The sequence below is a fragment of the Crinia signifera genome, chromosome 19 (genome assembly GCF_055691185.1).
Source record: "Crinia signifera chromosome 19, ASM5569118v1, whole genome shotgun sequence".
Taxonomy (NCBI): Eukaryota; Metazoa; Chordata; class Amphibia; order Anura; family Myobatrachidae; genus Crinia; species Crinia signifera.
The window spans coordinates 50,820,690-50,889,543 of NC_139226.1; the positions used below are offsets into that span (position 1 = coordinate 50,820,690).

The following is a 68,854-nucleotide window of genomic DNA, read 5'->3' on the forward strand; positions in this document are numbered from 1 at the left end:
AACATATGCTGTTATTAATGCAAGGGACAGCTCTTGCGATAAGAGCTGTCCCTTGCGATGCGGCGCCGGTGTTGGACTTCCGGGTCTGTGCGCAGAGTGACGCGCCGGCCGCAAAGCATGCTGGGAGGGATCCGTGACGGATCCCTCAAACAGCGCTGCGGTAAGAAGCCCATAGGCTTCTGCAGGGAATTGCCAGCTTTTGCTGGCGATTCCCTCCGCAGCGCTGCCACTGCGGAGGGGGGTTAGAGCATACAGAAATGATTACGGGGTTTTTACCGCATTTCTGTCTTAGAGAATCGCCCCCATAGGCTGCTGTGAGCCAGCAGCAGATCACAAGACAGAAGCTGCTAGAACCAGCTGAGGTGAACAGTTAGGGCAGTTACAGGAGTCTCCTGAGGGGAGCGGTTGTGGAGCAGGGAGCTGCGCAGGCCTAGCGTCGCCTCAGGGCACATTGCGGCTAATTATACACATTCAGAGGTGGCACTAGAGCCAGTCAATCGTTACCAGTGACAAGAGCAAGACACAGGAGCTGGAGACACAGCCTAGGTGAGCTTATGAAAGAGTGGTGAATGGAAAACCCCTGAGAACTAAGATGGAGGAAGGGAGGAGACTGGTCCTGTCAGGAAAGCAGCTGCTGGAGACATAGCGGGCATATATTAAGTACCCAACTTCCAGCTTCCAAGCCTAATGTTAGTGCATGTAATCAAGTCAGTAATCCTGTACCTGTAAGCACACGCATCATAAGTCACACCTAGAAAGTGTCCTCAGCAGCGAGATCACTTCATTTTGCAAGTGACAGTATAGACTATTTTCCGCTCACAGGGAATTATAGTCACATATCAGTGACCAAAGAAAAAAGTTTGGTACCGTGTTAGCCAGTTGATAAGAAAAGTTTTATTGTTCCTCAGTGAGAAAAACAAAATAGCAATCTAGCAAATATGATACCTTTTAATGGCTAACAAAAATAAATGTTGTTAAAATGCAAGCTTTCGAGACTTCTTAGGTCTCTTCCTGAGACCTAAGAAGTCTCGAAAGCTTGCATTTTAACAACATTTATTTTTGTTAGCCATTAAAAGGTATCATATTTGCTAGATTGCTATTTTGTTTTTCTCACTGAGGAACAATAAAACTTTTCATATCAGTGACCAGTTACATTAATTCCACCTAACCTGCATCCCCATTATACAGTCTGTGAGGCTAATAGCCCTTTTCCACTAGCCTAAATAACCCGTTTTTTTTGCACGGGAGAGTGCAAAACCCGGGATTTTAGGCAGGTGGAAACGCTCCCTGTAGAAATAACCCAGGTCGTGAGACCTGGCATTTCTACCCAGATAGCGACCAGGGTTGAACACGGGTTCAACCTGGGTCACTGTGTAGTGTAAACGGGTAACTGGGGTCGATGTGACCCGGGTCCCGTTCACTACAGTGCAAAAGCCAATGCTGGGAGATGCTTTCATCTCCCAGCACCTCCCCGACCACACCTCTCGGTGACGTCACCCGCCCAGCATTATATGGGGACTCTAGTGTGAACGGGTTTGTAAGCCGGGTCGCACCCTGGTTGTAGCAGGGTACAAAATCCCGGGTGCGATCCGGCTTGCAGATGGAAAAGGGGTATAAGAGACAGCCAGCTGCCTAAGCATAGCTTGTAGCCGCATTGCCTAGATAAAGCCTGGACTGCATAGCACACAGTCTACTCTGAGCATACCAGGGGACTATAGTGACTAATGTTCAACTAAAGAGCAGGGACTATATTGTAGAGAGGAAACCCTATCGTTAGTCACCAGAAGAGCTACAAAGTACTCATTGCAACGGGATGCGGTCATTTGGTCTACAGCATGATGGTCGACAGTCATTAGGTCGACATGAGAAAATGTCGACATGGTTCTAGGTCGACATGGTTCTAGGTCGAAAGATCATTAGTTCGACAGGTCCTTAGTTCAACAGGGCATAAGTTCGACAATGTCTAGGTCGACATTCAAAAGGTCAACATGGGGTTTTTCACTGTTTTTTTGAGCTGACGTGCTGGCAGGTGGTATTTCATGCCCTACCATCCACTAGGGCGTGGTAGGAGTAAGGGGATGCGGTGCAATTCAAACTGTGTCCATGTCAACTGTGTTGACATTCAGGTAAAAAAAAAGTGAAAAACCCCATGTCAACCTTTTGACTGTTGACCTAGACATTGTCGAACGAATGACCTGTCGAACTAACGACCTGTCGAACTAATGACCTTTCGACCTAGAACCATGTCGACCTTTTCCCATGTTGACCTAATGGTGTTGACCTAATGACTGTCGACCATTATGCTGTAGACCAAATGATCCCAACCCCATTGCAGATGCGGGACCATTTGTCTACAACAAGAAGATAGAAAGCCATTAGGTCGAAATGATTAGTTCGACAACTCAATAGGTCGACATGCCATTAGGTTGACATACCATTAGGTCGACATGTTATTAGGTCGACATGTCATGAAGTGAACCGCAGCCCCTCGCATTGCTCGATTCGCTCGCGATGCTTTGGGCACGGTTCCTCGCTGCGCTTGGCACACTATTTTATTCTCACACCTCGCCCTAGTGGATGGTAGGGCATCAAATACCGCCCGTCGGCACATGCTGGCTCAAAAAACAGTGAAATCCCCATATCGACCTTTTGGCTGTCAACCTAATGGCAGTGTAGACCTAATGGCATGTCGACCTAATGACATGTCGACCTAATAACATGTCGACCTAATGGTATGTCGACCTAATGGCATGTCGACCTATTGTGTTGTCGAACTAATGGTGTCGACCTAATGGCTGTCTATCTTCTTGTTGTAGACAAATAGTCCGGATACCTGGAGAAGAGGGTGCTGGTAGGGATTTCTCTGGAAGCCTTAGTAGGAACGTGGTGTGTGCTATCTGTAGTGTCTGTAGTGGCCGTGTTCAGGAATGGGAAGGTTGCTGGTGGCAACGGTGATGTCCTGAGCAGTTATGTGTTGAGAGGGGGGAATGTTTTAGTCACAGAGTGCCTGAGCAGTGTCAGCTGCCTAAAGATGACCACATCTATAAATCACATACAGTGTACAATAAATCACATTCTGTACAGTATACACTCTCAGCCAATCATCAGCCGCCCGGTCTTTTGAATATGATTTCTCACAGCTCTCCCGCCGCATCTCCGGCTCTCCGCTAGTAAGTAGAGACAGCATACCCGCCCGGTCTTTTAAATATTATTTCTGACAACCCTCCCGCTGCGTCCCCGCTCTCTTGGGGACCCTGCAGCGCAGTATATTAAAACAGCGGGGTCCCTACAGTGCACTCTAAGGTATTAGTTATATGATATCCACCGGGCTATCGTGAGGAATCGGAGCAGCAGGGACCAAAAAAAAAAAATAATGGAAGGGGGGACTGGAGTGGGGCAGCCGGCGGCGCCAGCATGTTGACAGGAGAAACAATTGTCGGCATGCTGGCGGGATCGGAGGGGGGGGGGAGGAGTTAAAAAAAAAACACCTAACGCCAGCATAGAAAAAACTGGCTTAACGTCGGGGAAGGCAATAATACATTGCCTGCAATGTTAAACCCTATAACTAAAAGCCAGAGGACAGCGCCTGAACCTTAAGTTCAGGGCTGCCTCAGGGGGACGTTAAAAGCCCCTTTCATACATGTCCACAACTCGTAAAAAAAAACATTTACAGCGTTAAGCTGCTTCGTACATCTGCCCCTGTGTGCGGTGTTGCCGCTGATCAGGGAATCACTCATGTTTTGATTTTACAGTGTGCGGCGTTGCTGTTCTGGGAAGGTTTTATCAGTAAAATTGCAGCCCCTGCCGAACATGAGAAAGTCATGTGCACAGTCACTGGGCGGTATTCAATGTGAATACCGGCGACGTGCAGCGAATCCTGTTTAGGATTCGCTGCACATTCGCCACTGCTTGCTGCGTTCCGGAGCCTCGCCGGCTCCGGTATTCAACGAGTCAGGGGCTCGCTGCCCCTGACTGGCGAATTTGAGCTCCTGCGGCGAACGCCGCAGGGAGCCTGAGGATGGTGGCAGGCAGGGAGATGGAAGTCTCCCTGCCTGCCCCAGAATGTTTGTGGGGGGGAGGTGGGCTCCCTGGGTGCCAGGCAGCACAGGCTGCCCCCCGGGGGGGCCAGCAGGGGACCGTATATCCACTACACCCGATCATGAATATGTAATGATCGGGTGAAGTGAATATATGAATATCTAATGAGCGGCTCGGCTCAGGCCCCCCTGCTGGCTGCTCTGTGTAAAAAAAAAATATATATATATATATATAATATATACACTTAACATCGGCACTCACCTTTCCTAGTTTTGGGGTGCCCTATGGCTTGTGACCACATTGTTTAAACAGACATTGGATGGGCTCTGCACACACTAAATTAACTGATAATAAATAGTGGAGATTTGGTTCATGAATTGATCAATGCATTTAAGCCTGCAGCCCCCATCAAGGGACCCCACTGTTCTGCAGGTCCTACCACTATCACTGAATATGGCTGCAATACACATAGCTATCACATCAATGTTTGATACCAGGCATGCTATCAGGTCTGAAGCTCACAGCAGACTTTGCTTTTATAGGTGAGCAGCTACCAACACACCTGTCACTAATCATCTAGGGAAATGGCTAACATAAGCTATGGAATCTTAGTTAAAAACAGGGTGCATGAGAATATATATATATTTTTAAATTAAATATATATTCATGTGCTTACAGCACATGAATAAAAATAGCATGCCCCTCCTCAGAATAAAATTCCAGATTTTGTGACACCAATTGTAAAAAACAAAACACTTTATAAAATTCACATTCCACTTCACCATAAAAAGATAGCGATTGCTACTCGGTGAATCATGGCGAAAAAAACCTTGAAATGTATTCGCCATCTGGTCATTGAATAGGGTGATTCACCGTTTTAGTCAGAAATTCGCCAAACAGCACAAAATCGCCATAAAAACCTGGCGAATCAGCCAGGTTTGAATACCGCCCTCTGTCTCTGCACCATGACTGAGTCGGCAGGAGCTGCTAAGTGTACGGAGCATGATGGATGGTCAGAGCCTGGGAGCAGGAGACCAGCCGTTGTGTGCTTTGCCTCTGCTGCCCACAGCTGAGCTCATTCAAGTGGCACTGAAGCCGACGGTATAATGAAATCAGCACTCAGCAGCCACATTCTAAAGAGCTCTGGCTTCCTGATCCTCCCGGCAGCTCTGTCCCATCTCATTATCTGCTGGAGGCACAGGGGACGTCAGCCTGGACACCACCAGGGTCAGGGTGAGTTAATAAAATGAGCGAGGAACAGGAGATATGGGGAGGCAGGAAGGAGATAGAAGCCCTAGCCTGTGACCGCCTTCTATCTCCCTCTCATCAGTGGCCCACACAGCTGTCCCTAACGGCACAGTCACATCACTCATGCCAGTGCCTGGCAAGTAGTGGCTGTGTTATATAGCAACTTTATCCTGCCCCAGGCAGCCAGACAGAGACCTCCCCAGTCAGCGTGTCCTGCAGCCAAATTATCCCCTATCCCTGACCTCACCCTAATTGTAACCTCCAATTCTACAGAGGGGGGGCGCAAAAGAGATTTTTGGCTGGGGGGGGCGCAAAATTTCAAGTTATGCCACTGGGGCGGGGGGGGGTTCATATAGCAGCAGTCAGCAGGGCACTGTGTGCGGCGTTGCTTTTCTCGGGGACTCGGTCACTTGGAGAATGGCAGGCGGGAGGAAGCGGGGCTGCATATAGCAGCAGCCAGCAGGGCACTGTGTGCGGCGTAGCCGCTGATCAGGGAATCACTTTTATATTTTTATTTTACACATTATGGCATCACCATGCCATTATTCATTATTCTTGCCATGGTCCATGTTGAGGAGGAGGAGGGGAGGGGGGCAGCGCTAACAGCCAAGCTCCGCCCCCTGCCTGTTTATTCCTGCCGCACTCCACTCTCGGACACCTGCTGCCGCCGACCAACAGCCTCCAGGACCTGCTGCCACCAAGCACCAGCCTCCAAGACCTGCTGCCACCGTGCCCCACCCTCCAGGACCTGCTGCCACCAAGCGCCACCCTCCAGGACCTGCTGCCGACAAGCACCACCCTTCAGGCCCTGCTGCCGCCGACCAAAACTTGACCGGACCGCCTGCCGCAGAACACAACTCTACCCCACCCAACTGTAAGTACTACCCACCACCCCATACCACTACACCACCAACAAATCTACAAACACACCTCCCTTACACAAATATCTCACACTCACATATATTTCTACATATACATCTAATGGGGCGGAGTCCCTCACGACGATGTGAAGAGTGCCCGGAGGGCGTGATGAATCACCTAGTGTATGTATATATGTATGTATGTATATGTATATATATATATATATATATATGTATATGTATATATAGAATGCGGTGTGGGGTGCGGCACTCCAAGAATACACAATTCAATTCGGTATCTGCATTTAATAGCAGTCAGCAACGTTGATGGGGCGTTGAAACGTTGCTGACACCGCATTCTGACACCGCATTCTGTATGACTTACTAGTGCGGGCACCCACAAAGCAACGCTACAGGAGGCCGTGCCGGGTAAGACTGTACATATATATGTATATATATATATATATATATATATATATATATATATATATATATATATATATATATATATAGCCGTTTCTAGACAATTTAGCTCCCAGGGCGAAGAAATAAAAATGCGCGCACCAAAATAGGGTGTGTGGCTTAATTTAAAAATAGGTGTGGCCTAATATAAGGGCGTGGTCTCACAGGAAAATAATTACCTTACATCACACTTTTGCATCCTGCATGACCAGACATTGGTTACCGCAGGAATTGTCATTGTCCTCCCGCACTTAAGTTGGCCGGCTGAAGGCCACACAGTGACCTAGTACGCCTCACAGATCAAGGCCAAACAATGACAGGCTACTTAAATCATTATACACTATTTCTTCGTGATGACAATTACACATTACGCCGCACACTGGCCCTTATTCTGGTTGGTGCGGTCGAGCCGCATATGCGGCTCCGACCGCACCAGACGAATCCCCGCCCACCCTACGGATCGCCACGGCCGTCCGTACACGGACGGCTGGCGATCCGCATAAAAATGGTGGAGGCGTACGCCTCCACCATGGTGGGAGCTGCCCCCTGCATTCGATGGTCGTCGACCATCGAAGGCAGGTCCGCACGCCGCGGCAGCTCCCGCAAGCTGAGACCACACGGACAATCGTCCGTGTGGTAGCTTGTATGGGGGCTGAAAGCTGACATCCGGCGACGTCAGCTTTCCGCCCCCATGAGTTGCGTCATGGCCTCATTACCATGCGTACGCCCCGCGTTTGCATGGGAACGCCCATGAAACGCGGGGCGTACACATAGGGAAATGAGGGCATGATGCCTCTCACGCCCCTATACGCCCCCTTTGCGGCGGACGAAATACGTCTGCGGCGAAGGGGGCTGCACATGCGCAGATTGACCTCTGCGCATGTGCAGTGTAAAAACATCGGCGGTACGGCCGCACGCGGGCCGTACCGCACGAACAAGAATAAGGGCCACTGTGATGACAATTATATATTACGCCGCACACCGTGATGACAATTACACATTATGTCGCACACCGTGATGACAATTATACATTATGTCGCACACTGTGATGACAATTACACATTATGTCGCACACCGTGATGCCCATTAGACCCCACACTGTGATGGCAATTACACAATATTCCCCACACCGTAATGCCCATTATACATTATGCCCCACATGCCGCTGACACACAACTGATGCCGTTTACTAATATGCCCCCACAGTGCCAGATATGCCCCCACAGCGCCACATATGCCCCCACAGTGCCACATATGCCCCCACAGTGCCACAAATATATACCCCCACAGTGCCACAAATATATACCCCCACAGTGCCACACATATGCCCCCACAGTGCCACAGATGCCCCCACAGTGCCACAGATGCCCCCACAGTGCCAGATATGTCCCCACAGTGCCAAATATGCCCCCACAGTGCCACACATATGCCTCCACAGTGCCAAATATACCCCCACAGTGCCACAGATATATGCCCCCACAGTGCCAGATACTGTATGCCCCCACAGCGCCACACATGGCCCCACAGTGCCAGATATGCCCCCACAGCACCACACAGATATGCCCCCACAGTGCCACACTTATGCCCCCACAGTGCCACACATATGCCCCCACAGTGCCACACATACAGTATGCCCCCACAGTGCCACACATATGCCCCCACAGTGCCAAAAATGCCCCCACAGTGCCAAAAATGCCCCCACAGCACCACACAGATATGCCCCCACAGTGCCAAACTCACTCTGGGTCTGCTCCCATCGCCTCTGCCGAGTATGCCTCTGCTGCTGCTGTTGCTTCCTTGGGGAGGGGAGCGGAGCACATCGCGCCGCTCTCCTTCCCCTTCACTGGGTACCTGAGCCGTCAGCCATTCATACCTCGCGGGCTGGCTCCTTATTGGCTGCCAGCCCGCGAGCTCTGATAGGCTGACAGCTGAGCCCAGTGACAGTGTGAGTGAGGAGGAAGGAGAGACGCGCGATGCGTTCCCCTCCCTGTCTCCTCCCTCTTAACCGCTGCTTGTGTGTGGATATGGATGCCGGGGAGGAGGGGGGAGGAGGCTGCGGCGGCGTTGGGGCAGCTGCAGGGCGGCCCGGCGGTTACACAGAGGCGGACAAGCCGTGCGGCGCCCCGGGCAGCTGCACGGCTTGTCCGCCTCTAGAAACGGCCCTGTGTATATATATATATATATATATATATATATATATATATATATATATATAGTGTATGAGGGAGAAGCACACCCCCTATAGAGCACTGAATGCGGTGCAGGGACATAAACTGTATAGTGTATATCAATCAAAGCAGAGAATGTGATTCACTCCCAAGACAGACTGGGCCAGCACACCCTCGTATATAAATGCAAAAAACTATTTTAATGACACACAGCACAATGATCCAGATACTTATCAATATGTGGAGGTAGCTGAAGACAGCTTAAAAGTATCAAATGCAGTCCACATAGTTGCCCTTGGGGCGGCTGGGCGGCGGGACCCTGCCCGTCTCCACTTCAGGGAGAATGGCAGGGTTGGGGGGGGGGTGTCAGGGCGGCGGTGGGGACCGGTGATGGCGGCGGGGGAGGTGGCGGACGGCAATGGGCAGCTCCGTCTCCACGGGGCGCGCAATCAGGTGGTGACAGGCAGGGGGTGGCGATGGAAGCAGGCTCGGGAGTTCCCGCCTGAATTCCGGACCGAAAACGAGGCTAAACGTCATCATTGCGCTGTCGGATTCTCGCGGGATTGGGATATTATATAAGACAAATGCGCGCCCTGCCATCTTCACTCCATTATAGGAGAGGGAAGAGGGTGGGTGGGAGATCTGTGCTCCGTCCTCTCTGCTCTTTGCTCTGTGCTCCGTGCCCTGTGCCCTGTGCTGTGATTTATTTTGTGTGACTTTTTATTTTGTTTTAAACTAGGTGCTGCAGTGCTCACACGCAGGGACTGCAGTGCTGCTGCCTGTACAATCAGTGTACAGAGGCTGCAGTGTCCATAATACAAGGGGCTGTGTCCAGTGTGTCAGGGGCTGGGTCCAGCGTACAGGGGCTGTGTCCAGTGTACAGGGGCTGTGTCCACTGTCCAGGGGCTGTGTCCAGTGTCCAGGGGCTGTGTCCAGTGTCCAGGGGCTGTGTCCAGGGTGACAGGCTGTATCCAGTGTCCAGTGTAACGGGTTGTGTCCAGTGTGACGGCATATATCTAGTGTCCATTGTGACAGACTATATCCAGTGTCCAGTGTGACAGACTATATCCAGTGTCCAGTGTGACGGACTATATCCGGTGTCCAGTGTAACGGGCTGTGTCCAGTGTCCAGTGTGACAGCATATATCTAGTGTCTAGTGTGACGGCATATATCTAGTGTCCAGTGTTTAACGCATATATCTAGTGTCCAGTGTGAGTGACTATATCCAGTGTCCAGCGTGACGGGCTATATCCGGTGTCCATTGTAACGGGCAGTGTCCAGTGTGACGGACTATATCCAGTGTCCAGTGTTACGGACTATATCCAGTGCCCAGCGTGACGGGCTATATCCAGTGTCCATTGTAATGGGCTGTGTCCAGTGTCCAGTGTAACGGACTATATCTAGTGTCCAGTGTGATGGCTATATCCAGTGTCCAGCGTGACGGACTATATCCAGTGTCCAGTGTAACGGGCTGTGTCCAGTGTCCAGTGTGATGGCCTATATCCTGTGTCCAGTGTGACAGCATATATCTAGTGTCCAGTGTGACGGCATATATCTAGTGTCCAGTGTTACGGCATATATCTAGTGTCCAGTGTTACGGACTATATCCAGTGCCCAGCGTGACGGGCTATATCCGGTGTCCATTGTAACGGGCTGTGTCCAGTGTCCAGTGTGATGGACTATATCCAGTGTCCAGTGTAACGGGCTGTGTCCAGTGTCAAGTGTGATGGACTATATCCAGTGTCCAGTGTGATCCAAAACCAAAACCCGCAAGGGTGATTTTGCCAAAACCAATCCAGATTGGCTCACCAGCTGGTGCTGTAATTTAATTGGCCGCAGGCGTCCTGCATTGAAGAAGCCTGCTGCATTTAGCAGGAGGGATAAGGGAGCAGGAATCCGGCAATAGGTGAAGGGAGGGGGGATGAGGGGGGAGATGGGGGGGGGGGGCGAAGGGCCCAGACTGGAAATCAGTCCCGGGCCCCAAAATTCCTAGTGGCAGCCCTGCATACTGCTCACTTCCACTCCACTTGTAAGTACTGTGGGTATATTAAATTGGGAGGAGGGGTACTCATAACTGAAAAGCCTAATCAAGGGGTAGAGGAGATAAAAGAGGTTGGGAACTGCTGTTGTAAGTGATTGCCCCCTTTTTAAAAAAAAGGTGAGTATAGGCTAGCGATCATGTATGCGGGCCATAGGCTGCGAGAAGATGGAGTTTCACATGGGTGTAACTGTAGTGGGTGCTATGGGTGCCATTGCTATGGGGAGGCTTGGGTGGGATTGGGCCCATACTATTAAGTTGCATACCAATTTTCCAGATTTCCCTGCTAAGCAATTGCATTTGGGGCCTGATTCTGTTGTCTCTGAAGATCACAGCTTACCAAGTCCCAGAGTGCCCGCCCTGCCGAAAAATGCCCCTTCCCCCCGCCCCCCCACCGACGTATCCCCTCACAACCATGTGACATCACATGTGACATCACATGACGTCAGCACCCACCCCGAATTTGGCAATCTGCAGGCAGAATAGAAGTATGTCTACTCTAGACTGACCTTTATCACCGAAAATCATTTAATGGTGATACGGAGCCTAGTGAAAATCATTAGATGGTGATATGCAGCCTAGTGAACAGGTCTGAATCAGTCCCAATGTCTGCAGAGCAGTACTTAAAAATAAGTATTAGATGCGTTTGGTGCCCTCTTGTGGTATTTATATGAATTGTTTTTGTTTTTGTGAAATAATTGCAGTAGACCTGGGAGACCATTAAAACTCTGCATGTAAGTTCGGCCAGTAGAAAAAAAAGGCTTGTCAAAAGCATTAGGGTGGAGTATTATCTTGGAGAGATAAAGTACAAACTGTGTTTGAAAAATTACAAGAGCAGCTTGGTACATTATCTCTCTCCAAACTTTGATAAATTTCCTCCTATGTGAGATTTCGGGCAATACGGATGGTGTAATGGTTAGCATTACTCCCTCACAGCACTGAGGTCTTGGGTTTGATTACCACCATGGCCCTAACTGTGTGGAGTTTTTATATTGTATATATGGGAGGTTATTCCACTTATCCGCTACCCTTTCTGTGAAGTAATTGGTACTTGTGTATTATCACGGCGCCCGGTTTTACTACGTAGTCAAATTGCATCGCATGCCATTATGGTATGGCATGCGATGCGATTTTTACACTTATAATGGCATTTAATGTAGTATACCATTAAATGACATATAATGTCATTTTTTAAGGCCCACCCCCCCAGTATTGACGTGATCCCAAAGCGCGGCGAGCCCCGCGAGGGGCGGCGGTATGCGTCCGACTGACCTTTTCATACTCCCACTATCCACGTCGGCGTGGAGTTGATTATACATAGTGTGGCGAGCGCAGCGAGCCACCGAGCCCGAAGCGTGGTTAGCACAGCGAGCCCCACGAGGGGACGCGTATTATGTTACATGTATAACGCTGCGCTCGCCACGCTTCGGGCTCGGTGCCCCGTCGCCACACTATGTAAACTCAACTCCACGCCGATGTGGATAGTGGGGGTATAAAAAGGTCCGTCGGACACGTACCGACACCCCTCGAGGGGCTCGCTGCGCTCGCCACGCTTCGGGATGACGTGGATAGTGTGTGTGTGTGTGTGGGCAATATGTCATTTAATGGTATAGGACATTAAATGGCATTATTATAGGTCCAATCAGAACCGATATCTCATCGCATGCCATACAATAATGGCATGCGATGCAATGCGATGCAATTTTTTTATCGCACCCTATCTTTTTAATGGATTCACTGACACAGAGCAGTGAATACATTATATAGGAAAATCGCATCGCATGCCATACAATAATGGCATGCAATGCGATGCGATTTCACTACCGTGAATAGCCCACTACGCAAATGCCGTAGTGGGCGCCGTGATAATACACAAGTACCAAGTAATTTTTCTGCAAATTTCCCCTGAATCTTCCTCCCTCTAGTTTCAGTGCATGTCCTCGTGTTCTGTTGCTCCTCTTCCTGTGAAGAATGTCTCCCTCCTGTACCTTGGGGCAGTTTGGATGGTGTAATGGTTAGCATTACACCACTGAGGTCATGCGTTTCGATTCCCATGCTTGCATGGGTTTCCTCCGGGTGCTCCGGTTTCCTCCCAAAGTTCAAAAATATACTGGTAGGTTATTTGGCTTCTAACAAAAATTAACCCTAGAATGTCTGTGTGTTGCGTGTACATGTGGTAAGGAATATAGATTGTAAGGTTCACTGGGGCAGGGACTGTTGTAAATGTTCAAATATTCTCTGTAAAGCGCTGTGGAATATGTGTGCGCTATATAATAAACTGTTAATAAATAATAAATAAAATAAATTTGAAAGAAAAATGGGATCTAGTCAGGTGCCCAGTTTTCACCATCTCAATGGTCACAACCCTGACCATCAAAATCCAGAGAGTGAGTATTATGGTTAAGATTGGGCTTAGGGTTAGGCCAGTGGTTCCCAAACTGTGTGCCTAGGCACCCTGGGGTGCCTCAGGACACTTGCAGGGGTGCCTTGGGTTGGTGGACCAAGATCAATTCATATTATTTATATCCAATGTACCAGGCAAAACCAGTGCTTGTGGCTGCCAATCATAAAATAAGTGCACAAACAGAAGCAAATCCTGTCCCTCACCAGATAACTGTGACATATAAACACAATGCACTTAATTTAATATTTTTTTTCCGAATTTCTCGATAAGAAGCATTTGGCTAGGGGTGCCTTGAAAGTATTTTGATGCTCTAGGGTGCCGTGATTCAAAAAAGTTTGGGAACCACTGGGTTAGACTGTGGGAGCCTGAAGGAGATGCTAGGGTTACATACCCTCCAACTGTACTGGCTAAATTAAAGTGTACCAAATGTACCAGTTTTTGAAGATCACACTCAAATACGGATGCGGCTCTTCCTGTCTCTGAGGTAAACAGCCAATCATTAGCAGTGGTGTTACTGAAGGCGGCGTCGGGAGAAGAGGGGTTGGCTGCAGCGTGAGGCTTGCACCATGGTCAGTAACAGTGCAGGGGGCCAGGAGGCGGCGCCGGCTCAGGTAACAGGAATCGGACGTTATATACTAAGGGCAGCTGGGTGACAAGTCCGGTCTCCTGACAATAGTGCAGCTGGGGCTGCAGCTTCAGCCTAGGATGCTTGGGAAGTCCTCTCAGTGCTAGAGACACAAGGGCGACCAACAGTATCTGCAGTGGCAGCCCAGCCTCTGCTCCCGAGTGACAGCTTCCCCTGCCAATCGCCGCTCCACCCACCTTGTCTCTCAGCTGGCCTGAGTAACGACACTGATAGCCAATCAGCCTCCACCAAATGCATCCCCATAATTTTTCCTGACTGACAACGGCGCCAACCAATCAACACATGGCACCACTGACAAAGCGACCAATAGCAGAGGACCATCCTCTGTGGAAACAAGGGGAGTTTGATTTAAAGAGTGGGTGGCCCTTAGAGCATCATAGGACCCTCCCACTAATATGTTTGCAAGTTGCAGGCTGGCAGGGAGTTCAGCTGTTGTTCTCTACCAAGTCTGGTGTCCTCCCCCATAAGTCTTACTTAAAAAAAAAAAAAAAAAAAAGCATGCTACACATTTGGAAAGGGCCTCGCCCCTTCCCGCACCCATTTGTCAATGACAACACCCCCTTTTAAATGTGTATCGGTTTCTGCCCTTCAGATGTTGAAGGGCATGGTGTTAGGCTGTGGGAGGAGAGCTCGAGTTAGGTTGTGAGAGGGGATGGTAAGGTTATCCTGTGGGAGGAGAAGCTAGGGTTAGGTTGTAAGAGGGGATACTAGGGTTAGGCTGTGAGAGGGGATGCTAGGGTTAGGCTGTGGGCAGATAAGCTAGGGTTAGGCTGTGAGAAGGGATGCTAGGGTTAGGCTGTGAGAGGTGACTGTTAGGATCAGGGCCGGATCAACAATGGGCCTGATGGAGCTACAGCTCCAGGCCCACTCTCCAAATAGGCCCATTTTGTAGCTGAGGGCCAGGGCTTTCCAACGAGCCTGGCCCCGCGTTGCTAGCCTCCCGGGAACCGGAGATACCGCCAGGCAAAGCTGGAACGTTTTCCCCATAGGATAACATGGGACCCACTAATTCCGACCCCACCCGGTTCCAACGACTGCCAGTTCCCCCTCCGGCATCACAGAAGCTTGAGGATGATCTCAAATCACTGGGCCTTCGATTTGATACCAGGCTGGTCCATATGGTTTCATTGGTTCTAGTGATATTGCCGATAAACCGATTTTTTTCATTTCTGAAATGTAATTTCATGGCTGTTCATGTTGTTTGAGGGCAGATTTCTCTGGTACCAATTGGCCCAGATTCACGGGACCAAAATAATTTGAAGCCCACATAAAAATGGGTCAGTTGGTTCCACAGATATAGCTGGTTGTTTAAAGGGGGGTTATCTCCCCCTCACACCAGAAAATGCAGGGACTAGGCTGGTATAAAAGGGGCCAGCCCGGGAATGTCCCTACATGATCGTGGGACCATATTACTGGGTAAGTCCCTGCATTTTATGGTGTGAAAGTGGTATTATTTCAAATAGCCGGGACCTGCAGTGCTCTGAATACAGCCAGGCAGCCCCCTGTTCTCTGCCGAGCTGTCCTTTCTGCCCGGCGGCGGCTGTCCCCCAGTTATCGCGAGCATGTATTCCCCTTTGGTAATGAGCATGTAATCCCACAGGGCAATTAGCATGGAACCCCTGGCAATGAGCATGGAACCCCTGGCAATGAGCATGTAGGTAAGCAGAATTTATGTAGCATAATTTTTAATAGGCATTAATAGGCATTATGGTGTTTTGCATAATACGTAATGGACATTATGGTGTGTGGCTTTAACATGTAATGGGCATTATGGTGTAAATTTTTAATGTGCGCCTTCTGTTTGTGGAGCATATTGTGCATTATTGCTCAATCTGTTTGGTATAGTGTTTATTTTGGGTCAATCCATGGTCAATTCACATTTTGCCTTAATCTGTGTGACATAACGTGAATTTTGACTCAATCCATGTGCCATAGTGTGAATTTTGGCTCAGTCGGTGTGAATTTTGGCTCATTCCATGTGGCATATTGTGTAAGAAGCAAGTACAGTATAAGGGGGTTACTATTATGTTGCATGATTTGTATAAGGGGTATATGGTGTGGTAAACTTAGGTAACCACATAAAAGGTGCTGAAATGTTGTTTACCAAGTTTCGGCTTTCAGTATTTTTTTTATGACTGGAGTGCCGCCTCACCCCGCAAGTATCTTAGGACATTGGCGTCCTGCGGGTGCACCTTTGGAGGGCACCCTGCAATATATCTCCCTGCATTTTTCCTATGCCAGCCCCCTGCCTTTTCCAGGCATATATAATTAGTTGTAAGTATTTACACAAATACAGATACACCCATGAGCAGACCACCCAACCAGAACACTGGTCACGCCCCCCACCTTATTAGCTGCTGGACACAACCCCTATCATAGCGCATAACAGGCCCTTGATAATTTTCAGATCCAGGCCCATTTAGACCTTAATCTGGCTCTCGTTAGGATACTCACTAAAATCTGTCAGGATTTTGACCATTAAGATTCTGCTGCTGGGATTGTGACCATTGGGTTAGTGAGTGCTGGTGTATTTTACACAACCCGTTAGATCTCATTTAAAACATAGCAGCTGCCCAGAGCCTACGTGTTTCAAAAGGATGACAGTGCCAAGGTCAACCCCAAAAGGTCCACGTGTGAAAAAAGTAAACGGACACGTTGACACAGAAAAAGGTTTTCGTTTTTGTGCATGCCAATTTGTAGACTTCAGCACGTGAAACTAGGGATGCCAATCCTGGGATCCCAGGTTTGAAAAGTGAGCAGCCAGGAGCAGCGGCAGAGACCAGCAGTTTTGGGGTCCGGTGCCTCGGGGCGGGTGGTGGAAGTATCAGCAGGGCTGGAGGTGCAGCCTGAAGCGAAGAATTGATGGTGCTGCCGGCACGGAGATGTGATGCTGTGGCAGGATCCCGGGATTGGCCACCCTACATGAAACTCCTGTTAGTGTACCTTGTACCATCTCACCTGCCTCTCTGCATCCCCCCTGCCAGCATTCCCCGCCCCCCTTCTCTGCAGCCCTCCCACCGGCTCCCAAAGTCCCCCCTCCTGGCTATGGAGTCCCCCCATCGGATGCAATACATCGTGGGCGTTAAAAAGCACTGGCGATGTGCCGCTGATGGCTACACATAAGATTTATCTTATGTGCAGCCCGTCCGACCTCTGGCTCTGATTCGATGCGCACGGGATCGTGCATCAGATCGTATGTTATACACATGCAATTTGGGCCAATTTTCACGTCCTGTTCCATCGGAATCAGGTGAAATCAGGCCCAAATCGCATACTGTATGGGGCCTTCAGTGGCATAACTATCAAAATTGCGCCCCCCCCCCCCCGTTGAAAATTTTGACAGCGCCACCCAGTACAGTTAACACCCCCCCCCCTAACGCCCATGCCCACGTGCCTTACCCTCCGCTCTGCTTCCATGCTAGGGACCCGCTGGGGTCTGCTGGTATGAAAACAGACCAAATATCCGCCCCCATACAGCAGACAGTTTCAAAGAACTGTATGGGGGTGGACATTTCATGATGGTCCATTTTCATAGGAGCAGAAGCCAGGAGGGGAGCCGGGATCGCTGCGCAGACAAGTAAATCTGTGGGTCCTGGCCGCAGTACAGACGCGGCAGCGGCATTACGCTTACACAGCGCCTCCCCGCGGGATCTGCGGGACTATTGTCACGCCACTGGGGGCCTTAAAGCTGACCATAAGACTACAAGCCATCCTGACTGATCATAAGTGCAGCACTTATGATCAGTTGAGTGACCACTCGACTGGCGGGACCGAACATCTCTCCGAAATACCTCACGATGTGCACACAATCCATCACACGACCTGTCGAAATCATCCAGCACATATTTTATTTATCTATTTATTTACAGTTTCTTATATAGCACAGCAATTGCTGTTGCACTTTACAATGGCATACATGCATGAAGGTTTGTATGTGATAAGCAATCTGCACTGAAGACGGGGACCACTCTTGTAGTATGATTTGAGACAATCATTGTCACACATCGCCAAGGCTTCGTACTGTAGCTCATTCATTTAGTTTAAAGATAATGGTGAGATTTAATAGGATGAGAGATTCAAAAAGTGAGAGATTTGGTAAGAAATCTCCAGTTTTTTTAAAGCACCAATCATTTACACAGCAAAATCAAACTGGTCTTGCAGTGAAAATGATTGCCACTTTAAAAAAACTGGAGATTTCTTACCAAATCTCTCACTTTCTGAATCTCTCATCCTATTACATCTCACCCAGTATTTGTGCAGATATTACATTATATTAAGCAAGGGCTGCCTAAGCCAGAGCGTACTTAAGAGGCTTACATTTTTTGGGTTGGCAGGAAAGAGTTAATGACTGCTAGTGTGTTTAAAGTTGGTTTCAGTTTTGTTTAGTTAGCCTTTGGGTGAACTGGAGGGGGGGGCGTGAGCTTAGGGAGAGGGGTATATATAGGCAGGTCCTTACAGGGGTACTTCCTCTTGCAGAATTTCTTCAGCCCCACCCACCCTCCCTTGCCTTTGGCATTTCAATTTATAGTCAAATCATTGGTACATTTACCATTATTTCAACTAAGGCGGTAGGGCGTCACGGTCCAGCGGTCACTTGTGGCATGAGAGGGCGCTGGGAGGCACTGCCCCCTGGAAAGACGGCAGGGTGTCCTGCCTTCGCGGGGGGGGGGGGGGGGCGCGGTGGGCACTCCGTCAGCGGAGTGTCCACACTGGCCAGAGCGGGGGTGGTGAGACTTCCCAGCGTTAGGTTGTGCCTTAGTCAGATGGGCCGTCTCAGTCGTTCCCATATTTAATATCAATCAGTTGGGGCGTTTAAGTCGCCGCCATTTTGAGATGTGACTAGAGCTGGGCATTCCGTGGCGCCTTATTGCCAGCCCTTTACGAGAGGGTCATACCACATTAATAAATATACTTATGACCTTTAAATCTAATTGTTACGGTGTCCGTGTCTTTATTGTGTCAGCGTGAGTTATTTTTAGTTAAGCTAGCTTAAAGGGTGTGTTAGAGTTTCACGCCAAATAAATGTATAGACGCCTTATGTTAATATTGAACTTGAGCGAACTCAAAATCCATGTAGCATCTCTGTAACTTGAGCATCATTCTCTGCATTCGGTCAGAAGCACTTTGCAGAGGCTTCTTCACAATGGGGTTGAGTGGTTTATGCTCCATATCGACACCCATTTATAAAGTCATGGAGCATGTGATGGGTAAACTGATGCAAAAAGTTTCTATCGCCAATCGCTGCCCGCCACCGTCCTCTGACAGAAGGCATAACTCCCAACAGTCTCGTTTTTGGCGGCAGTGTCCCACGGCGGGGGGCAGCTGGGAGTCCCCCCACCATGAAGGAATAGACACTGTGCGCATACACACACAGTGTTTATTCATCGACGCAGAGGGCAAAAGGGGGGCGTGGCACGGTGGGGACATCATTTCATATGCCCTGCCCTCATCCGCATATGCCATGCCCCTTTTCGCTGCGCGAGGGTCCCGTTTATAGCAGTGAAGAAGTTGGGAGGTATGAGAAGGGGGCATGCGCGCACAAGACACATGCCTCCGTCTGCCGGAGGCTGTAGCAGCCCTCCGCCTGCTCTGACCCAGCCTGCCCTCACTCCCCGCCTGTCTCCCTGAAGCGAGAAAGTAGTTATTTGTATATTTTCTAAATAACAATGTTGGTCTATTTACCAAACAATTGACTAATATAAAAACGGCTACACATTACAAAGGAGACTCACGCACTGCTGTGCGACCCTGCCGGTCTTATATACAAAATACACGGGTTTGTTTGTTTGGCTGTCTGGTTGGACACCCCTGCACCGATTCAACTAAAACCAATGCAAAATGATCCAGTTGGATCCTGGCCAGGTGTTAGGGGGTTTGGGTTCCCGTCAGACCTCCCATTGGTGTGCGCTGGTCAGAACCCAAGGATCCTGTTCTGGGCCATTCACTGGATGAAATTGGATGAAAACTTTAATAACCTGAAATAATTGATTAAAATAACCATAAATTAATTAACTAAAATAACTGATAGAGATGTAGATGGTAGTATAAAAATAATTGTGTACCCAAAAGAGTGAGGTCCCTTCTCCTAAGCATAACCAGGCCGGGACTCTTTGAGCCTCCCCCACAGGCTGGTACTAGGAATCCTCAATTATCCCCGACTGGTTTTCTGGAGTTTGGGAATCAGGCACATGGGAGTTAATTTAATTTGCTGGGTATTATTATCCTACCTTTTTCCCACAGTGGGAGATACAGAAAACATGACCTGTTGGGGGTACTTGAGGAGTAGAGTTAAGAAACAATGCATTAGACAAATAGGACATTTACATGATCTTGTTATTTACAGGGCAGAACATTTTTACATACAATACAGGACCGACCTGCAGGTATGTTTCACAATTCATTTTTTTCCATGCTTAAACTGTGTGTGAGTGAATGGGTAAACCAAACATGCACTGGGTTGAACACTGAATATCGACAGGCATTAGGTCAACATATGAAAAAGGTCGACATGGCTAAGATCAACAGGGTCAAAAGGTTGGCACAACCATTAGGTGGACATTGGGAAGGTCAAAAGTCAACAAGTTTTTCACTTCTTTTGGCCGGCATGTCGACACAGTTGAAATAAACACCGAAAAAGTGCACCGCGAATATCGTAGGGCTTGAAATACCACCTGACACACATGTCGGCTCAATTAAAAAAAAAAAAACATGTTGACTGTCGACCTTCCCACTGTCAACCTTATGCACGTTAACATTTTGACCCTGTCAACCTTTGCCATGTGTCGACCTTCAACCTAATGCTTGTGTCTACTTGAGGCCTGTCGACCTTCAGTGGTCACCCCAATGCCTGTTGACCTTAATACTGTCGACGTAACAACTGTATACCCTTAAACCAGTGGTTCCCAAACTATGTGCCTGGGGTGCCTTGGGACACTTGCAGGGGTGCCTTGGATTGGTTGGTCCAAAACCTATGCAAATGATTCATGGTCAATTAAATAGCAAAACCAGTGCTTGCTGCAAATCATAAAATATGTACAAACGGAAGCAAATCCTTTCCCTCATCACATAACTAACCCCAAGGATGACATACACTATAAACACAATTTACATTAATATTTTTTTTTTCCTAAATTTCTTTTTTCTTGCCCCGGGGTGCCGTGAAAAAAACTTCTGATACTCAAAAAAGTTTGGAAACCCCTGGATTAAACTAACATTATAATGGAAATATATCAAGCCTTGTAAAGTGATAAAGTGGACAGAGATAAATCAGCTTCAGTCATTTTTCAGGCACAGCATGTAATGCACAAGTTAGGAGCTGATTGGTCAGTACTCTCTATAAGGCATGATACATCTTCCCTTATGTCATACAAGCAGACTCTTTGTGAGGAAGCATGCTGATTGGCTGTCCATAACATGTGACTCTGTGTTGTGTTGCTGAAACGAAACTCAATTCTGTAGAAGAGGAAGCGATCAGCCCTGAGGTCTCAGTGGTGTTGTTATGTTACCACATTGTGCCAGACACAGGAAGATCCGTCTATTGTGATCACCCTGCGATTAAAGCATGTGACATACCCGTAAGTAAAGGGACACCTTATTTTATCATCTTTATATGTACGGTTTGTAGTTATGGAGTTATCATAAATGTAAAAGCTATATATATATGACACAACAATCAAGTCTTCTCTCAAAGCTGTTGCTTCTTGCGTACCCTTTTCCAATATTATTTTCCATATGGTTCAATAATAAGAATAATAATACGTTATCTTTATTAGTATCATTATTATAAATTGTATTATTTAGTATCATTATTATAATTTGAAATTAACCTTGAAGTATGTTTTTTATTGTTTTGTTTTGTTCCTTATGTTGAGGTGCTTTGACTTGTACAGTAACTATATTTATTGCCAATTCACTATTTTGGGATAACCACTATCTCCCTTTATTCCTATTCTTCGTTATGTTCTCACTTATGACTTTACCTTTATTTATGCGATTATGCCTTCAGTGTTTGGTTGTCAAGATAACTGAAACCTAACAATGGGCTTGGTTCAGAGGTGCTGAATCATCGGAAGCAGTGAATGTCATGTACAGTAAAGGGCCATACACATTGGGCGATTTTTCCCAGCGTTTATGGACAGCGATGATCATTGTCATTGCTGGGGGGGGGAAGCCGCTCAGTCCATACACACTGAGCCGCTTTCCTCCTGCCCGGCACTGTCAGCGGGGGGTGGACGGCTTTGCATAGCGCAATGCTATGGAATATGAAATGTCTTCATATACTTGAATATTACAGAAACTTTATTTAGCTAAATCTCGTCATTAGAAAGTAATATATGAAGGGCCCAATTCAGACCTTCTCACTGGTCTGCGAGTGTTCGGAGCCCAGCGAGCAGGTAAACGCCGCCTCACCCCTCATCATCAAATAGATTTCCCCCTGTTAGCAATTACAGGCTAGACTTATTCGGCACTGCGATGGCCGCGGTGAGAAATAGGCCTCTGATCACAACAGTGGCCCTCTCAACGGCCGGGGAATGCCTGCATTTCTGGGGCACTCTCCGAAAACGCTGATTTACCGTCCTCCAACAGCCGCAGGGTGTCAATCACCCTGCAAGCAGCCAGCAAAGGCTAGCCTTCGCTGGCTGTAATCGTACGGATAACAAGTGAATGCGTACAGCGTACCATACGCATGCGCGGTCTTCCGATAATCGCTCGTACTCCATATTCACACCAGAGCATGCACGTCTGAATAGGGCCCCAAATCTGAAAGCTTTATAATGGCATGGAATGTTTCTTCTCAGCAATCTGATCCTGTACCCACTAGCTTATGGGCACTTAACCCTCTCATTAATACACCTGAATAATGCCATTAAAATGCCTTTTCTTCATTCTGGCATGTTGAAAGATGATTATACTGTAGAGCGGTGGTTCCCAAACAGTGTGCCATGGCTCCCAGGGGTGCCGTGGAGCACTTGCAGGGGTGGCCGGGGTTTGTGGTGAATGTAATAATGAAAATTAGTACTTGTGACTTCCAAATATAAAATATGTGGATAATTATAAGTGAATCATGTTCCTCATTACATAACTGGACCTAAGGATAACATGTAAGCCCGATTTATTTCATTACATTTTTTTTTTCCTGAAATTCCCGGTACCAACCGTTTTCCTAGGGGTGCCGTGCATAAAATTCTTATACTCAAGTGTGCCGTGAATCAAAAAAGTTTGGGAAACACTGCTGTAGAGAAAAACTAAACCGCTTTTACACAGAGTACTTGTAGCATATGCTTACTGTGTGCTGACGGTTCCGATCTATAGGAAATGTGCACAGCCTGCTGTTAGCAAGGTGACATCACTGCTCCAGGCATTGCATTTTCTGCATTCTGCTGCCTGGCTACCACGCACTGCGCAGATAGACTCTGATGCTGCGTCTCTATTGTGCTGCTCCGTTGGACCTGTATCGTTAGTGAGTAGTACTATGTCACTGCAGATAGTTTAGGGTGGTTCTTTAGGTCTTTGCGGCCAGAATCCAGATGGAGCACATTGTATGTTTATGGCCAGCACCTGGGGAATAGATAGTGGTGACTGCTGCTGCTGGGTGGTGTCCCAGTATCCTCTCCTGGGGGCCAGATGCACTAAGCTTCAAGAGTGATAAAATGGAGAGTGATAAACAACCAACCAATCAGCTCCTGCCTGACATTTTTCAAACACAGCCTGTGAAATGGCAGGTAGGAGCTGATTGGCTGGCAGTTTATTACTACAATTTATCACTTTTGAAGCGTGGTGCATCTGGCCCCCAGGCTGTAGCTGTCACTGGCAACACGTGCATGTAATCCCCTGTGGCAAAGAGTATATTTCCCCCCTGGCAACGAGCATGTGCTGTGTCTGTGTCTCTTCTCAACTCTCCTCAACTGTGTCTCTCCTTCCTTCAGTTATACCATTAATTACACCACCCCACCCCACCCCACCGAAAGGTTCTGCCGTCCTGCTGCTTATTTGGCTATTATAAGGTCAATTTACTAAGATTGGAGATGGGATGTTGCCTATACCAATCCGATGCTACTTCTTATTTATGTAGCACCTTTTAGAAGTTACTGTAGTAGATAGAATCTGATTGGCTGCTATGGGCAGCAGCGCATCTTCAGTAGAACTCCCATCTTAGTAAATTTACCCCCAGGACTGCTGATGCAGCAAAGCTTATAAACAATTAGAATTTTGACGAGCTTTTACCGAGTAATAATATTAATCATTTCGCTGCTCTGTTTGATATTGTTATGTACTTTAAAAGTGCTTGCCCGTCTGCTTATTCTGTGGTTTGTAAATACTCTATCTGAAAGGGCTAGAACAGAGGTTCCCAAACTTGGTCCTCAAGGACCCAGAACAGTTCACTTTTCCAGGTCACCCGCCAGGTGCACAGGTGACATTTTAAAGATCCAAAGGTAGAGCTATTTATTTCACTCGTGAGTAGACCTGTAAAATGTGGTTAGGGGTCTTTGAGAGCCGAGTTTGGGAACCATCGGTCTAGACCTTTATAGAACCATAACTTGACAATAAATCACAATGGAGGAAATTTACTAACGCAAATAGGCCTAAAGTAGGCATATCCGTATAAGCAAAATACGCCTATTTTAGGCATATTCGTATTTTCATCATTTTCTATGCTGAAAATACAAATAATCCTATTTGTATTCATGGCACATTTGTATTGGTATTTACAATGTCTTTGTCTTTGGCATTTCTTCAGCTGTAACATGGACGAGATTCTAAAGGTTGAGATTTTGATCGTTGTGTTGGAGAATAAAGGAAGTGTACCTATTGGAGACTTTGCTGGACTCTTCCATCAGGTTCATGGATATCAGTTCAAGTTGTCAAAGTATGGCTACAGCTCACTACGAAGTGTATTGGAAGACATGAAAGACTTAGTTGAGCTATACACGATAAATGGGCAACAGTTCATAAGAAACCGGTCACCTGAAGACTACCATGTCGTGTTCTTCAACACAAATCATCTATCTCAAGCAAGTCTTAATACTTCACAGTTTTGTAATGTACCTTCTCCAACCTCTGGACCTTCATCAGGTAATCATCAATAGACCCCACTCAAAAATGTGTTCCCCCAGTCCACAAGATGTAGATGTATGTAATTTTTAATAGTTATTATTTATGTTTAGAGACACCTTGTTCTGTCCATCATCTTCATTAAAGTCTTTAACAATATAATGTAGTTTTAGTTCATCATACTGAAAATTACTGTAACTTCCACTATCTTGCTTTTGTCTTTTTTAGGACTTGAGAGAACAAGTTGTGATACAAAGCCTTGCTCTTCCCAAGAGGACCATACAAAGGTGACCACTTTACTTTCATTTCTTCTTTATGGTAACACAGGTTGAGTATATATTATATCCAAAATATTCCAAAAATTGTTGGTTTTCAGAAGATTTCCGGATTTTTTTTTCCCCGCAGCTTTTTTATACTCCCCTCGTTCCCTGGTGTCCCGGCGGCCATCAGAATCATCTTTAGCATCATCCCCGTTCCAAGGATTCCCGGTCCCAAGGACATCATGATTTCCCCAGAGCACCCGCACACCTGTGAAATGCATCCTTGGGACCGGGGATGCCACTGAAGATGGATCCGATGGATGCCGGGGGACCGCCAGGGGACCAGGTAAGTATGTAAAATAAATTCCGAAATCCGGAATAATCCCTTATCCAAAATGTTCATGGTCCTGAGCACTTCGGATAAGGGATACTTATCCTGTATATAGTAGGCATACTCCTGGTCTAGTACACAGCAGAACAAATAAGACACAGGATTTTGAAGCCCTCCTTCTGTCATCTTGCTCTGTATAGCCAATAGCCAAAACATTGAGGCATTAGTCTTTTTGGGTGTCAAAATTGAGAAGAGCGAGAAGACACGGACAATAGAAGGAGACTTTCAGACTTGTGTCCTCGTTTCTTACCTGCTGCACCAGTTAGATGAGTGGATCACTGGTCTGAGCTAATCTTATCACTTGCCACCAAATGGGATAAAACCAAAGAATAGGATAGGCAGGCCCAATTTCATCTGGTTCTACCTAATGTTACTAGGTGGTTACTTCAAAGCCGTTATTAGGGACTGGGGAATAAAAAAAGCTTACCTGGACAAACCATGTTGCAATCCAAGGGATGCAAATACATACGTTCAGCTTTTTGCATGCTGGGTACATGGATTATGGTCGAAAGTCATTAGTTTGACACCACTAGGTCGACCTAAGGCAAGGTCGACACGGGGCAAGGTCAACAGATCATATGGTCGACACAAGCATTAGGTCGGCGTGGTCTAGGTCGACAGCCAAAAGGTTGACATAGGGTTTTTCACAGTTTTTTGAGCTGACGTCCCGAAAGGCGGTATTTCATGCCCTACCATCCACTAGGGCTTGGTGGGAGAAGAAAATAGTGTGCCAAGCACAGCGAGCCATGCAGGAGGAGGCGGTGCAGTTAATCATGTGTCCATGTCAACTGTGTCGACATTTGGTTAAAAAAAACCCTGAAAAACCCCATGTCGACCTTTTGACGGTTGACCTAGACCATTTCGACCTTATGACCTGTCGACATTATCCCATGTCAACCTAGACCCATATCGACCTTGCAGTATGTGGCGCTAATTGTGTCGACCTAATGACTGTCGACCATCTTTAGGTTGACCATATGATCCATACCCGGGTACATATTGGCTGCTGTAGTATGTAGCTCACAAGCGTTAGACAACTTTATTTTTACACTGCTAGTTAGATTTCAGTGCGGACAGTTAGCACTTATACACATACATCTAATCAGGTATGGGATATATGTGCTGGATGGTTCCTGTGAAACAAGCCAATGGGAGTCCAGGGGCGGGCTTAGGAGTATGTGAAGCATGGTCAGCACTGTAGCACTCACTGTATAAGTCTGCTTCACCTGCAGTGCAGCGTGGTTTTTGCAAGGTGCAAGTTACATTGTTTTTCTTTTATAATGTGTGTTTCCGATTTTGACTATCATTCAAAATCGAAAGTGGGGCTTGCCCGCTGCAGGTGGGTCTGAATCAGCCTCAAGGTTATGCTGGAGAATGTCAAGTGAAAAAAACAGCTTGTCACATCATATATGTATTACATCATAGCGTTGTGGTGTTTAACTATCCATATGGTTTCCCTCTCTTTCAGGTCAGCAGTGCAGACTGTCCACCAAACAAAATACCTGAAGGATGCAGTAAATCAAAATGCCCCGTATCTGCAAAAAGCTCTGATCCTGCAAGCTGCCATGGAAACAACCCTCAATCTGTAAACAGATTATCCAATCATGAGCAGATTAAAAAGAAAAGTACTAAAAAAGGCCCAATATCTGAAACAAGCTGCAAACCTGCACCAATGGGATCTGAGCACCTAACAGGACCTAAACCTGCAAAAGGCGTTTGTTTGTCTTCGAGTTCTGGGCCTCCAAACTGCTCTCCACCAGTAACGAAACCTAAATCTTCATGGACTACTGTAGCTTCAGACAAAGCAAAGGCAAAACATCCGGGAACGAGCTCCATTCCTGCTAAACCACCACCTAAATCTGCTGCGAGCGGTTTCACTGATGCTAACATTAAAACTAAAAAGTCTAAAAGTAAATCTAAAACATCAGCTGCTAAAAATAAAAAAAGCACTACGGCAAATCCTAAATTAGAAACCAAACTCAACCCAAAGCCAGTTGCCAATTCAACTGTCACAAGAACTGCGCCAGGCAATGTGTACCCTACGAAAACTGTGCCAAATCAGAAAAAGCCTTTACTGCCCACTCATCAGATCACCATACAAACCACCTATGGTGGGATAAACCAAAATCCGAAGACGCAACAAGGAATATGCCCAAATCTGACCTATGCGGGAGCCTGCAAAGCGAATAGGAATCAGTTTAATCAAAACGGACAACAGCTTGTTCTAAACAATGCAACCTTTAATACACAGCCCACTCATGTAATACAGTCTAGAGCACAGCCTAGACCACAGCCCGTTGTTATGGCAAACTCCATTGTCAGAGAAAATGTTGCAGCTCTGCTGAAGCGACATGGGCGCGCGATGTCCATCTTCCAGTTACAGAAGATCTACCTTTTTAAATTCCGACAACCTCTTGCTGGCAAAGGGTTGCCTTCAATAAAACAACTCCTGCTGGGAATGAAGGATGTGGTACAACTGGAAGGTGTAGGAGTCCAAATGCATGTGTTTCCAGTACATGCAGAGGGTATACCATTATCCGCATCAGACCAACACCACAGTACGTACATACCACGTACACTGTTACTACATGTGTCAAGAATGCATTTGAGATGCAAAGATGTTGAGGTTATGTTAAGGTTGTTGTTATGTGCTAGAATATTGTGATGTGATTTTTTTTTTGTTATAGAAATAATTTAGAACACTGACTTATTTTGCAACACTCTGAAGGAAGCTGCCCAGTGGTAAAAGATGCAAAACGTCCTCCTTCCTTCACTGCCTCAATCCATCCAGACATGTAGAAGGCCAGAGCGGCAGCTGCTGCACTTAGCCCTAAGCCGCACTGTAGACTCCCCTTCCCAGCAGCATCTCTTTCCCACTAATGTAGACACTGACACATTGCTGCTGCGGAGGGAGGGGGGGGAGACAGACAGGGATACAGAAGTATGCGGGTGCCCCTAATTTGTGGAGGCCTGAGACGGCCACCCCTATCGCCTCTCCCTTAATCCGGCCCTGTCTCACACTGCGTGGTGTATTGAGGCTAGATGTTTGAAGACACATTTGTACCTGTCCTCTAGCACTGGCCCACTTATATCATTGCAACAGCGGTGGTACATCGGGGCAAGGAGAGAGAGGATACTGCTGCTCCCTCCCTGCAGCCCAGCACACACCAACATATACTGGGTGGGGAGGGAGGCTGCTTTCACCAAGCAGCAATCCAATCTCTACTCTTACCTCAGGGTATGTACCACTGCTTGTCATTAGGTAAGTGGTATGCTGGGTAGGTTCGAGGGTGAGGGGCGACATACAGTACAGCGATTTGGAGGCCTCAAAATTTTATTAATTTTGCCTCCCAGCCAAAAAGATTGGGGCTCCCTTGGCCACTACCTTAGATCCAGCCATGGATTGAGTATTCATTATATACTTCCAATGAATTGCCTTGGAATCATTGCTTTATATCAGTGGGTTTCCATCTCCGTCCTTAAGTATCCCAACAGATGGTGTTTTGTGGATTTGTTTACTCTTGCACAGGTGAGGTAATCTATATTGCTGGGTCAGTAGTATCATACAACATGGATCCATATGGTACTTGGGGATTGGAGTTGAAAACCACTGTGTTATACGAGACAGGAGTTGAAAACCACTGTGTTATACGAGACAGCACGTTTCCAATTTAAGTAAAAGAATAATGTATTATTTGTACTGCCCCATTACCCACACAACTTTATTCAAGATAAAAATGAATAATTTTATGCAAAAGTGGAAGAGGCCAAATGTGACCCTTACCCACTTCTGTGGTATGCATGGAAAGTTTCCGGGCTCAACTGAGCTGCCTCAGCGGGCTCTCCCGGAAAATTTCTGGGCATACCACAATACAGTAGGTGCGTGCCAGTGGTGCCTCTAGCTGTGCACCACTGGTGCACCACCTCAAGTGGCACCCCCTGTCATGGCCACATGCTCACCACCAGCAAATCCCGACTCCATCACTACCCACGCTGGTGATCGTACGCTGGGGCTCCGCTGCCATGCACAGAAGTGAGCATGCGCCAATGGCAGGCAGGCTTGGGGATTTTCGGGGTTGCTCGGGAGTTCAGGCGCCTGAGCCGCCCCAAACATCCCGAGCGTGCCTGGTCACTGCTGTGAATGGCAGCGGGGAAAGCGGCAGGGATCCCCGGAGATCTGGAGTGGGGAATCGGGACTGGGCAGTGAACACCATGGGGGGGGGGGGGGGGGGGGGCGCGACAGGGGTGGGGCTGTCCCTAAGTTCTGAAGTGCTAAGCAATTCACATGCTTACAAAGGGTGGGATTTCACTCTGGCGTGGTGGCCTATACCTGATAGCAGGGCTTCGATAATTAGCAGCTGTGCGATCAGGCCTGAATCAGGCCCAGAGATCACAAATTTTGCAACTGATGGCATAAGGTTCCCAGGCTATCATGATGTGAAATTTGGTTGTGTATGTCTGTGTGGCAAAATAAGAAATGTGAACAAAAATAATGCGCTGTACTGTTATGTACATGTAGTAATATTTGGTTTGTTTTTCAGAAGATTCTGTGTATGCTAAAGAACACAAGACAATCGGCGTAGTGTTGGCTTCTCCACATGTTGCAAGTCCTGTGAATAAAAAGGACCTTACCCAGAAGAACCAGGTGGTATTGTTGTCTACATCTTCACACTGTCAAATGAAGCTCACAGGGGGACAGGTTACAAACTACGCAGGGCAGACAGGACACAAGCAGCAGATCCTACAGGACAAACAGACTCCAGCGAATGGCAAAATCAATTTCCCACTGACAGGCTTTCCTAATGTGACCAGCATACCATCTACAGTGCAACATAAAGGCATCGAAATGGTTGAACCACGAGGGCTGGATAAAACAGAATGGCCTGCCCTTAATTCAACACTTCATGCTATGAAAGCTATCAAGCAAACTGATATCACCTTTGTTCTACCACGTAAAACTAAACGCAAAGCCCAAATTGTCTCTAATCCCAAGCAAAGCCTGCTTTCCAAGGATCAATCAGGCAATGCAAATGTTGTTGAAATACCAAAAGCAAAGATTCCACCAACTGAAAATGTGTCGCATTCCAGATTGAAGGAGACCAAGGACCTCACAAGACCTCCATCCTCACAAACACACCAGCACATGAAGCACGGTCTAGCTGAAAGTCCATGTTCACAAACAGAGCAGGATATGCCTACAACAGTTACCAAATCTGGACATGAACAAAATGCACCTCAGCCTTCAGATCTAGCTCAGTTCATTCTACATTCATCTGGCTTTTCAGTTGTACCAGGAAAGAATGTCCCTGACGTCAAAGAAACCACTGAAATTACAATGATCAATCCCACTGCAGAATACTCCAGTTCTAAAGATTCATCACAGATAGCATCCAGTATTGATAACACAATGCTTGTTGGGTCAGCACTTTCTCCAATTCAAATGGTATCTGACTCCCAATCAAATACGTTGCAGCAAGCAATGAGCCTTCCAAAACCACATCAAATATCTGTTTCAAATGCAGACAAGATAACTCAAAATCCAGAAGCCTTACTGCCACAGACAGACCAGACTGTTCACGATGCACATTGTGTTGCAATGTCTGATCAATCAGAATCCCCGCTTACAGAATCATACTACAAGTTAGATTACTCCCAGGGTAGAAGTAGACATGAGCAAGTGGAAGGTTTATTTTTACAACCACGGAAAAACCTGACCAATACCGAGAATAAAAATGTGTTGAGACTTTCTGCGTCACCAGATCCACAGACCCAACCGAAAGGGACCGATTCGCAGTTTGAAAATGCACTTGTACAAACAGATTCTTCATCATTACACCCACAAGATAAGGTGCATTACCTAGAGACAATGGGTGTCCTTGATCAACCAGGATCTCCATCTTCTAGTATAGAGCACAAACTACATACTGAACAAGCCATCAATGTATCTGGACAAATAGTTTCACCCCAATCGCAACAAAAAGATGATCTGACAGCAAATGAGTCCAAACAAGCAGAAGAGGTGATCTCACAAAATATACTAAATTGTTTGCCAATGGAAAGTGTCATGGGTCAAAGTGAGACTTCATCTTTAAATTCCAGAGAAGAAATTCCCTCTGCCCACACCATGGATGTTTTTCAGCAAACTGTGGCTGAAGCTTCACAGTCAGAACAGAAAGTGGTTAACTCTCAGATTACAGATGAGCGCAGACAAATAGAATCCGTAGAATTACAAACGCACCATCAAGTGCAAACTAAAAATATCAGTGGGCACATCGGAACTCAGTCTTCACATAAAACAAAGACCACCGATGTAACCTCTCAGGCTACTCCTACACACGAGAATACACCTAAATCCAAGACTGAAGGTTCTCTTGTGCAAAAGATATCTTTGGCATTACAGTCAGATCAAATTGTGCTGGATATCCCAAATAAAAACATAACTGGTGAAACAGCGTCACAATCTCAAGAGAAAAAATCCCTATCGGCACAGATAAATGAAATTCAACATTTCTACGACACCGAACAAGCCAAGTTAATGTCCACACAAATACACCAGAACTTACCTCAATCCTCTTTCAGCACAAAGTCTGAGCAAAATGGATCTCCTCTCACCACACAACCATTTCATAACTGGTCTGTTCCTACACATTGTGGTGATCTTTTGTCTCCACCTATACAGACTGTTCTGCAAATCAGTTCTGGAAACGGTTCAGAACAGAAGGAAGGTGGAACATGGCAAACAAACAAGGATCAATACTGTTGTATTTTATGATCTGTCGTCTACACTTTTTGTGGAAAAAATAATCCATATATGGACCTGAACAAATGAATCTAGACTTGACCATCTATAACACGGTGTTTTCTAAATGTCACAAGGTTCCACATACAGTAAATAGGAGTAAAATATAATTTATAAGGACATATTAATTTAACAGTAGTAGAGGTGGCACAGGAAGTGCCATCTTTACTTTCTCAGAGATATGACATACTGTAGGAGCTGTAAATATGTGCTTTTTTTTAAAATAAACAGCATTGAGCCATATAATGCTGTAATGTAAAACCGTTGAGTACCACAGACCACTACATCAATAAAAGCACATTTTTTATCCAAGTTTGTGACTTTTTGCCCTAAAATTAACAAAGGTACAGTAATAATTAAGTCAGCAAGAGTTTACTTTATACAAACATTAAACTCCCAACAGTTGATGGAATATCCATTTTTTTAAGGAGCTTTGGTTCAAAACTGCAATTTATGTTGGGATGGAGGTGACATTGGACACTGACCGGAATGTGGCCTTATATTCAGGAGACACCTTAACTGTGGGAATTGTTTGGTTGCTGAAGGTGAGATGTACTAAGCCTTGAAAGCGATACAATGGAGAGTGATAAACCTACACTAATCTGTTTCTAACTGTCATTTTTCAAACCCAGTCTATAATGTATAATAGGAGCGGATTGGCTGGTGCATTATCATCACTGTCCATTTTATTATGTTTCATGCTTACTTCATCAGGCCCTCGGGGGTAGATGTATGAAGCAGCGAAAAGGAAGGAGAAGTGATAAAGGGGGACATTTACCAAAATGGATTCGTAGAAAAAAGGTGTATTCGTAGGGAGAAATACACCTTTTTTTTACGAATTTGTATTTTCGGGATTTACAATCCCAAAAATACAACAATTCGTACTCCTAAAGATGGAACATTCGTATTTGTATTTACAAATACGAATGTCTACACCATCGATAGGATACGACAGAAATCACCATTCAAAAGAATGGTGGTTTCTGATTTACTAAGCAGCCGTATGGATAATACGGCTGCTAAGTGGTGTGAAACACCCACGCAAATACGACAGGAAAATAGAACACCATTTTCCTGTCGTATTTGCTTTAAGCCTGCACGGATCAGTCAGATCCGTGCAGGCTTCAGTGTAAAAAAATAGAAAAAAAATTAAATATAAAAAAAAAACGGCGTGGGGTCCCCCCCACAGCCGTAACCAGCACCAGGCTGACGGAGCCTGGAGCCGGTAATTAAAAATCAGGGAACCCGACAAATAGGGGTTCCCCGATTTTTAACAACCAGCCCCAGGCTCCTGCTCTGGGGCTGGTTCCCAAAATACGGGGGACAAAATGAGTAGGGGTCCCCCGTATTTTAAGAACCAGCCCCAGGCAAAACCAGCCAGCAGGGTAATGCCACAGCCGGGGGGAGACTTTTTATGCAAGTCCCCCCGGCCAAAGCATTAACCCTACCGACCAGTCAGCCTGGCCAGGGGCCCTGGGGGAGTGGGGACCCCCCCCAATAAAGGGGTCCCCCCCCTCCAGGACTTACCTGACCAGGCTGAAGCCTGGTGCTGTCCTCGATGCCCCTGGGCGGTGGGCATCGAGCTGATTATCGTGTAAAAAAAAAAGATGAACCTATTGTTTTTTACTGTGGCACTACAAGTGCCAGCAAGCCTCCCCAGCAAGCTGGGACTTGGAGAACCACAAGTCCCAGCCTGCTGGGCATTAAAGGGCCCGCTGGCACTTGTAGTTCCACAGTTAAAAAAATAGTGCACAAAACACACTGACACACTTTTAAAATAAAATTGTATTACATACAAAGCCCACACATACTAATACTTACCTATCTTCTTTCCGTAGGTATCCCTGGTCCTGTGTCGTCGTCTTCTGGTCCTGTGTCGTCTTCTTCCTCCATGTCGACCGTCGCTGTCGCCGTCCGGATCCGACGAAATCCATTTGGGAAGCTGTGGAAGGAAACCATACTCACCTGTCCCAGCGCGACGTAGTCCAGGTGAGGGTCTTGGCAAAAAAACAAACCGACAGCCCGAAACCAAGCGGACACGGAGACGCACGGTGTTTGTGTACATCGTGCGGCTCCGCCTCCCGAATGCCGCTATTGGCCGCCTAGCGGCCAATCATGAGCCGCTAGGCCGCAAGGCGGCCAATAGCGGCATTCGGGAGGCGGAGCCGCACGATGTAAACAAACACCGTGCGTCTCCGTGTCCGCTTGGTTTCGGGCTGTCGGTTTGTTTTTTTGCCAAGACCCTTACCTGGACTACGTCGCGCTGGGACAGGTGAGTATGGTTTCCTTCCACATCTTCCCAAATGGATTTCGTCGGATCCGGACGGCGACAGCGACGGTCGACATGGAGGAAGAAGACGACACAGGACCAGAAGACGACGACACAGGACCAGGGATACCTACGGAAAGAAGATAGGTAAGTATTAGTATGTGTGGGCTTTGTATGTAATAAAATTTTATTTTAAAAGTGTGTCAGTGTGTTTTGTGCACTATTTTTTTAACTGTGGAACTACAAGTGTCAGCGGGCCCTTTAATGCCCAGCAGGCTGGGACTTGTGGTTCTCCAAGTCCCAGCTTGCTGGGGAGGCTTGCTGGCACTTGTAGTGCCACAGTAAAAAACAATAGGTTCATCTTTTTTTTTACACGATAATCAGCTCGATGCCCACCGCCCAGGGGCATCGAGGACAGCACCAGGCTTCAGCCTGGTCAGGTAAGTCCTATTGGGGGGGTCCCCACTCCCCCAGGGCCCCTGGCCAGGCTGACTGGTCGGTAGGGTTAATGCTTTGGCCGGGGGGACTTGCATAAAAAGTCTCCCCCCGGCTGTGGCATTACCCTGCTGGCTGGTTTTGCCTGGGGCTGGTTCTTAAAATACGGGGGACCCCTACTCATTTTGTCCCCCGTATTTTGGGAACCAGCCCCAGAGCTGGAGCCTGGGGCTGGTTGTTAAAAATCGGGGAACCCCTATTTGTCGGGTTCCCTGATTTTTAATTACCGGCCCCAGCTCCTTCAGCCTGGTGCTGGTTACAGCTGTGGGGGGGACCCCATGCCGTTTTTTTTTTTTTATTTATGCATGCAGCCAAATTCAGCTGATAGTAATTTAGCTGATGCTAATTTACCAGCCGTATTTGATGCATGCATTCATACCCATTCAATCTTTGTACATGTCCCCCTGTATGTCATCCTTAGGGTCAGTTATGTAGTGAGGGAAAGGATTTGCTTCCGTTTGTACATATTTTATGATTTGCAGCAAGCACTGGTTTTGCTATTTAATTTATCATAAATCATTTACATAGGTTTGGACCAACCAATCTAAGCCACCCCTTTAAGTGTCCTGAGGCACCCTAGGAACATAGGGCCTTATTCTAGTTCACTCTTTCTGACAAAATCCTTCTTAGATGGACAAAACCATGCTGCACTGCAGGGGGGCAGATGTAACGTGCAGAGAGAATTAGATTTGGGTGAGTTATTTTGTTTCTGTGCAGCGTAAATACTGGCTGCTTTATTTTTACACTGCAATATAAATCTCACTTTGACGTAAAACCCCACCCAAATCTAATTATCTCTGCACAAGTAAAATCTGCCCCACCTGCAGTGCACATGGGGGGTTATTCTGGTTGAGTCGGATGGCTCCATATGCGGACGGATGGCCGATGGTTGGTGTTTGCGCATGTGCAGAGGTGTATCTGCGCATGTGCGAACGCAAGTCCGAATACGGCGTGAATTCTGTACAGAAAACGATCGGTCAGAGCAATCCGAACAGGGGTGGAGAGGGGCATGAAGGGCTGTATGGTAATGCGGCCATGACGCACGTGTGGAAGGCAGACATATGACATAGCCGGATGTCAGCTGCCCGCCCATATCCCTGCTTTTGCACAGAGAAATGCCAGAGTGGTCTGGAGCACTTGGTGCTGCCTGACCACTCGGTCCAGCATTCAATGGTCGGCGACCATCAGAGGATGGGGGAGGTTCCCAGAGATGGAGGAGGTGTTCACATGAAACATCCACTCACGGTCCGTTTGCTCGGTGTCTTACCGCATTCGGACGGCGTGAGCGATCCATATGGAAGGCGGGGCTAAGAACACTCGGTTCCTGTCTGAAAATACACATCCGACCGCACCAACCAGAATAAGGCCCAATGGTTTTGTCCATCTAAGAAGGATTTTGTCAGAAAGAGTGAACTGGAATAAGGCCCATAGTTTGGGAACCACTGGTTTAAGGGTATACATTCGTTAAGTCGACAGTATTAAGGTCAACAGGCATTGGATTGACCACTGAAGGTGGTATAGTAAATGCCGAAAATACAAATAAAATAGGTGTATTTTCTAATACGAATACACCTATTTTACACGTATTTCCCTTAGTAAATTTCCCCCTCAGTATAAACGCGATTTACTTTCATTTTTTTTTTTCCTGAATTTCTTTTTCTTGTCCCGGGGTGCCGTGAAAAAAATTCTGACACTCTAGGGTGCCATGATTCAAAAAAGTTTGGAAACCCCTGGATTAAACTAACATTATAATGGCAATATATCAACATACCTCCCAACTGTCACGATTACAGCGGGACAGTCCCGATTTTCGGGTCCTGTCCAGCTGTCCCACCCGCGGCAGGCATTGTCCCGCTGCGGGGGGTGGCAGTTGGGAGACCCTCCAATCTAATAGAATAGACGCTGTGCGCATGCGCACAGCGTCTATTCTCGTATGAAAATGAGGTTGCGGCTAATTAGCATAAGCTGCACCCTCATTTGCATACGCCCCACCCCCTTTTCGGACGCTCGCGCGGCTTCGCAGCGCGAGTCCCTATTTCTTCGGCACACAAGTTGGGAGGTATGTATCAAGCCTTGTAAAGTGATAAAGTGAACAGAGATAAATCAGCTTCTGTCATTTTTCAGGCACAGCATGTAATGCACAAGTTAGGAGCTGATTGGTCAGTACTTTCTCTCTATAAGGCATGATACAGCTTCCCTTATGTCATACAAGCAGACTCTTTGTGAGGAAGCATGCTGATTGGCTGTCCATAACATGTGACTCTGTGTTGTGTTGCTGAAACGAAACTCAATCTGTAGAAGAGGAAGCGATCAGCCCTGAGGTCTCAGTGTTGTTATGTTACCACATTGTGCCGGACACAGGAAGATCCATCTGTTGTGTACACCCAGAGATTAAAGCATGTGACATACCCGTAAGTAAAGGAACGCCTTATTTTAGCATCTCTATATGTACAATTTGTAGTTATGGAATTATAATGAATTAAAAGCTATATATATGATACATCAATCAAGTCTTCTCTCAAAGCTGCTGCTTCTTGCGTACCCTTTTTCCAATAACATTTTCCATATGGTTCAATAATAATAATAATAATACTTTATCAATAGTTTTGTTTTGTTCCTTATGTTGAGGTGCGTTGACTTGTAACTATATTTATTGCCAATTCACTATTTTGCGATAACCACTATCTCCCTTGCGGCGATCAATTCCATGAAAACTGCCCAAATTGCATGTGACTGACAGCGAGTCCTATGCAGTGCGCAGCCCCATGCGGATCGTTCTGGAGCCTGCGAGTCAATCTGCATTAGATCGGAATCTGAGATTATAACACATGCAATTTGACACTTTTTCATCCAATTTTTCAGCCTGATGCATCGGAATTGGAATGAAATGGACCCAAATCGCACTAATGTATGGGCACCTTTAGAATGGCTATTTACCATTTAAAATCTGCATTTTCTACAAGTATCACAGTTAAGTCTACTTTCTTGGGTGATTTAAGCAATTTAGGATTTTCCCCTATTCAAAGATGAGGTCTCTGAACAATTTAAGAAGTATCTTTTGACTCACTGAGCAAGCCCTGCTCGTGCATTATGTAACAATGTGGAAGATGTATTAAGCCTGGCGAAGAGATAAAGTAGAAAGAGATAACGCACCAGCCAATCAGCTGTGTTTGAAATATGACATTTGCGAGTTGATTGGCTGGTGTGTTATCACCTCCCACTTTATCTACACTTTGGGGGAAATTTACTAAAGGAACTTTGTAAAAAAAATAGGTGTATTTGTATCCAGAAATACACTTATTTTTGACATTTACTATCCCGAAAATATGGCAATTCGTGGTCGTATTGATGTGCTATCAATACAAATACGAATTGCCGTATTTTCGGGATAGTAAGGGGGACATTTACTAAAGGAAATTTGTAAAAAATAGGTGTATTTGTATCAAGAAATACACTTATTTTTGACATTTACCATCCCGAAAATACGGCAATTCGTAGTCGTATTGATAGCACATCAATACGACTACGAATTGCCGTATTTTCGGGATAGTAAATGTCAAAAATAAGTGTATTTCTAAATACAAATACACCTATTTTTTTACAAATTTCCTTTAGTAAATTTCCCCCTTTATCTCTTTGCCAGGCTTAATACATCTGCCCTAATGTTTGTAATACCACTGTCAGACAGAATAGCCCCTAAATCCCAGCTTTTAAGTGCCGGGTTGTTTTGATGCTCCCAGCCTGACCCCCTTTCACACGGAAAAGCAAGTTACAGGGTTAAACGTTTCTATCTGGTAATTTGCTGATTAACACAGGTTCTGTGGAAATGGGTCAACCCAGGTTCAAAATCCTGGTAAATTCCTGGGTCAAAGAACTGGGAATTTCGCCACAGGTTGTTGACCCTTTCACTCAAGAAAATGACCTATTTTGATTGCCAAATTTCCAGGTAAAAATGTTTAACATGGTGATTTGCTTTTCTGCGTGAAAGGTGTATGACTCACTCTAGAGTCATTAAAGGGGCACAAGGAGGGTGCATGACCCACATAGCAGTGTATATTAGTGATGGCAATGCCACACTGCCCTTAGGACAGGAATGAAAAGGTGAAGGATCAGTATTCATTTACATTGGCATCTACTCACCAGTAAATAAGCAATCAGATCTCACAGTGTCATGGACCAAGCGGTTTGTCACTCAACACTGGACATGCACAGAGTGACACGGGGGTGGGGGTGGGGGGGGGTGGTTGCTAGGGATCTGATTGGGTTCCTCTTGGTGCTGAATGAGGAAAGAGGGCTATAGTGTCCCCAAGGTACCGATCAGGAAATCCCAGCTACCCTATATGCCCCCTATGTGCAGATTAGGGGATCCCTGCATCCCCTCTCCCCTGCATAAGGAACCCTGTGCCTCAATATTATTAGTACTAGGTGTGGCAGCCTGCCATTTTCTTGGCATTGAGCAGGTTAACCCCTGGCACACCATGGTTAACTGCATAGCAACAAGCATTTACCCCTGACAGAGCATGTTATCCCCCGGCAGACCATTGTAACCCCATAGAAAACAAGCATATTAACCCCTGGCAGAGCATATTAACCCTTGGCATCAAGCATGAAACCCATAGCAATGAGCATGTAGGTAAGCGGAACTTATGTGGCATAATATGTAATTACGGCATGTGGTATTATATGTAACGAACATATGGTATAATGTGTAATGGACATTACTGCGTGTGGTATATGTAATGGGCATTATGGCACGCACTGTCCTTATTATTAGTTTATTTGGCTCCTACATTTTCATCCTGGCTCCTAGAAGAAATTTGTTGAGCCCTGCTAAATAATAAAAGTATAATGCTGCTCCTCACCTCAATAGGCAGAATTCAAGGGTGACATTTAATAGGATGCGATTTTGTATTTTTTGCTGAAAACACCAATTTAATAGGGTGCGCTAAGTCCCGAAAATCACACATTTTGTGTGCTAATTCGCACTTTCTCACTTGGTGGTAAAAATTCACATTTTTATCGCATCCATATGTTTTCCCATTCTAAAGTATACAAATCGCTTATTTAATGGCATGCGCAAATGGAAATCGCACTTTTGAGGTGTCTAAATATCGCACTTTTTTCAGACCAGGTTCTGATGGGCGAATTTGTCAGACATACACAGATCATTCCGATCTGTGCATGGTTCTGGTGTAAAAAAAGAGTTAAATCAAAATGTAAAAAAAATGGCGTGGGGTCCCCCCTCCTGAGCATAACCAGCCCCTGGCTCAAAGAGACGGTCCTGGTTTCATAAAATCACGGGGCAAAACAAATAGGGGTCCCCAGGATTTTATAAAACCAGCACCAGGCTCAAGGGCCGGTCCTGGTTCCCAAAATACAGGGGACAAAATGAGTAGGGGTCCCCGGTATTTCAAGAACCAGCACCGGGCCCAACCCCCATGCCTGACCATGATCGGCTGGCGGGCGGTGCTAAGTCCCGGTCTGGGTAAACAAACCCACCCCCAGATACCAGAGAGCATTGCAGAGGGTCCGGAGTAGCCCCGAAGACCAGCGTGGGGAGTATAATTTGCTTCCACAGGTACCCTAGTATGGATTTTACTGGAGAAGGGGACCGATCATCTATCAAGTCAAGTGAGTGGGAATTTATGGGTTCCGTGTGTAATAAAGTTATACTGTAAGTGTGTCTGTGTGTTTTTTTTTTACTATTTGTACTGCTGGGGCACTACTAGTCCCAATGGGCCCTTTATTGCCCCGCATGCTGGGACTTGTGGTTCTCCAAGTCCCTGCATGCGGTGCTGCCTTGCTGGGATTTGTAGTGCCACAGCAATACACAATGGTTTATTCTTTTTTTTACACTATAATCAACTTGATGCCCACCGCCCAGGGGCATCGAGAACAGCCCCGGGCTTCAGCATGGGCAGGTAAGTTCTGGAGGGGGGGACCCCTTCTTTGGGGGGTCCCCACTTCCCCAGGACCCCTGCCCATGCTGACCAGTCAGAGGGCTGAATGCTTTGGCCGGGGGGACTTGTATAAAAAGTTGCGCCCCCCCCCAGCTGTGGCATTACCCTGCTCGCTGGTTGGGCCAGGTGCTGATTCTTGAAATACCGGGGACCCCTACTCATTTTGTCCCCCGTATTTTGGGAACCAGGACCGGCCCTTGAGCCTGGTGCTGGTTTAATAAAATCCTGGGGACCCCTATTTGTTTTGCCCCATGATTTTATGAAACCAGGACCGGCTTTTTGAGCCCGGGGCTGGTTATGCTCAGGAGGGAGGACCCCATGTCGGTTTTTTTTTTTCCCGTTTTTTTGGTACTTGTTTAGTTTCACGGCGGCAGATATATCAAATGCGATATCGTATGCTATGCGATGTGATTGGATGCGATTTGATGCAATTTTGTACCTGTTCATAACCCCACTATCCACTACGCATGGAGTTGAGTTTATATAGTGTGGCGAGCGCAGCGAGCCACAGAGCCCGAAGTGTGGCGAGCAGATGCGGATTACTTTACATGGACTGAAAATCACACATTTTCATGACTAAAAATCGCACTATATCGCAATTTATCGCACTTTTTTTGCAGCGAATTTCTCATTAAATATGCGGATTACAAGGGGAAAATGCCATTTTAAAAAGTGCGATGTGCAGCGATATGGTGTGATTTTGAAAAGTGCGATAAAATCGCATCCTATTAAATGTCACCCCAAGTGTTTTACAGAGCGGCAGTCACAAGATGGCACCTGACATAGTGATGTACTGTAAGTGTTGCGTCATTCGGCCTTACACAGCCACCGGCGCTGACATTACTGTTATGATGTTCTGTAATTTTGATGGGCTTCTAACGAGTAATAATATTAATCATTTTGCTGCACTGTTTGATATTGTTATGTACTTTAAAAGTGCTTGACCGTCTGCTTATTTTGTGGTTTGTAAATTACCCAATCTCAAGGGGTTAGAACAGAGGTTCCCAAACTTGGTCCTCAAGGACCCAGAACAGTTCACTTTTCCAGGTCACCCGCCAGGTGCACAGGTGTACTCATTACTCATTGACATATTTTAAAGATCCAAAAGGTGGAACTATTTATTTAACTTGTTAAACTGTTAGGAGCTGCACTTAAGCAATGGAAACTGTGTTCAACACACAAAAACAATTAGACCCGCACCATATACAGTATTTGAAAGTATTCTACAGTATATAGTGAATTGAAAATAACTTATTTCCAAACATAGGGGATTTTTATATATATTTATCCTCTTTAATTGAGGGTGCTCTCAACTGATTTAGAATGTAGGTTACCAAAAAAGAAGAAGACAAAGAAATCAGTTTCACTAGGATGCACTCCTCATCCACACAGTCCAACAGGACCTAAAATTAACAGTTGATATAATCTTTATTACTGAACAATTAAAGGTAAAAAGGCCATCATTTATTCTTGGTATTGGTCAATTGTATTAATTGTATATGACCTGATTTGTCAAATCCCTGTACCAGGGATAGTGGTGGTGAAATATTCAAAAGAAAGTAATGAATATAGAAAAGAAAATTAGAAAATAAAAATCTGTAAACTGTTGCAATCTAATTTATTCTAGTACTTTTTTGATAAATACCAGTGATATTGGACCAATGTGTGCTTATTTTAATAAACCATAGTGGGACCACTGAGTGTGATGTGTTCTTCACTTATTTTTAGCTAGTATAGCTTGTAAAATGTATGTTGCAGTTTTCTGTTTCAACATACAATGTTGCAAAAGATAGTAATATCCTACGCGAGGTCACAATATTTATATAGAGAGCCAAAGTATCCCAGTCTGAGTTTAATCACACACTATTATTGTATGTTATGCAGTCCAGACTTTTATATCTTAATATGGGTTCACTCATATACATATTTTAATAATGGTATGGTAGGTGATCCAAGCTTAAATTTGCAAATATGTGCCCGGGCTCTAGGACAGGTAGTTGTCGGCGACAGGCTCAGACCTTTATTGATAGGTTGTCTGAGAATGTCCCGAATCCAAATGAGACAATTCAATGATGTCTCTTTGTGGTTCAAACACACAAATGTATGCGCTGCAGCATACAACCATAACACATCAAGATATAAATGTAAGCTGCAGCATTGAATGGGGTAGCGGGCATGTATACGCCAATGAGTACCACGCTTCTCTATAGTAGCACCTATGCCTCCGCTGCACACTCCCCTCTCTGCAGCTAATATTCAGCGGTTTCTGGATTATAACACACAATGGTATTTAAAAAAAACAGTTACAGCGATATGCCAATGCGCATTTTGCTCTCTTTAAGCTTTGTCAAGGCTTAATAACACCTTGAAAAAGCTGTTTGTACAGCGAACCACGTTGGTGATTAGGTGCTATTCCATTCTGTCACCCTACTATCTTTGCATCAGCTGACTACAAAGGAGTCCGACCTCAAATTTATCCACTTTTGGGCGTGTGCAGTGGGAACCTGTCCTCTAATTGGGCATCCAGTGAGACTGGCATATCCAGCCTGCTGCAACCATACAGCTCCTGCCATCTTGTTAGAGGAACACCACCTCGCCATTTATTTGAGGAATCTACAAATATGTTGGTACCAACAGACTCCTGCACATCCCATTAACCATCTCCATTTGTTGGACTCCCATTGTACATTGAAAAGTCAGGATCAGAAGGCACTGATGACTTTTAAATTTCTTTTTTCATTTTATTCTTTTTTTTTATAATTTTTTTAATCATTAATATTTCTAAAATAATTCAGCATGCTTCACATGTAATCTTATATCTATGTTTATTAAATATGAATATATTTTAAACTTACTGAACACAGTTTCCATTGCTTAAGCTCAGCACACCACCCCCTTTTTTTGTATTGCTTTATTGCCACTTCATTTCCACTTACCCTACCGATATCTAGATATCAAATCCCTGCTACTAAACTGTGAGGAGACCTGGAAAATGTGCATAGTCAGGGGTCTTCAGTAGCGCACGCAGGGGGGGTTTCTGAGTACCCAGAAACCCCCCAAGGAGTCTAAGGGCCCTAGGCTTAAAGCTGAGGGTCCCCTCTTTCGATAGGTACAAGAATTTTAAAAATCGGCCCTTGGGAACCGGAGATATCTGGCTTCAAAGCAGTGGTCCCCATCCAAGTCTGTTAATTGCTCTTCCCAGTCAGATATTTCAGGTTCTGTCTGGCTTAGAATTTTTCTGAGGGTATATTTCAAAAGCTAAGACACTCCCGCTTTGACAGACACTAGTACCTTGTCTCTACTGTTCCCAGAACCAGAGATATCAGCCTTCCAGCAGCTGGTTACTGCTCCAGCTCCACACACCTGGTATGTAGTTATATTTTCTCATTGGCAGATTGCTCTGCCTCCTGAACTCTGATCCCCTAGACCCCAGTACCATTTGGTAGGTGGGATCCTCTAGTTTTTAATTCCATTAAAATCTAAGAAATCTATTTCTGGGAACTTGAGATATCTGCAGTCAAGCAAGCTGTCCTCCCACCAGAAAATTATGAATAATAAGCCCACTCCACTATAAACCCCTCCTCTGCATATTAAACATCCTCTACCACCCTGGAAGTTATGTATCAGGGCCCCTTCATTCAGCCCAATGCCCCCTTCTCCCACCATCTGTGCAGTGAAGGGGGAAATTAGTGGAAATTACTGATCCAGGCCCTACATGCTGAGCGGTTGATATAATACCCCCTACAACCCGGGGGACATCAAAGCTTCCCCCACCCCTACCGCTGGAGGATCGGTAGGTGCCCCAATACATTGCTATGCCCAAGGGTCTACACTGCTGTTGACGCCCCTGTATGTGTGTATATATATATATATATATATATATATTTTTTTTTTTTCATTATTATTATTATTATTTATATACATTTGGTCTATCTATAATACTTTAACTGACTCGGCATATACTGGGTCACCTAAGTGTCCATCTCACTTTCCGCCCCTCTGGAAACCCCCTTCTGAAAATCCTGCGTTTGCCACTGGTCTTACAGGGCCAACTTTGGGAATCATCGGTCTAGACCTTTATAGCATCATAACTTGAAAATAAATCACAATGGGGGAATTTTACTAACGCAAATAGGCCTAAAATAGGAATAATCCTATTAGTATTCATGGCACATTTGTAATTTGCATTTACAACATCTTTGTCTTTGGCATTTCTTCAGCTGTAAAATGGATGAGATTCTAAAGTTTGAGATTTTGATCGTTGTGTTGGAGAATAAAGGAAGTGTATCTGTTGAAGACTTTGCTGGACTCTTCCATCAGGTTCATGGATATCAGTTCAAGTTGTCAAAGTATGGCTACAGCTCACTACGAAGTGTATTGGAAGACATGAAAGACTTAGTTGAGCTATACACGATAGATGGGCAACAGTTCATAAGAAACCGGTCACCTGAAGACTACCATGTCGTGTTCTTCAACAGAAATTATCCACCTCAAGCAAGTCTTAATACTTCACAGTTTTGTAATGTACCTTCTCCAACCTCTGGACCTTCATCAGGTAATCATCAATAGACCCCACTCAAAAATGTGTTCCCCCAGTCCACAAGATGTAGATGTATGTAATTGTTAAGAGTTATTATTTATGTTTAGAGACACCTTGTTCTGTGCATCATCTTCATTAAAGTCTTCAACAATAAAATGTATTTTTAGTTCATCATACTGTAAATTACTGTAACTTACACTATCTTGCTTTTGTCTATTTAGGACTCGACAGAACAAGTTGTGATACACAGCCTTACTCTTCCCAAAAGGTCTATACAAAGGTGACCACTTTATTTTCATTTCTTCTTCATGGTAATACAGGTTGAGTATCCCTTACCCGTATATACCATATCCAAAATATTCCCAAAACTGTAGTTTTTCCCCCCACATCTTTTTTATACTCACCTCGTTCCCTGGTGTCCCGGCGGCCATCAGAATCATCTTTAGCGTCATACCCAGTTCCAAGGATCCCCGTCCTTAGGATGTCATGATGTCACCAGAGCACCCGCACACCTGTGCAATGCATCCTTGGGACCGGGGATGCCACTGAAGATGGATCCGATGGACGCCTGGGGACCAGGTAAGTATGTAGAAAAAAAAAATCTGAAATCCGGAATAATGCCTTATCCAAAATGTTTGTGATCCTGAGCACTTCGGATAAGGTGATACTCATCCTGAATATAGTAGGCATCCTGCTGTTTTAGTAAGCAGCAGAACAAATAAGACACAGGATTTTGAAGCCCTCCTTCTGTCATCTTGCTCTGTATAGCCAATAGCCCAAACATTGAGGCATTAGTCTTGTTGGGTGTCAAGATTGAGAAGAGCGAGAAGACACGGACAGTAGAAGGAGACTTGCAGACTTGTGTCCTCATGTCTTACCTGCTGCGCCAGTTAGATGAGTGGAGCACTGGTCTGAGCTAATCTTATCACTTGCTACCAAATGGGATGAAACCAAAGAATAGGATAGACAGGCCTAATTTCATCTGGTTCTCCCTAATGTTACTAGGTGGTTACTTCAAAGCCGTTATTAGGGACTGGGGGAAAAAAAGCTTTCCTGGTCAAACCATGTTGCAATCCAAGGGATGCAAATACATACGCTCATCTTTTTGCATGCAGGGTACATATTGGCTGCTTTAGTATGTAGCTCACAAGTGTTAGACAACTTTATTTTTACACTGCTAGTTAGATTTCAGTGTGGACAGTTAGCACTTATACACATACATCTAATCAGGTATGGGATATATGTGCTGGAATCTGGATGGTTCCTGTGAAACAAGCCAATGGGAGTCCAGGGGCGGTCTTAGGAGTATGTGAAGCATGGTCAGCACTCGCTGTATAAGTCTGCTTCACCTGCAGTGCACCGTGGTTTTTGAAAGGTGCAAGTTACATTGTTTTTCTTGTATAATGTGTGCTTCCGATTATGACTATATAATTAAAAATTGGAATTGGGACGGGCCCCCTGCAGGTGGGTTTGAATCAGCCTCAAGGTTATGCTGGAGAATGTCAAGGTGAAAAAAAACAGCTGGTCACATCATATGCATTACATAGCATTGGGGTGTTTAAGTATCCATCTGGTTTCCCTCTCTTTCAGGTCAGCAGTGCAGACTGTCCACCAAACACAATACCTGAAGGATGCAGTAAATCAAAATGCCCCGTATCTGCAAAAAGCTCTGATCCTGCAAGCTGCCATGGAAACAACCCTCAATCTGTAAACAGATTATCCAATCATGAGCAGATTAAAAAGAAAAAGACTAAAAAAAGCCCCAAATCTGAAACAAGCTGCAAACCTGCACCAATGGGATCTGAGCACCTAACAGGACCTAAACCTGCAAAAGGCGTTTGTTTGTCTTCGAGTTCTGGGCCTCCAAACTGCTTTACACCAGTAACGAAACCTAAATCTTCATGGACTACTGTAGTTTCAGACAAAGCAAAGGCAAAACATCCGGAAACGAGCTCCATTAACACTAAACCACCACCTAAATCTTCATGGAATACTGTAGCTTCAAAGAAAGCAAAGGCAAAACATCCGGGAACGAGCTCCATTCCTGCTAAACCACCACCTAAATCTGCTGCGAGCGGTTTCACCGATGCTAACATTAAAACTAAAAAGTCTAAGAGTAAATCTAAAACATCAGCTGCTAAAAATAAAAAAAGCACTAATACAGCTATCAAAAATGTTAATACGGCAAATACGGCAAATCCTAAATTGGAAACCAAACTCAACCCAAAGCCAGTTGCCAATTCAACTGTCCCAAGAACTGCGCCAGGCAAAGTGTACCCTACAAAAACTATGCCAAATAAGAAAATGCCTTTACTGCCCACGCCTCAGATTCCCATACAAACCAGATATCCAAAGATGTCACAAGGAATACGCCAAAATCTGACGTATGCGGGAGCCTGCAGAATTAATTTAAATCAGTTTTATCAAAACGGACAACAGCTTGTTATAAACAATGCAACCTTTAATACACAGCCCACTCATACAATACAGTCTAGTGCACAGCCTAGACCACAGCACGTTGTTATGGCAAACCCCATTGTCAGAGAAAATGTTGCAGCCCTGCTGAAGCGACATGGGCGCAGGATGTCCATCTTCCAGTTACAGAAGATCTACCTTTTTAAATTCCAAGAACCTCTTGCTGGCAAAGGGTTGTCTTCAATAAAACAACTCCTACTGGGAATGAAGGATGTGGTACAACTGGAAGGTGTAGGAGTCCAAATGCATGTGTCTCCAGTACATGCAGAGGGTATGCCATCAGCCGCAACAGACAGACACCTGAGTACATATTTTAAACATACCGCGTACACTGTTACTACATGTGTCAAGAATGCATTTGAGAGGGAAAGATGTTGAAGTTATAAATTGTTATCTGCTAGAATATTATGATGTGAAGATTATTTTTATTAGAAATAATTTAGAACACTGACTTCTTTTTGCAACACTGTGAAGGAGGCTGCCAAGTGGTAAAATATACAAACAGTCCTCCTTGCTTCAGCTGCAGCTGATCACAACCCTGCAAACTGCCTGAATCCATCCTGACATGTACAAGACCAGCTGCTGCACTCAGCCCTGAGCCGCACTGCAGACTCCCCTTCCCAGCAGCAGCAGTGGCTCGGTCCCACTGCTGCTGCGGAGGGAGGGGGGAGACAGACAGAGACACAGCAGTATGCTGGTGCCCCTAATTTGTAGGGGCCTATGACAGCCACCCCTAATTGGGCCCTGTCTCGTGTCTCCCGTAATCGGGCCCTGTCTCACACTGCATGGTGTATTGAGGCTAGATGTTTGAAGACACATTTGTACCTGTCCTCTAGCATTGGCCCACTGTATAGCAGTGCAGTAGCAGTGGTACATCAGGGTAAGGAGAGAGAGGATACTGCTGCTCCCTCCCTGCAGCCCAGCACATGCCAACATATACTGGCTGGGGAGGGAGGCTACCTTCACCAAGCAGTAATCTCCTCTTTACTCTTACGTCCAGATGCCCCTGAGGGGCGACATACAGCGATTTAGAGGCCCCAAAATTTAATTCATTCTTGCCTCCCAACCAAAAAGATTGTGGCTCCCATGGCCATGACCTTAGATCCAGCCGTAGATTATAAACAAATTACTGCCAATGACTTGCCTTGGAATCATTGCTTTACATGTATATCAGTGGGTTTCAATCTCAGTCCTTAAGTATCCCAACAGATGGTGTTTTTGTGGATTTAATGTTTCACAGGTGAGGTCATCTATATTGCTGGGTCAGCAGTATTATACAACCTGGATCCATATACTGTAGAACATTTGTGAAAACATTGTACTTGGGAATTGGAGTTGAAAACCACTGTGTTATATGAGACAGCACATTTCCAATTTAATTAAAAGAATAACATTATATTTGTACTGCCCCATTACCCACACAATTTTATTCAAGATAAAAATAAATAATTTTATGCAAAAGTGGAAGAGGCAAAATGTGACCCTTAACCACTTTGGTGGTATGCCCAGAAATTTTTCAGGCTCAGCTGCGCTGCCACAGAAAATTTCTGGGCATACCACGATATAGTAGGTAAGTGCCAGTGGTGCCTCCAGCTGTGCACCACTGGTGCACCACCTCTAGGGTCACTCCCTCCACATGCTCACCACCAGCAAGTCCCGACTTCATCACTCCCCTTGGGGATGTTCGGAGCTGCTCAGGAGCCCAAGCTGCCCGAACATCCCCGAATCTGCCTGGTCACTGCTGTAAATGGTGGCGGGGGCACCAGCAGGGGAAGTCGGGACTCGGCGGTGAGTAATGGGGGGGGGGGGGGGGACAGAGGTGGGGCTGTCCCTAAGTTCTGTGGTGGGTATTTCTGGGAAAGCATAACCCTGCCCTGGTAGGTTTGTCCTGCCCCAGAAAAACCCACCACTCAAGGGGTAAAGGTTTAAGTTTTACTTTTGCCAACATGTGGAGGCCAATCATAGGGCCTGATTCACACCTGATTGCACATCCGGGAATTCACATGCATGGAGATTATTGATAGATTGCGCATGCATATAGCCTGTAGTACCCATGCGTAGGCCTTTCTGCAATGACAGCCTGCTATATTTTTCATTGCTGTCTGTTCGCCAGGTGATTGACAGAAAGCCGGCGTTTGTCGGTGCTAACCGGACGTTATCTGGGAGAGTCAGGGAAAACACAGGCATGCCCAAGAGGATATATCATGTCAGCTCTGGCCATGATCAGTCTGATTCTGTTGCAGCCACTGAGTAAGTCCAGGGCTACGCGCACACTGCACAGACTGCACACACTGGGAAATTCAGTTGATATTGAGCGGCTTGCGAATGGATTTGCAGGCAAATTCTTGATTCAGCTACTCTTCACAAGCCATGCAATTCACATGCTTACAAAGGGTGAGATTTCACTCCGGCACGGTGGCCTATGCCTAGGGTTGCCACCTCTCCAGGATTTCCTGGATTCTCCCTGAATTGGTGGCAACCCTCCAGGACATTTTTGCAGTCTAATGGATTCTGGGATTCTCCCAGAATCCGGGTGACTTTGAAAGCCTCCACAGCCTCCCAACTGAGTGTGTACCAGAAAGGTCACAGGGCATGCACAGTGTGTCTCCAGCACTTGCAAGTTGCTGCCTGCCCCACAGCTCCCTCTACCTCCAGAAATATTTAAACTGGGCCACAGGAGAGGAGAGGACGGAGGAGCACTGTGCAGCTAACAGCTTAGGATGCTGCAGCAGCGCTTCCTCCCAAACTGAGCCTCAGAGGAGAGATAAGCCTGCTGCTACTTTGTATCAATCCCAGGGGACCTCTGCCAGTCTGTACTGTCAGATGAAGAAATGGTGAGGCCAGTGTGGAGGGGGGATTTGGGGCAGATATGCATGTTAGAGAAGTGAGGGAGTGGGGGAGGTTGCTGTGAATTTGTTGTCACTGGTGTCAGGGTGAGGGGGGATGTATGAGGTATCTCTGTGTAGGAGTTGTCAGTAGGGGAAATGTGTTATTAAATGTAACAATAGGGACTTCAATACATGTCTGTATTAGAGGCCACACCCTTTTTTCTGAAGAGGTCATGCCTGCTTTACAGACCACACCCAATTTTCCAGGAGCGCACGCGCACAAGAAAGTGTGTGTGTGTGTGTGTGGGGGGGGGGGGGGATCTCCAGGAATCAAAGATTCTTGAAGTGGCAACCGTACCTATGCCTGATAGCAAGCAGCTGTGCAATCAGCCCTGAATCAGGCCCAGAGATCACAAATTTAGCAAATAATGGCATAATGTGCCCAGACTTTCATGATGTGAAATTTGGTTGTGTACCTCTGCGTGTACATTAAGGCAAAAAAAATTTGAACAAAAATAATCACTGTACTGTTTTTGTGCTATGTACATGTAGCCATCGAGTAATCTTTTGTTTGTTTTTTAGAAGATGCCATGGATGCTAAAGAACACAACACAAAGGAGCAGATCCTACAAGACAAGCAGACTCCAGAGTATTGCAAAATCAATTTTCCACTGACAGGCTTTCCTAATGTGACCAGCATACCATCTACAGTGCAACATAAAGGCATTGAAATGGTTGAACCACGAGGACTAGATAAAACAGAATGGCCTGCCCTTAATTCAACAATTCATGCTATGAAAGATATCAAGCAAATTGCGATCACATTTGTTCTACCACATAAAACTAAACGCAAAGCCCAAATTGTCTCTAATCCCAAGCAAAGCCTGCTTTCCAAGGATCAATCAGGCAATGCAAATTTTGTTGAAATACCAAAAGCAAAGATTCCACCAACTGAAAATGTGTCGCATTCCAGATCGAAGGAGACCAAGGACCTCACAAGACCTTCAGATCTAGCTCAGTTCATTCTACATTCATCGGGCTTTTCAATTGCACCAGGAAAGAATGTCCCTGACGTCAAAGAAACCACTGAAATTTCAATGATCGATCGATCGAATGTCTTTCAGAAAACTGAGGCTGTAGCTTTACAGTCAGAACAGAAAGTGGTTAACTCTCAGATTACAGATGAGTGCAGACAAACAGAATCTGTAGAATTACAAACGCACCATCGAGTGCTTGGCCTGCAAACTAAAAATGTTAGTGGATGGGGGCGTGGCCTGGCAGGCAAGCGAGGCAGACACTTCTCCATCATGCTTCTGCATCTCCCCCTCTTTCTTGCCCCCCACTACCCTGACCCTGAGTTCCCCTTCTGCCCGTGGGTTACACATTTAAATCCCCCGCAATGAGTGGCTTAGACATCTTGACCGGAGAGGTGCGCGGCTGCAGCTCATTCCACAGCCTGTCAGCCTGCACACTAGGTGGCCCACACTGAGTCTGCTCCCCTGCCTAACTCCCTCTTTAAAACCAAATACCTCTCCAGTCTCTCTCCCCCTATTATTGATATTACTGGCCCTGATCTACAGGACTGGGCAGGAGAGTAGACTGACTGGGTCACATAACACTGCACTGTGCTTCATTGAATGTAAAATGAATGCACTACACTGAATACCTATTGTAACCCCACCACTTAAACTGGCCTAGCACCCTCTGCCATAACCAAGTCCAGAGTGGATGCGGGAGATTTGATTTTCTTCAATAGACGCCTTATACTGTATTCAGAGGGTTCTCATTGGTGGCACTGGGGTGCCCTCTTGAGACAACTGCATTTACTGCCTCTTAAAAAACTCAACTGTAGGCTGTTCAGGACAATTACATCCTCCTTTTCCTGGCCCTCAAGGAGATCGACCCAGATAGCCCTAGATTTTGTATCGTGACCATATATTCTTGGCTCCAGACGAATAGATGGAAGCCTGTTTCTAACTATGCTACCTCCTGACTAATAATGGACCCATGATGCCAGGCCCCTGGGAGTCACCACCCGACGAGAGACACCACTTTGCTATGAATATCATTTGAGACCACTACTGCGCTTCTTCTCATACTCTCACTTGTGCTAACTATGGTCAAAATAAGAAGAACCCACAGAAAGGTACCTCACCTTTTCCCAAAGAAGACATGTCCCAAACCGACATGAGACCATTCTTGCAGCCTACCCCCTCCCGACGGGTAGTGGAGTTGCCGACATCCAGCCCCTCCTCATCCCTCCCTGCCTCTCCATCCGCCCTTCCGTTCAGAGAACAGACTTCCTCACTGTGGAACATTCTCTCTTTTATGAAGACTCTTCCTACTAAGCAATATATCCAAGAAACCATTCGACAAGAGGTGGCCACCATTAGACAAGACATCTCACAGTTTTCTGATCGTAAAACTTTTTTCAAAGCTCTTCAAGATGAGGTCGATACATTCTGCAGCTCCATCTCAGATGTCCTCTCCGTCCAAACAGCAGAGATCTTCTCCCTTCAGATGTTTCTGACAGACCTTGACATTAGAGGAAGGAGAAACAACTTCTAATTAGGAGGAATACCAGTGAACATTACCCAACCTAACCTAATAGACGCTCCCACCAAAATATTCAATGAGATCCTAGGTAATGACCCTTCCGAAACCATACAATTCGAGAGAGCCCATCGTGCGCTCAGACCGAAGGGCTCTCCCGATCGACCACGTGATGTGAACTGTCGTTTTCACTAATATAATATTTCACTAATATAAATATTGTGCACAAAGTGCGGCAGTTGGATAGAGTGGACTTCAATGTTTGCATTATCCAGATCTATCAAGATTTATCTTTGCATACACTACAACAGCGGAAAATACTAAGACCTCTGACTACAGAACTTCAAAACCGCCAACTGAAATATAAGTGCGGTTTCCCCTTCAATCTCCAAGTCTCCTCTGCTGGAAAAAGTTAATTCCCTGCACTCATTCTCCAGCTTCCCCTCTTTTTGTGAAGGTCTCAGCCTACCAAAGATTGACATTCCCAATTGGGAGTTCTCGCATCCTGTCTTATCTCTCCCATGGAAATTTAAAAACAACCAGCCCTGGCAGGAAGTTTGCCACTGTAAGAAGAAATCATGCTCCACTTCAATTGCCCCTACTGATGACCCTACTTGACTGCTCTACTGCCTGCAGTCGCTGAACTCTCTACTATACCTCAACACTGTTATCGAAGGGTAAATATCATATTCAAGCTGTACGTGATGTTAGACGTTTCGTGTATTGAATTCACCCCTCCTCCCTCACCCCCCCCCCCCCCGTTTTATAGTAATAAACCCATTCTCTTTGGTACCTTAAGATTTTTATTTTATTTTATTCACTATGTCTCAATTTGATTGCACTAACTTTTCAGATTGTATGCTTTATTCTGCTCTCCGGGAGTTGACTCCCATACACCAAACCCGCCTTAGGCCATGATGTCTCTTGGGTTGCTGGTGCCCTTAAAGACCAGCTGCCCCATAGGGGGTGTTTTGTCACTGTTGTTGTTGTTATTTACCGTGCTCTTGTATCCCCCTCTCTTCTATCTTTTCAAGTTTTTATTTTTTCCTTCTAATCTTCTGAACTTTCCTGGACCTTCTAATGCCACTCTTGTACAACAGTTCTCATGACTGCACCAGGCAAACTTAAAATCTCTCGATTAATGCAAAGGGCCTTCATACCCCAGAGAAATGGTCCACCTTACTTAGATGTTGTGATCTACGGACCCAATCAGGACCAACATTGATTCTTCTACTCGCATCTCATACACTTAGATTCCCTCCTCAAGGGTGTAGTGGTAATGGGTGGGGATTTCAATTGGACTGTGGACCCAACTCTAGACACATCTACTAACTCTACTAGATTCCTTGAACACAAGTATCATAAGGTTCGAAAGATTTTCCATGAACTTCAATTAGCTGACTCTTGGAGAGTACTAAGCCCATCAGGTAGAGATTACTCATTCTACTCTCCTCCCCATAAAACATACTCTTGATTAGACTATTTGGGTGAAATTTAATTGGATGCGAATTTTAGTCACTTCTCAAATTCGCACCTTATCGCACCTTTTTGCACTTTTTGAAATCGCATTTTTTTCTCCAAAATGGATTATTTGATGGGATGTGAAAATGTGCCCAAAAAGTGCGGTAAAGTGCAAAGAGGTGCAATGTGGTGCAAATGTATGACACAGTAGTGATTTCCGGCGCAGGTCATGTGCGATTTTCTGCGATTTTCTGACCAACCGGAATGCGAATTACTACACTTTCTCCTCATACCAATCAACCCCCTAACCTATTGTCCCACCTAAGTGCCCTAAAATATGCATCACACCCCCCTATATAAAGGGGCACAGACGCCATTTGACCTTTGAAAGGTAGTAAGGTGAGAGGAGCAGTGTGTGGGGGTGCAGGTGGCAGAGGCAGCAGTGGACCAGTCCCAGCCAGCAGCAACATCAGAGGATCCAGGGGGGAGAGGCAGTAGAGGCACACTAAGAGTCAACAGTGTCAGAGGGAGAGGCAGCACTGTGCCAGCCAGCATGGCCACAACAAGGCCTGGGGCATGTAGGACCCACAGGAGGATCTGTTCACCACACAGTCCGAGGAGGAGCTGCAGGAGGGACACATCTCTGAGGTCGACTGGCCTGAGGTGGAGGAAGTTGGAGGTGAGGAGGAGGGTGATGCTGCCCTGGAGGAGGAGGGGGACATGGCCACAGAGGAGGTTGAGGACGAGCCAGAAAGTGGCCGCACCCAAAGTGGCCGCAAGGTGCACTTCTCATATGAAGAAAATGTGGCCCTTGTCCGTGCCATAGTTCCCGTATTTGACAGGCTGCTGGGGAAGCACAATAGCAGGACCACTGCGCAGTGGAAGAGGGCCATGTGGGAATCCATCACTGGTGCAGTCAATGCCGTTAGCAGCCACAAAGGAAGTGTCAGAAATGTGAAAAAAAGGTTTAATGACCTCAAAAGACTACTGAAAGGCAAGATGGCGACAGAACTAAAAGAGGCCAGCCACACTGGAGGAGGTACCAGCCAGCCACTTAAATACACTTTGTATGAGTAGCAACTGATAAGTGTTTACACATTTTCATGTACATCAACCTTTGCAATGTTTTCTAATACCCCTTTCACATCGCACTTTTAAAACTCTATATTGCTGTTTTTTTTCCATTTAAAACGTTTAAGGCTGCAATGTGAAAGTGCCAGAGTTGATTTACCGGTTAAAGTTAACTGGTATTTCAACACGGTTAAAAAGCAGAGTCCTACACGTTTTAAAGCCGTTTTTTTGGCAGTTTGAACAGCTCTATTTCAATGGCTTGAAACGTGTCCCTTGGGGGTTAAACGGGTTGAATGTTGGAATGGTATTAAATGATTTTTAAAACGGTTTTCACCTGCAATGTGAAAGGTCTCAAGGCTCAGACCCATTTTAAAGTCCCATTTAAGAATACCGTGTCATTACCCATTTCTGCAGTGTGAAAGCAGTATGACTGTAATGTTCTCTTTTAGGCCCTTATTCTGATCTATGCGGCCGGAGCCGCATACGTTGCTCCGGCCGCACAAACCAATCCCCGCCTACAAGACGGATCGCCACGGCCGTCCGTACGCGGACGGCTGGCGATCCGCATGAAAATGGTGGGGCGTACGCCTCCACCATGGTGGGAGCTGCCCCCTGCATTCGATGGTCGACGACCATCGAAGGCAGGGCCGCACGCTCCCCCCGCTCACGCAAGCTTAGACCACACGGACAATCGTCCGTGTGAAAGCTTGTATGGGGGTGGAGAGCTGACATCCGGCGATGTCAGCTTTCCGCCCCCATCACTGGCGTCATAGCCTCATTACCATGCATACGCCCCGTGTTTGCATGGGAACGCCCATGAAACGCGGGGCGTATGCATAGGGAAATGAGGGTATTAAGCCCCTCACGCCCCTATACGCCCCCTTTGCGGCGTATAAAATTTGTGTGCGGCGATTTCGCCTGCACATGCGCAGAGTGACCTCTGCGCATGTGCAGAGTGAAAACATCGGCGGTACGGCCGCACACGGGCCGTACCGCCTAGTTCAGAATAAGGGCCTTAATGTTTGCTTAACAATACTGCTGCTGTGGCACTACATATCCCAGCAAGGTCAAATTATATAAATGTACTGTTCATAAAGCTCAATTTTTGGTGATGCTGGGTCATGTACTTCCACAACTGCTGGTATTGTTCAAATGCCTAGCAAATTATGTTATAGGTTCAAATTGGTGAGGGCCCAAACATATTTTAAATCCAGTAATAGCAGAAACGCCTCCATAGTTCATTATTTCAGGCTTGAATTTTTATATCAATATTTGTTATTTTTTTTATATAATATAACCACACAAAAATGGACACACATAATTGGTAATCATGAGGCATGTTCCACATGTTATGATGCACACAGGAAATAAATGTAGTCCGTGCAATATTTGTAACGGGTGTCCACCAATTTGTTTGCAGATCCACATTCCCTAAGTGCTCACGCACTCCACACAGGCCGACGCATGTGTCTGGATTCAGAGGCTGCAGGTAAGCAAAATATATGCAAAAACATTACTTATACTGTATGCACATGCATGTACCATGCACAATAGCCTATAGTACAATGTACTCCACCCCCCTACTGTTAACCATATATAGGTTAAATGTCACCTACAATGTTCCAATAACTTGATGAAGCATGTTTACATATGAACACATGCTAAGTAAACAAATGTAATATAGGGTTATGGCTGGCAAACTAGCACATTACAGTGTTGCCAGATATGCTGGCCATTGCATGGAGTAACTGAAACCCACTACATAGCAATGGAAGCATTTTTTATGTTAAAAAGCCAGCAGAGAGACATATCCAACATCACAGCATTAAACAATATGCTGGGGTACATCTGTTACTGTACAGTACCCATTATTATGTGTCATAACCAAAAAAACACCTTAAATGCACTATGACACATAGTACACACTTATGGTGGTATACTTACCCATTTCTAATTTTCCACAGGATCATCACAACTAGTGGTGCAAACATCTGACACACCACAAATGATGGAAGAAGATACAAAAATAATTCTTCAACCAGTTGATGCATTCTCACCTGAGGAGGAAAACACACAGACAACTGTCACTCAAAGGCCATCAAATGTGTTGTGACCCCAGCAAACAAAATCCACCCAACCACTCCCTACACCATCTACAGCAGATGAGTTAGCACGCTCATTAGATTCATTTAAGAATAAACAAATAACGTTTATGGAGATACAAAGCCATTAAATGGGCAACATGCAAGGATACCTTAGAAATATCTTTCAGCAACTTAAAAAAGTGGGCAACAGTGTCCTTGTAAGTGTAGGGACACAAGTAAGAATGGCTGCCACCAGTGGTGTAAGTTCCCCCCAGGTGCCCGGAGGCAAGCTAAATATTGGTGCCCTTCCCCCCCACACACAAGAGCACAGCACCTTATATATGGATGTATGTGTGTAAGTATGTATCTATGTTATGTTTAAAATGAAGAGAGTGTGATGTCTATGGTCCTACAAGAAGTCAGCCACAGGAGCGATATTGAAGGCTTTATATGAACTGATTTAAATTTGCAGGAGAGGAGACGTGCCCCCTTGGGAGCAGAAGCAGAAGTGGCAGATGACTCCATTGCCTCCCAGAGTTATGCCTCTGGCGGCCACCCTGGACACACGTCTGGGCGAGATCAGCCAGGCCCTACGGGTCCAAAATAATAATGTAGCCATACTAAATGAGAGTGTACATGGTCAAACACAAGCAATCACAGCACAAACTAGTGCATTGGTCGCCCTGCAGTCACAATTAAATAACCAATAAATCAATTTATTAGGGGCAACAACTTCTACAATTAGCAGTGTGTCAAGTACACCACTGAGTGGCTCCCCAACTTCTCCCCCACATAGGAGTGTGTGGTTCAGCCGAAACATCCCCACAGCCTGTTGATCAGAGAGGGAGTCCAGTTACAGCCTAGCATGATACCTAGGTGAAGCACGCAGTAATCAGGGTACCTGGATCTGGCGCACAGCAGCCTCCCTCCTCCTGCGCACAATATATGCGAATTACGTGACTTAGTGCACCCTATTAAGTAAATGATTTCGCCAAAATGTGCCATTTTGTTGCCTTAACATCGCCAAAAACCAACTAGCGCATCCTATTAAATGTCACCTTTAGTTTTTAAACCATAGACACTTACCCTTTCTCCATTCATAGGCCCTATCATTTGGTCGGATCATTCCCCAATCTCAATGACTTTAGCGATCTCCCCATACCTCCCTGGCCAGTGGACATGGCATCTTAATGAGTCCCTATTGCATGACAGGTATTGTAAGCTCAAATATTATCAATGGGGTAACAAGCCACGCTGTCTGCTCCCACAAGCGCTTAAAACTCAAAGATCAGCCTCTTTCATTAATGCTATAAAAAAAAAGACACAGGCTCCCTCTGTTTTACAACCCCCAGAAATTGCATCATGCTTCCAACATTACTACTTTACCTGTATAACCTAAATGAATCCTTAGTTTCTGCAGATCTTCTATCTGAAACGATGCAAGCCAAAGATCTTTCGGCTGTGGCTTATCCCTCCCTCACTGTCCCAGACAGGGACCTTTTAGAGAAGCCTTTCTCCCTTCTAGAATTAGAACTAGCCATATCATCTATGCCCCCTGGTAAAAGCCCAGGCCTAGATGGCTTTACCGCTATTAATTACAAGACATTTAAACTCCTTAAAGCGTTCAACGCCATCTCTGCAGACTCCCACTTTTCTACCCAATCCCTGGAAGCCCACATAACAGTCATACCAAAACAGGGCAAGGACCCTTCTGTGTGCTCCAGTTACAGACCCATATCTCTTCTCAATGTTGACATTAAATTATTTGCTAAGCTGATGGCGAATAGGCTTAATAAATTGCTTCCCTCACTAGTTCACAACGATCAGGTAGGGTTTGTGCCAGGCCATGAGGCAAAAGATATTACCTTTATAGTCTCGAGTTTTATTCACCTTGCCTCTAGACATCAGATTCCTACTATTTTGACTTCCACCGATGTGGAGAAAGCATTTGATAGAGCTAGCTGGGGTTTCATGAGGTCAGTGTTGCAACACATAGGACTAGGTCCCCAAGCTCTCCATAGGATTTAAGCCCTGTATACTGTAGTAAGCCCACAGCTAGTTAGAGTCAATGGCTCCCTCTCTGCACCTTTTCCAGTAACGGAAGGAGACAAGGTTGCCCCCTCTCCCCGCTAATTTTTGTCATGTGTATAGAAGCTCTGGCAAGAGCTATTAGAAATAATAAACATATCTCGGTTTTATTGATTAGGGAGACGGAATACAAATTGGCTTTGTTTGCCGATGATTTACTGGCAATACTTACGCAGCCTGACACATCGCTTTCTCATTTTTTACACGAATTAGATAGTTTTGGTAAACTTTCTAACTTCAAGGACAATATGTCCAAATGGACCCCCACGAGTGTGAATAGCCGGTGGCCGTCGGGACCCCAAGTGTCGGGGTTTTGACTGTCGGGATCCCGACGTCGGGCTAACGAATGTCTGGAAACTGTCCGGCACCTGTAATCGGGACAGTTGGGATGTATGTCAGTGTCAAGACAGGGTTCAATAGTAATTAATGTTTAAATTTTCTGTAATGCATTTTTCTGCCACAAGATGGCACTCTGACAAATCCATACTGTAAAGTCAGATGAATGAAAAATTAAAGGCTTATAAGCATATGCATACTAATCTTTGTGTATCAGAATACTTTGTTACTGTATACAGTATATCAACTTTCGTATTCTCCAAATAAGGACCTGCCATGCCGAAGGCTAGATCCCCCTGAAAAGGGGGTGGAGCTATGGTGCAGGTGTGCATAGTCTCAGGTAAAGGGGAGTGGCCTGGCACTGCGACCCCCGTTTTTATCTATTTCAAGGGCACACTCCCCTAGCGATTGGGCAGCCCCCAGCTCCCTCTGTGCCCTCCCTCCCTGCATTGAAAAGAAGCCATGTGCTTGCAATAGTCAACTGCAAGTGAACTGTTTTTGGGGCACTGTTATAATAATGCCAGCATAATGAAAGTGCTGAACTTTAAGTAGTATTTAAATCATGTTGGGATTTCTGGCACTAGATTTCTTGCATCTACAGAGTCAATGCCGATATACTGTAGTGATTGTAGACTGCTAAATGATTAATTATCAATGAAGACGATTTTGTCTGTTTATTAAAGTTTAATTGTTAAATTGCTAGCAAAGGACTGAGTATATGTTGTGGCCATCAGAGCCGCCGAAACCGGTAAAAAAAAGGCTTGGCCAAATGGAGGGGGCGTGGCCTCGCCGCTGTAAACAAAAAAAAAAAAAAAAACAGTTTAGCAGGGAGTGCGAATTGAGTACAGGTGGCTGACCAGGAAGAGAGAGGACAGGCTGCTGCCTCTCTCCCACGCTCACCACACGGCACTGAGCAGCATGTCCTGAGCTGGAGAGAGAGGCTGAGCTGGAGAGGACCCACTCCGCCCCCCCCCCCCCCCCTCGATGCCACTGGTGCCCATGGATGAAGAGAAGTTTTGATAGTTGACATAAATTTCAGCCGCCCCTCTCACACACCGAGATTCCCCGGGATGCGCTCATTTATTAATAAAAAGAATGAGTGCACGTCCAGGTCCCACTAATGTGGGTTCTTAGTCACTGAGGGGGTGGGGGGAGAGAGAGGAGCTGGGAATGGCAGCACAGGGGTTTGTGCTGGTCTGCTGATGGTGTGGGGTGAGTAGGTCCGCAAGTGCAGACAGAGGGGAGGAAAAAGTCAAGTGATGAATTGTGGCACAGGGGGTGGTGCAGGGGGCTGGCGTCCCGTCCCCCCCCGCAGTGCACCTCTCACCTGTGCTGTAGATCACGGAAGGTCCCGCGGCGTTCTTTCAGTAATCTTCAGCCGCCGCACTGACAGCGTGGGAGCTGTGCTGTGTGCTCGGCTATGTAGTCATGACGCTGAGCGCGACTTCCGGGTCCCGGCGCCTGGTTGACCTGTCGAACTAATGACCTTTCGACCTAGGACTATGTCGACCTTTTCCCATGTGAACCTATGGTGTTGAACTAATGACTGTCGACCATCGCGCTGTAGACCAAATGATCCCAACCCGATTCCCCACACTGCTGCAAATGGATGATTTGCAGAATCATCCATTCACAGCAGAGGAGAAATTTATTTGATGGTCGGCAACCATCCAATGATTTCTCCAGTGCTTGCAGATCAGAGACTCCTCTATGCTGTCGCTGATCTGCGGGCACCCTGTGCGGGAAGCAGGTGGGCAGCTGACATCCACTGACCCGCGTTACTGGATAACTACCATGGAAATGCCCAGCGTTGTGAGAAGGTAAATTGCTTTTATGTGATTTTTATCAGTTTTATGGTATACACACTGAGTGATTTTTGCCCATCTAAACAATTTCCCCGGGTGGTGAACGACTTTCCATAGCAGGTCACTATGGAAAGCCGTCAACCCCGTTGCTCATCTGCTGCCACTGGCGATGATGCAGAAGCGTGCATCAGTGCTCACTGCTCAGTGCTGCTCCGTACACACTGGGCAACTTTTGAGCTGAAAGCAGCTCAAATTACAAATCTGAGCTACTTTCAGCTCAAAATCAGCCAGTGTGACTGTGTATGGGCCTTTAGGTGTTTTTTTCTCCAATTTGGACAGATGGATTAAGAAAGAATAATATTTCATATTATCTTTTCTTCTGATTTTGCATGTTCTTCTTAATTAAATTATATTATATGTGTTAAACTTAACTCAGGAGAGGATGTGGATACACTGCAAAGTGACTTAATTAAACCGGAAAGGTGGAAAATGCAGTTAAACGTTGATAAACGTAAAGTAATTCATTATGGGAACACATAAACAAGGCTACATGGAGTTATTGTAGGGAATTCTGCTGTAGAGAAGGGACTTGGGGGTCATCATATATGACAAATTGGGTAATAGTGCACACTACTCAAGGGCAGCAGCAAAACCAAACCGGACACTGGCATGCATTAAAAGGGGTATGGATTCAAGGGATGCCAATGCGATAGTGCCTCTTTACAGGGCATTGGTGAGACCACACTTGTAATATTGTGTTCAGTTCTGGGCACCGCACCTTAAAAAGGACATAAATGAATTGGAACAGGTACAGAGAAGGACGACCAAGCTAGTAAATGGTCTCGCATCACTAGAATACAAAGATAGGTTAACCAGGCTGATATGTTTTCACTGGGGAATCGGAGGTTGAGAGGTGATATGATTAGTATGTTCATATACAGGATTGGGAATCATATGGAAATGGGAGATGATTTGATCACTAACAGGCCTATACTTAGGACACGCGGGCATGTACTGAGGCTCAAGGAAAATAAATTCCCTACTGAATTAAGAGGATTCTTCACCATTAGAGCAGTAGAATTCTGGAACTCATTGCCAGTGGGGTGGTTACAGCAACTACTGTTAATGAATTTAAATAAAAACTGGATACATTTTTGGCAACTAAGGGAATCCTATAGATATGACTTACTCAAGTCAGTAGTTACAAGACAAATAGGTTGAACTCGATAGACTAACATCTTTTTTTCAACCTTAATTACTATGTTAGTATGTAATACTATGTTATGTTCAGATTATATATATTGAGAGAGGGCCAGATGTACTAAGCCCTGAAAAGTGATAAAATGGAGAGTGATAAGCCACCAACCAATCAACTCCTACCTGTCATTTTTCAAACACAGTCTGTGACATGGCAGGTAGGAGCTGATTGGCTAGTGGTTTATCATTCTCCATTTTATTACTTTTCAAGCTTAGTACATCTTGCCCAGAGAGAGAGAGAGGTGTCTTTCCCCCCCCCCCCCCCCAGCCTTTCTTCCTCCACCCCCTTCATAATTTAAATACACCAATTATGCACTGAAGAGTACTATGGGCGAGATGCACTAAACTTCAAAAGTGATAAAATGTAGAGTGATAAACAACCAACCAATCAGCTACTGCCTGATATTTTTCAAAGACAGTCTGTGACATGACAGGTAGGAGCTGATTGGCTGGCTGTTTATCACTCTCCATTTTATCACTTTTGAAGCTTAGTGCATCTGGCGGCCCTATGTCTGTAAACAGGTGGTGGAATCGGGCATTGACGCTCAAGGCTATTCATTTACAGCCCCATTTCCTTGTGCAGTAAATTACCTAGTAATTATCATGAACTGGTAGAATTTAAACCACAGTTATGGGTGAACTGCTTTGCAGCACCCATCATCCGGGCAGTTATCATGGATTTGCATTCAAACATCCTCAGACTCTGCATTAAGGGCCTTATTCAGAGCTGTTCATTAGGCTGCGTATGTTCGACCGCGTCAGTGCAGGGTAGATGAATGCTGATGTCTGAGGGCAGCACAGGTAGGGATTGCTTGTCAGGCAAAAACACAAGGAGATGCTGATGATACTGCAAACAAAACTTTACATGATGCAATGTGGTTCATCTCCACGGCAACGGGAGACTTCATCTTCTTCTTCCGCCATTACCAATATTATTTTGAAATACCCCCAACCATTCTGCAGTGTACCCCAAGGGTATAAGTACCCGAGGGTTGCCACAACTGATTGAGTCCCTCCTGGAATGGGTCATGTTGGGAGGAATGGATTGTATATATTAAAATTAAATATAATTACGATTAACGATGTATACTTGATTTAAACTAATCATTTAATAATGTCTGGGTACTGATTATAGCTCCACCTAATTGGGTGAGCGGCCGGCGCAGGGGTTAAACAGTGAGGATCGTGGTTTTGTGTGATCCCCGCCGTTTATTCCCCTCGCCGGCTGCGCGCCGGCCACATTGAATATGGCACTGTGTGTGTCTTTCTCGACCCAAATGCTTATTAAATAAAAAGGTACACAGGACCCAGACCAGCAGGGGAAGATGATGAAAAGCTTGGATCAGTGGGTCTCTTACAGCTCTCACCACCCTCATTTCTCTCCCCTGGTTGGAAAGCTCCATTGTTAACTCATGAAACCTCATAATCTTGTGTCTCTGTCAACACTACAAACTGTCCTGTTCACATCCTGGCTGCCTCGTCCTGCTGCTGCAAAAGAGGGAGAGCTAGTAACATCACTGTGCTCCAGCCTGGTGGAAAGAATTGGGCCGTGACAGATGGGGCCTGGGGTTCAGTATCCCCTTACGCACTTCCATAATCGGGTTTTGCTGTAAGGTACAGTATAGAGCAGTTAATCCAAGATGGGGTCCAATACATAGGCAAACAACAGGGTAGAAACTCAAACCGGTTCTGTCCCTATCATGGAGTCTTTATCAAAGAGTCAATGAATAAAGCCGATATATGCTGGTAGAGTGAACCCCTTTCATGTGATAAGTCTGTGTACTCTATTTACATTATTCAAATACCTAATTTTTCATTCACTTACTACTTTCATTGCTGCATTTGCCATACTAGTTTTATATGTTTAACCTTTTGAGTACCAACAGCTCTGTGAGAGATGTGCAAAATGTCCACTTAAAATGCCAGCGTCACTCACATTTGTTATATAAAGTCAAATAAAAAAAATGCTTGAAAAGACATTATATTTCCTATATAAGGTGAACATTACAGGCCATTACGATGAATAAAAAAGTTTGCTAGCCAATTTTCAGACCTATTTTGACTAATTCACTTGGCACTCAAAGGGTTAAGTGTAAATTGGGCTCTATATTGGTATACTTTTTTTGTAACTGCAGACAACACTTTTAAGCAACTGTTAGGAATCCATTCATCTGGGATTTGTTGGCGCAGCTCTTCGTACAGTAGTCCATCTCTCAGCCACGTGCAATAACGGGGGCCTGGTATTGAAAGAAATGAAGGTGTATGAGTCCCTCCCAGTGCGCGTATAGGCAGCCCAAGTGGGTTATCCCTTCAGGTGTCCTCCCACCTGTTTTAAAGAAAGTGCAAATTAGAAAGAGTTGGGATAAGCCCAATATAGGCGCCACTGGTGTGAAGAGGGTAAAGAAGTGTGCGTCCCTTATAGGGAGGTACCGTTCCTCTTCTCCGTGTCAGTAAACCAGGGGTTAACCAGACCAACTGGTTTGAAATCAGCATATGCCCTTGGCGTTCTTATTTCCTTTTTCAAGGTGACTCATCCAGAAATACATGTGTAAAAAAAGGAAAGTGCATATAGTGCAATCATCCTTTTAATTCATAAAACACATATAATGACAAAGATAAAAAAGACAAAATGGCTTCGGCAGGGGCAATAAGGAAAAGTCAAACGTTTTGTAATTACCAGAGGTACATGAGAAATCCGATGAGGGATATTCTCATGTAAAGCATGAATGTCAGGGGTAGCATCTGGTCCCGTCCGGATTCAGTACCAAAGGTGTCCCCTCTGCTGGCAATATTGGACTTCTCCTGTTGTCCCCGCTTCTGACCTGGTCCACCAACGCGTTTCAATCGCTGCTGCGATCTTTTTCAAGGTGTGAGTTCTGAGGTTTCCCTATGGGGTTTAAATCCTCCTCTCAATTGGTCATACGGGCGCATGTCCCGCCCCCTTCGGTTGAGCCTCCCGGCGTGTCTACGTAACCCGGCGGCTCCTGGTGACGTGGTGCCGCTCGCGTCCCTCGTTGCCTAGTGAATACACCTCCCGGCGTGTCCACGTAGGCTGGCGGCTTTTGATGACATGCTTTGTTGCCTAGTGACGAGTGCTGTAAGTGGCATCAGTTTCTCAGTTCTTGCGGTCACGTGTCCACATCACGTGATCGTGTCCTCTAGTGTCAGTGGGTTGCTTGGATACCCTGGACGCTTCTTTCATATCGGCTGAATGTTTATGCAGAGATCTGGTTTTAAACTTTTAATCCAAATCTGTTGCCGCTTTTTCTCTGCATGGGGAAGTCGTCTTTATATTATAGAGGATGCCTGTCTTCTGGGTGTATTTGGAGACATGTAAAATACATATTATTATAGACACTGTTAGTATATATAAAAGAATGTATTTAACCCCTTCCCGACATTTGACGTACATGTACGTCATGGTCGGGAAGTACTTCCCGACATTTGACGTACATGTACGTCATGGATTCTAACTGTCACTGCGTCTATAGACGCGGTGACAGTTAGGAGATGTCTGCTGTCCCTGACAGCAGACATCCCCCCTCGTCGCCCAGGGGGGGCAGGGGTGCCCCCCCCGGTCGGCGATCGCTGTGATTGGCTGTTCAAATCTGAACAGTCAATCACAGCGTTTCCTGTGTTACCGGCGGCTAAGCCGCTCGGTAACACAGAAAACGGTGGTGATCGGTGCAGCACCGATCACCACCGAGCGGCAGCACCCCCCTCCCACCCGCCGGGCACTCACCCGGCAGCAGCAGCAGCTCCAGCGGCTCCACCGCTACGTCCGGAGCGCACGCTGCGCTCCCCTCCTCCCCCCTCCCCCCCGCAGCAGCAGCAGCAGCAGCAGCATCATGCTGCTGCTGGAAAAGTTAAAAATAAAATAAAATAAAAAAATGTGCAAATGTGTGTATATATATATATATATATATATACACACACATATATATATATATATATGTGTGTGTATATATATGTATATATATGTATATATATATATATATATACACACACACACATATATATATATATATATATATATGTGTGTGTGTGTGTGTGTGTGTGTGTGTGTGTGCGTATACCGCAACGATCGCCAGCCCCCCCCCCCTCCCACCCGGCAGCCCCCCTCCCTCCCACCCACCCGGCTGCCGCAGCGCCAGCACCCCTCCCACCCCCCGCCAGCCGCAGCGCCAGCCCCCCTCCCAAAGCTGCTGACCAAAATGGGGTCACTTGTGGGGGGGTTCCACTGTATTGGTGCTTCGGGGGTCTTGCTAATGCGACATAGCACCCGCCATTCATTCCACCACCAAAAATCACTCCTTCCCTTCTGAGTCCTGCCATGCACCCAACTGGTATTTTTTGGTCACATGTGAGGCATTGCCGTACCCGGGAGAAATTGGGGCACAGATTTTGGGGTGCTTTGTCTCCTTCATTCCTTGTGAAAATTAAAAATTTTGAGCCAGAACTGCATTTTTGTGTAAAAAATTAAATTTTTTTACACAAAAATGCAGATCTGGCTCAAAATTTTTCATTTTCACAAGGAATGAAGGAGACAAAGCACCCCAAAATCTGTGCCCCAATTTCTCCCGGGTACGGCAATGCCTCACATGTGACCAAAAAATACCAGTTGGGTGCATGGCAGGACTCAGAAGGGAAGGAGTGATTTTTGGATTTTGCAGCACAGATTCTGGTTGAATGACCCCCGAAACACCCATACAGTGGAACCCCCCCACAAGTGACCCCATTTTGCAAACTACACCCCTCAGGGAATTCATCTAGGGGTATAGAGTACATTTCAAACCCCCCGGGGTTTCACCAATTTTGATACAACTGAGCTGTGAAAATAAAAAATTATTTTTTTTCATTTTCACTGCCCAGTTGTACCACAATTGGTGAAACCCCTGGGGGTTTGAAATGTACACTATACCCCTAGATGAATTCCCTGAGGGGTGTAGTTTGCAAAATGGGGTCACTTGTGGGGGGGTTCCTAACTTTTAGCATCTTATGGTGCCTAGAAACCTACATGGTGCCTAAAAAATAATCTCATAAAAAGGAGTCTCCAAAATCAAGTAGGTGCTCCTTCTATTATGAAGCCTGTGGTTTGGTCACCGTGCACACTAGGGCCACATATAGGATATTTATGAAAACCAAAGAATTGGGGGAATCAATTTTTAGTCACATTTCTCTAGTAAAATCTACTGTGTTCCTTAGAAAAATGTATTAAAATTGAAAATCCGAAAAAAAAATGAAATTTTGAAATTTCACCTACACT

The 68,854-nt window shown here is 45.8% G+C and overlaps 2 protein-coding genes across 7 annotated transcripts; both read left to right on the forward strand.

The window, feature by feature from the left end:
- The first annotated feature begins 21,294 nt into the window (after positions 1 to 21,294).
- Positions 21,295 to 32,678, forward strand: LOC146042530 (uncharacterized). 3 transcript variants are annotated; one of them, XM_083162581.1, is made up of 6 exons: positions 21,295 to 21,438; positions 24,603 to 24,937; positions 25,145 to 25,203; positions 27,036 to 28,125; positions 30,109 to 30,684; positions 30,808 to 32,678. In XM_083162581.1, the coding sequence occupies exons 2-6, from the start codon at positions 24,610 to 24,612 to the stop codon at positions 32,337 to 32,339; spliced, it is 3,585 nt and encodes a 1,194-aa protein (XP_083018707.1). In that variant the 5' UTR covers positions 21,295 to 21,438; positions 24,603 to 24,609; the 3' UTR covers positions 32,340 to 32,678. The 3 variants fall into 3 exon arrangements, with proteins under 3 accessions (XP_083018707.1, XP_083018705.1, XP_083018706.1); XM_083162579.1 differs by having other exon boundaries at positions 30,109 to 32,678; XM_083162580.1 differs by having other exon boundaries at positions 30,112 to 32,678.
- Positions 32,679 to 37,106: 4,428 nt separating this feature from the next.
- On the forward strand, positions 37,107 to 60,719 carry LOC146042531 (uncharacterized). Of its 4 annotated transcripts, none has more exons than XM_083162583.1 (7): positions 37,107 to 37,541; positions 45,311 to 45,645; positions 45,852 to 45,910; positions 47,221 to 48,409; positions 51,519 to 54,163; positions 57,439 to 57,507; positions 57,983 to 60,719. In XM_083162583.1, the coding sequence occupies exons 2-5, from the start codon at positions 45,318 to 45,320 to the stop codon at positions 52,334 to 52,336; spliced, it is 2,394 nt and encodes a 797-aa protein (XP_083018709.1). In that variant the 5' UTR covers positions 37,107 to 37,541; positions 45,311 to 45,317; the 3' UTR covers positions 52,337 to 54,163; positions 57,439 to 57,507; positions 57,983 to 60,719. The 4 variants fall into 4 exon arrangements, with proteins under 4 accessions (XP_083018709.1, XP_083018708.1, XP_083018711.1 ...); XM_083162582.1 differs by having other exon boundaries at positions 37,108 to 37,541; positions 51,516 to 54,163; XM_083162585.1 differs by having other exon boundaries at positions 37,108 to 37,541; positions 45,411 to 45,645; positions 51,516 to 54,163.
- Positions 60,720 to 68,854: the final 8,135 nt, after the last annotated feature.

Coding starts and splice junctions, on each gene's coding strand:
- LOC146042530 (XM_083162579.1), top strand. CDS start 24,610: ATGGACGAGATTCTAAAGGTTGAGATTTTGATCGTTGTGTTGGAGAAT. Junction 24,938..25,144: donor AACCTCTGGACCTTCATCAG/GTAATCATCAAT, acceptor TGTCTTTTTTAG/GACTTGAGAGAACAAGTTGT. Junction 25,204..27,035: donor CCCAAGAGGACCATACAAAG/GTGACCACTTTA, acceptor CCTCTCTTTCAG/GTCAGCAGTGCAGACTGTCC.
- LOC146042531 (XM_083162582.1), top strand. CDS start 45,318: ATGGATGAGATTCTAAAGTTTGAGATTTTGATCGTTGTGTTGGAGAAT. Junction 45,646..45,851: donor AACCTCTGGACCTTCATCAG/GTAATCATCAAT, acceptor TTGTCTATTTAG/GACTCGACAGAACAAGTTGT. Junction 48,410..51,515: donor CGCAACAGACAGACACCTGA/GTACATATTTTA, acceptor TTTGTTTTTTAG/AAGATGCCATGGATGCTAAA.